The 72,089-nt window shown below is 43.3% G+C and overlaps 2 protein-coding genes and 2 pseudogenes across 2 annotated transcripts; 3 read left to right on the top strand and 1 right to left on the bottom strand.

Annotated features, from left to right (window-relative positions):
- Nucleotides 1-4,672: 4,672 nt before the first annotated feature.
- LOC123183065 (probable LRR receptor-like serine/threonine-protein kinase At3g47570) lies at nucleotides 4,673-7,946 on the top strand (annotated as a pseudogene).
- A 12,029-nt stretch (nucleotides 7,947-19,975) lies between these two features.
- On the top strand, nucleotides 19,976-29,995 carry LOC123183064 (golgin candidate 5). The gene is made up of 19 exons (XM_044595800.1): nucleotides 19,976-20,592; nucleotides 21,380-22,578; nucleotides 23,417-23,488; nucleotides 23,671-23,748; nucleotides 24,461-24,575; nucleotides 25,167-25,228; nucleotides 25,319-25,366; nucleotides 25,635-25,919; nucleotides 26,112-26,171; nucleotides 26,262-26,345; nucleotides 26,496-26,561; nucleotides 26,864-26,962; nucleotides 27,097-27,315; nucleotides 27,677-27,764; nucleotides 27,883-28,097; nucleotides 28,747-28,806; nucleotides 28,884-28,997; nucleotides 29,523-29,597; nucleotides 29,705-29,995. Exons 1-19 carry the CDS (start codon nucleotides 20,445-20,447, stop codon nucleotides 29,729-29,731), a joined length of 3,114 nt encoding a protein of 1,037 aa, XP_044451735.1. The 5' UTR covers nucleotides 19,976-20,444; the 3' UTR covers nucleotides 29,732-29,995.
- A 1,918-nt stretch (nucleotides 29,996-31,913) lies between these two features.
- Nucleotides 31,914-37,620, bottom strand: LOC123176348 (very-long-chain 3-oxoacyl-CoA reductase-like protein At1g24470). Its single transcript, XM_044590602.1, has 5 exons — nucleotides 37,019-37,620; nucleotides 36,278-36,419; nucleotides 33,943-33,971; nucleotides 33,454-33,523; nucleotides 31,914-32,165 (listed from the first exon to the last, which is right to left on the bottom strand). Exons 1-5 carry the CDS (start codon nucleotides 37,618-37,620, stop codon nucleotides 31,914-31,916), a joined length of 1,095 nt encoding a protein of 364 aa, XP_044446537.1.
- Nucleotides 37,621-44,234: 6,614 nt separating this feature from the next.
- Nucleotides 44,235-51,828, top strand: LOC123160874 (uncharacterized; annotated as a pseudogene).
- The last annotated feature ends 20,261 nt before the right edge of the window (nucleotides 51,829-72,089 follow it).

The following is a 72,089-nucleotide window of genomic DNA, read 5'->3' as shown; positions in this document are numbered from 1 at the left end:
AACCCTGTGGTAAGTAGGCAATATGCCAGAGTGGCCCCCCACAGGTGTGGAATGAAAAGCTTGAATGAGTTTTGTCTGTAAGCCTGTGTTGGCACCAATCCAAATTTTGTCCCCATGTTTAATCAGACCATCCTGTAACTGAAACCCAGGACAGGCCTTGCTGTCCACTGCCAATTTCTACAGCATCCCTTGAGCAGCAGAATCTACCGAGTATGAGTTTAAAACCTCTTGTATCCAAACAGGTTTGCTGGTGGATATAGCTTGTACAGGAAATAAATGAGCCACCCTTGACAGTGCATCTGCTACAGTATTCTCCACTCCTTTCTTGTACTGTATGGAGAATTGCAATCCCACCAGTTTTGTCATTGCTTTCCTCTGCAGATCTGAAGTCAGAAGTTGATCTCCTAGATGACACAAGCTTTGATGATCAGTTTTAATAACAAAAGGTGCTCTGGCCAAGTAAGACCTCCATCTGTCTAGTGCCATCATGATTGCTAGGAACTCCTTTTCATATATGCACAACTTTTGACTATTAACTCCAAGTGCCTTGCTATAATAGGCAATTGGATGCCCTTCCTGAGAGAGCACAACTCCTACTCCAGTGTTACAGGCATCTGTTTCCACAGTGAAGGTTTTCTCAAAGTTAGGTAGAGCTAACACAGGAGTAGTGGCCATAGCTTGCTTCAAGTGTTGAAAAGCTTCCTGAGCTATGTCAGACCATTGAAAAGCTTGTTTTTTAAGTAGGACAGTCAAGGGTTTAGCCAGCAAGCCATAGTTTCTCACAAATTTCCTGTAGTATCCTGTTAACCCCAGAAATCCTCTTAATTCAGTAACATTGGTAGGTACTGGCCAGTTGATCATAGCTTCTGTTGTTGCAGGATCAGTAGCCACTCCCTTATCAGAAATTATGTGGCCCAAATATTCCATAGATTGTTGAGCAAACACACACTTGCTCTGCTTCACATGTAACTGGTTTTCTGCTAGGATTTCAAAAACAGACCTCAGATGTTGGATATGATCTTCCAAGGAGAAACTAAAAAACAAGATATCATCCATGAATACCAATACATATTTTCTGTTAGGCCCAGCCATAAACACATTCATAATATTGCATTGAAATGTCCCTGTTGCAGTAGCCAATCGAAAAGGAACCACTCTGAACTGGAACTGACCATGGTGTGTTTTAAATGCTGTCTTATGTTCATCTTCCTCCTTCATTCGAATTTGATGATATCCAGCTTTTAAATCCAATTTGGAAAACCATTTGGCCCCTCCTAACTCATCCAACAGCTCATCAATTACTGGTAATGGAAACTTGCTTTTGATTGTGATAGCATTCAATCTTCTGTAGTCCACACAAAATCTCCAAGTTCCATCCTTCTTTTTGACCAACAAGACAGGAGAAGCAAATGGACTAATGCTAGGTGTAATCAAACCAGCTTTCAACATCTCAGCTACTTGTCTTTCTATCTCATCTTTTTGTTGTGGAGAGTACCTGTAAGGCCTACAATTAACTGGAACAGCCCCAGGAACCAAGTGAATTGCATGATCCAATGGCCTGTGAGGAGGTAATGTTTGAGGATCTGTGAAAACTGTTGTGTGCTTGTCAAGCAACTCTTGCACAGTAGGAGGAATTGGTGTTTCAGGTGCCATTACAATTCTATTCAGTACAGTAGTGGCCCAGACCTCATTGCCTTTTTCCCACTTAAGTAGCTGTTCAACTGATACTTCCTCAATTACTGTTGGTGTGACAGGTAGCACCCCTTGTAGTTTAACTTCCTGCCCCGCATACTGGAACCGAATCCACTTTTCTGCCCAGTGACACTGCATAACTCCCCATTGCTCAAGCCAGTCCATGCCCAAAATTATATCATGCCCTCCCAGAGGAAGTACATGCATGGCATTTGTAAAGTTGTGCCCTTGTATCCACCAAGTTAACTGGGAAACCACTTCAGTGCATTGCACAACTTCTCCATTTGCCACTTTTACTTTCATTGGCTGGGACAACTGATCAGCAGTGACAGAAATCCTGCTCAAAAGTGCCTGGTCCACAAAGGTGTGGGTGCTCCCTGAATCCACTAAGATGAGCACCACTTGGTTTCCAACTAGAGCCCTCAGTTGTATGGTCTTGGGATGAGCTGCTCCAGAAAGTGCAGTAACTGAAATAGTGGCACAATCTGCTGTTGACTGCTCAACCAGAGCATCTAACAGTGCATCTGATATGATTTCATTCTGCCCTACTGCTTCAGCTGCCTTTAACTGAGCTCCAGGAGCAAGTACTTGGTTGCACACATGTCCAGGTGTAAACTTCTCCCCACATTTGTAACAAAGGCCATTAGCCCGCCTGTATTCCTTTAACTGTTTTGCCTTCCATAGTTCCCCGGGAGCTAATGCAGGTCGACTGTCAGTCTTGGTGAAGGGAGTTTTTGCATAGTTGGACCTGACAGACTTCTGTTGCAGTAGTCCTTCCTGAACAGCAGCAAACATCGCTGCCGATTGCACACATGATGGTATCTGTAGTTCCACAGTTGCTCGAAGTTCAGCCTTGAGACCCATAATGAAGCGTGTCACTAAGAAAGTGTCACTGAGTGCTGGTTCATACAACCGGATCGTGTAAACAAGCTGCAGAAATTGCTGTTTGTATTCCTCTACCGACTCGAGCTGCTTTAAGGACATGAGCTCTTTCATCTTCTGCCTGTACACATTGACGTCAAACTCCTGCACTATTGCTGCACAAAACTGAGGCCAAGTATGATAAACACTAGTTTGTTTGAACGCCTGGTACCAATGAGCTGCATTATCTGTCAGGTACAGAGAGGCTGAAGTAACCTTGAAACTGTCAGGTATGTTATACAGCTTGAAAAATGCCTCGCACTTATCTAACCAAATCCTGACATCACTGCCATCAAATCGAGGAAAATCCATCTTGGGCATCCACTGACGTTTGCCTGAACTTTCCTCCTGAACCGATTGCACAACTGGTTGTGGAACAGGTAAATTGTGCGGTACCTGAGCAGGGCGCGGCGGTGCGGAGGTGGGGAACGATGGCCCTGCTCCAAGTATGCCATCCGATACTTCTGATGCCGTCGGCGACGAGCTCTCCGGTCCCTCTGGTGGCTTCCCCTTCGTCGCCGCATGGAACTGGCTCTGCTGAACTTGACCCAGCGTGTCGCATGACAAATCCACCTTCACTTGGACTTGGTCGAGGTGCGCGGACTACTCCGACAGCTTGGCGTCGAGGGCCTCCAGTTGTGCGGAAATCCCGTCGACCACCTTGAACTTGCGCTGCGCCGCCCGTATCTCTGCAAGTTCCCGCAGCATCCGCTCCTGAAACGCCTCCATCTCGTCCGAGAGGAAGCGCGTCTGCGGATTCGGCTTAAACGTCGTCGTGGTCGCGGTTTCCTCAATCAACCCACCTCAGGTCCGGATTTATGCAGATCAAGCCCGAGAGCGATCCGCTACCTTCGCCTCGGATTTGCCGGGTATGATTCGAGAAAAAAAATTGCAGGCACACAGCGGAACGAGAGAAGAGGCTCTGATACCAGATTGTCACGACCGCGCGGTGGAGGAGTCCGGCCGGCGACGAACTACTGCTCGGATTTGAGAGGAGAGGAAGGAGAAAGGGGTTCCGAGGTAGGAGACGTAAGCAGGAGGATAAGATAGAAGTGGTACAGTTTGAATTACAGAAATCTCTTCGTACCGTTCTCTCCCTCGCCCACCTGCTTATAACCCGCAGGACACATAGGCCTACTTGCTACGGCTCTCTGGCCCACTACCGCTGAGACCATCAGGCCCGTTACATATTTGAACTTCCCGCTACACCTTACGCCTTCGCCTTGGCTGCTTCCCGCTTCCCTCGCCTCGCCCGCGCCTTTGCCATCTGCAGAGTACTTACACATAGTATATCTCAAATGCACCATTGAAGTAACGGGCCTTAATCCCAAGACATAAAAGCGTATAGGGCAAGTGGGGCAAAGATACCTGGAATCAGAATTGGAAGTATACATCATGACATCATGTGTTAAGAGGCTTCATGCTTGTGTGGAAACATGGGAGCTTTGCGTGCTTGTTGCAGAGCTGTTTAATTAAGAAAAGAAAAAGAACATTTGGTCAGAGCAGTAGACATGCATGACTCTAGTGCATCATTTCAGTAAAAGCATTTTCACCAAACCAAACTCAACCATGAGAAATAAAGACGACTCAATTGTCCAGGCATCATTGTTGAACTTGTGATTTGACTACTCCTACGATGTACAGTCAGGCCATTCGTTGTAGCTGAAAGAAAGCACAACGTATACTCTTATCGAATAAACACAAAAAAATGAGGCATGCATGCCCGCAGGGCCATAGGAGAAAAAAACACGGTATCAAAGAAGAGAATGTTAGACCAGTGAACCGTTCCATGTCAGGTCGTACACTGACCGACGCGAAGATCACTCTCTATCCAGTTCCTGCTGAAAAGTATCGAGTAGAACTCTGGGATTCGGGGCTGGGCATGCCGCAACGATCCTGTCCAGCTCACGCAGCGACGGCAGCGGTGGGCTATGAAGATAAAAACTGGAACGGCAACTAGCTGACAGAGTTGACGGACTCAAGGTCTTCGCTCCATCTGCGGTCAAGCTTGAGATAAGGCGTGAGGGTTTCAGACCAGGTGCAAGTGTGTGTACGTGATGACACCGTGGAAGTGCTCTCTAACCCATGGGGCCTCAGCCAGCTGCGCATCCAGCATCCAATCTCACACTTCCCAGCTCACATACCACAGCAAAACCCGGCGAAACCATGCACCAAGAAAGGCCGCCCTTCTGTGCGATCCGGACGAGCAAAGGTTCTCCCTACTCCCTCCTCCTGATTAGTACTGTACTTTACTGCTTCTGCTTAACATCCGTGTTAGCTTCTGTCTTGCTGCCGAGCAAGGTTCCCTACTCACAGAATTTAGCCTCTGTGCACTACTATTAACTGGAGTGCTTACCAACAAACATATGATCGTTAACCAGAGCAAGGTCACGCTGTCCAGCTTCATAGGTGAACATACTACCCACGGTGCTCATTTCTTCATGCTTTGCAGGTAACGAGGGCCTCGTGTCTCCCAATCGACCGGCGAGACGCGCCATGATCCTGCTACTGGCCTTGCTGCTCATTTCTGATGGAGTTGGCACTGCCCACTGCTCGACAGTCTCCGGTAACAGCACGGACATGCTCTCGCTGCTAGATTTCAAGCGGGACATCACCAATGATCCAAGGCAAGCCTTGGGCTCTTGGAACGCCAGCATCCCCCATTGCGAGTGGAAGGGCGTCAACTGCAGCCTCACGCACCCAGGGCGAGTTACTGTGCTAAACCTCACCGAGCAAGGGTTGTCAGGTTCGATTTCCCCGTCCCTTGGGAACCTGACGTTCCTTGAGACACTGGACCTGTCCACAAATAGCTTCACCGGCGAGCTGCCTCCTCTTGGACGTCTCCACAGACTGCAACAACTTTTGCTGAGTAAAAACTCTTTGCAAGGGATCATTCCAGCTACACTTACAAATTGTTCCAACCTAAGTTACTTAGACCTATACGGTAACTTCCTGACAGGTGAAATTCCACTCAGTATAGGCTTGCTCTCCAACCTGTTGTGGTTACAGCTTTCAGAAAATAATATCACCGGAACGATCCCACCAAGCCTGAAAAACATCAGCCAGTTAGAAGCAATCGATCTTGCAGATAATCAACTCATGGGTAGCATTCCCCATGAGATAGGACAATTTCCAAGTATGATGGGTTTGGTACTCGGTGGTAATATGCTATCAGGTAGAATCCCAACAACCGTGCTTAACCAGTCTTATCTACAAATTTTAGACTTAAGTACCAATATGATAGGGAGCACATTGCCGTCTGATTTTGGTGATACCCCCCCAAGTCTCACATTGCTCTACTTGGACTATAACATGTTTGAAGGTTATATCCCAGCTTCTCTGGGTAATACTTCAGGGCTATCAGTGTTGGACCTATCATATAACAAATTGACAGGTCAAGTTCCAAGTTCTCTTGGTAGGCTTGGAATGTTGAACAATCTAAACCTTCAGAATAATAAACTTGAAGCAAAGGATATTCAAAGCTGGGAATTCATAGATACGTTGAGCAATTGCAGATCTCTGCAAGTTCTTGCACTAGGTAAAAATCAGTTAAAAGGAGCTATCCCAAGTTCTATTGGTAACCTGTCAAGCAAACTTCAAGGACTAGGATTAGATGCAAACGACTTGTCAGGGACAATACCCACTAACATAGGTAATCTTAGCGGCTTAACAACACTGGCTTTACGTGAAAACAAGCTCCACGGATCCATTGAAGGATGGGTTCGAAATCTGAGGAATCTAACGGTTTTAGCTCTTGACGGGAATAACTTCACTGGCCCAATACCAACCTCTATCAGTAATCTTGCAAGACTGAAGAAGCTCTATCTAGCAAACAATGAATTTGAAGGTCCAATACCTTAAAATTTCTGAACTATCTACACCTGTTTTACAACCATATTCATGGAGAAATACCAAGAAATGGGGTATTTGAAAATGTCACGCCTGTTTCTCTCGATGGGAATTGGGAGCTTTGTGGTGGAGCAGTGGATCTTCGTATGCCCACTTGCTCTGCTATTTCTCAGAAAAAAGGAAGACTGTACTACTTGGTCAGAGTACTTATCCCTGTGGTTAGCTTCATATCACTCGTATTGTTAATTTACTTTGCACGCCTGGGGGCCAAGACACCAAGAAGAGCATCCTTATTGTTGCTTTATTCTGGCAATCATTTTCCTAGACTATCCTACAGGGATATAGCTCAAGCTACACAGAGCTTTTCTGAGTCTAACCTGGTTGGCAGAGGAAGCTACGGTTCAGTATATAGAGGAAAGTTAACTCAAGCAAAAATACAAGTGGCTATTAAAGTTTTTGACCTCGATGTGAGATACGCAGACAAAAGTTTCATATCAGAATGTGAGGTTTTGAGAAGTATTCGACATCGAAATCTTGTTTCTATCCCAACAGCATGTTCAACAATAGATAATGATGGTAACGCTTTCAAAGCTCTAATTTATGAGTTCATGCCAAACGGGAATTTGGACACATGGTTACACACAAAATCTGCTGGTGAAGGTCCAAGGATTTTGAGCTTAGGGCAAAGAATAAGCATCGCTATTAATATCGCTGATGCATTGGCCTACTTACACCATGATATAACAAGATCCATTGTCCATTGCGATCTGAAACCCAGCAATATCCTCCTGGACACTGATATGAATGCATATTTGGGTGACTTCGGCATTGCAAACCTCGTCCGTAATTCAAAGTCAACATCAGTTGGGCATTCAAGTTCAGCCTCAACTTCAGATGGCTCAATTGGATTGAAAGGAACTATAGGATATATTGCTCCAGGTACTCATCTCCACATCATATATTTGTGTAAGACTCAATGTCTGAACTTAGATTTATATGGCACTAATCAGTATCATTTCGTATGTTTCCAGAGTATGCTCAAACTGGCCAAGCATCAACTTTTTGGGACGTTTACAGTTTTGGAGTAGTTCTTCTAGAGATGCTGATAGGGTAAAAGACCAACAGACCCTATGTTTGACAACGAACTCAACATTGTCAATTTCGTGGAGAGGAACTCTCCAGATCAGATACTGCATATCATCGATGATCGTCTGCAAGAAGAGTGCAAGGGATTCATTCGTGCAACAGCGGAAGCAGGAAATGTGGTATATCAGTGCTTGGTGTCCCTTGTGCAAGTAGCTCTGTCTTGTACCCGTCTGTTCCCAAGAGAGCGAATGAACATGAGAAAAGTAGCCATGAAATTGCAGGCAGCCAGAACATCATATATATGTTGGAGCAAACAAGCCAGAGCAAGTTAAGCCACGCTATAGTGATTTGGCAATTGACACTGAACTTTGTATAACTTGTCTCACGTGATTTGCAATGTACTCCTCCTAGTGATCTAAAAGGTCTTATATTAGTTTACAGAGGGAGTACCATCGAGTTTGTATAAATCGAGTTGGTATTTTTCAATAAAGAGAATTTGTATTGACTATTAACGCCGCATCTCTTGCCGAATTTAGGAATGGCTGCTCTTGAAAAATTTAGGAATGGCTGCTCTTGAAAACATATGTAATAATCTATTGCCGAATGCGGAGGCTGAAGATGAGGAGGGGTCGGAGACTGCAGACACTGTAGAGCCTCTAATGATGGAGGGCACTGTCTCGTGTTCTGTCGATCCTATGTTCCCGAAGGGCTATGGGGAGAAGCCCAAGAGACCCTGGAAACAGAAAATCTATCCTACTTCGGCGGTTTGTAGAAGTGCTAGGGTTAAACTTAAGAAAAAATTTCATGATGACTTATGAAAGGAATCTGTTGGAATAGCAGAGGTCTAGCTGACTTGGCTAAACGAAGGTTCTTGGCAGAGACAACGATAGAGCAAAAAATAGATTTTATTGCTCTACTCGAAACAGGACGGGATAATTTCATCTCACAGTTCTTTGGAACTTTATCCAGAGGAATTGATTTTGATTGGCACGTTTTACCTCCTAGAGGAAGATCTGGTGGGATATTACTAGGGGTTCGGTGCGAAACGCTTGAGGTACTTACCGTGGTTCGGGGGGATTTTGCGGTCAAGTTTTGGGTGAGATCGAAATTGGATGGCTTCCAATGGTCTCTAGTTGCTGTATATGGGACAGCACAACCCGACCTCAAACCAGATTTTTTAGCCCACTTGGTGCGGATCTGTGGAGACGAGACTCTTCCAATCCTAGTCGGAGGGGATTTTAACATAATTCGGAGGAGAGATGAAAAGAACAATGACAATTTTGATGGACGTTGGTCTATGATGTTTAACATGATTATTGAGAGTCTTAGTTTGAGAGAAATTGAGCTCACTGGTAGACAATTTACATGGGCCAATTCGTTGCCCACTCCAACTTATGAGAAGTTGGATAGTGTGCTTGCTAGTGTGGAATGGGAACAAAAGTACCCATTAGTTTCGGTACATGCGATGCAGAGGGCGATCTCAGACCACACACCATTACTAGTAGACTCGGGAGAGGCTACACATATTGCAAACAAGAATGCTTTCTCTTTCGAACTAGGTTGGTTCGAGAAAGAAAACTTCTTGGAGATCATTGCACGCGAATGGGCAAAGCCTGTTAGTGGACGAACAAGTATTGAGAGATGGCAAAATAAAATTAGACATCTGAGACAATTTTTGCGAGGTTGGGCCAGAAACGAGAGTGGGATATACAGACAAGAAAAAGAGCGACTCATCCAATTAATAGAAGCGCTAGATTTAAAAGCTGAAGTTAATCTTCTTACGGTTGATGAGCAGAGCTCCAAGTCTGAAGTTGAGCAAGGCTTACGAGCCCTTCTTAGAGAAGAGAAGCTCAAGTGGGCATTGTGTGCTAAAGTGCTTAAGGTTGTCCAAGGGGATGACAATACACAATTCTTCCATATGATCGCGAATGGTAAACATAGGAAGAAGAAAATAATACAGCTTGAACAGGACGAGGGGATAATTGTGGGGCATGAGAATCTGAAAGCTTATGTCTCTAATTATTATAAACAACTATTTGGGCCTCCGGAAGCAAGCACAGTGTCCCTTAATAAATCTGTCATTGGAGATATCCCTCAGCTTCGGGCAGAGGAGAATGATATTCTATCTGCACCGTTTACTAAGAAAGAGGTTCTGGATGCAATCTCACAAATGAAACCGAATAAAGCACCGGGACCGGATGGGTTTCCAGCTGAATTCTATAGGAAATGTTGGCATATTATTAAGGATGATCTTATGCCTATGTTTCATGATTTTTTAATGGTCATTTAGAGTTGTTTCATCCTAACTTTGGTATGATTACGCTGTTGCCAAAGAAAGAAGAGGCAGTTCGGATCGAACAATTCAGGCCAATATGTCTTCTTAACGTGAGTTTCAAAATATTCACGAAAGTGGTTACCAATAGATTGACACAGTTTGCTCACTCTGTGGTACAACCGAGTCAGACAGCGTTCATGCCAGGGCGACACATACTTGAAGGGGTGGTCGTTCTGCATGAAACGCTGCATGAAATTCATTCAAAGAAGCTAGATGGGGTTATCTTCAAAGTGAATTTTGAGAAGGCAAATGATAAAGTTAAATGGTCTTTCCTTCAGCAGGCAATGCGCATGAAAGGATTTAGTGAGGCCTGGCGGAACCAAGTGGGTTCTCAAGTCCAGAAGGGTAGTGTCGGAATCAAGGTTAATGATGACATCGGTCACTACTTTCAGACACACAAGGGATTGAGACAAGGGGATTCCATGTCTCCTCTCCTATTTAATATAGTGGCCGATATGTTGACCATTCTTATTGGCAGGGCCAAGCAAAATGGTCAAGTGGAGGGTTTAGTCCCTCATCTGGTCGATGGGGGAGTCTCCATTTTACAGTATGATGACGACACTATCCTATTCATGGAACATGACATTGAAAAAGCGCGAAATATGAAACTCATATTATGTCTCTTCGAACAATTGTCTAGATTAAAGATAAACTTTCACAAGAGCGAGTTGTTCTGCTTTGGAAAGGCCAAAGAAGAGCAAGACACATATAGACAACTGTTCGGGTGTGAATTAGGTTCTTTGCCATTCAGTTATTTGGGTATACCGATTCATCACCGTAAGTTATCTAATAAAGAATGGAAGTGCATCGAAGATCGAATTGAAAAAAATCTTAGTTGCTGGAAGAGCAAGCTTATGTCGTATGGAGGTCGGCTAGTGCTGATTAACTCGGTACTTACGAGTATGCCGATGTTCCTGCTATCATTCTTCGAGATACCGAAAGGGGTGCGGAAGAGACTTGATTTCTTTAGATCTCGATTCTTCTGGCAGTCAGATGAGGCCAAGAGTAAATATCGTCTCGCGCGATGGGATATTCTTTGCCGACCAAAGGACCAGGGGGGTCTCGGTATTGAGAACTTGGAAATTAAGAATAAATGTCTTATGAGTAAATGGCTCTACAAGTTAGAGACAGAGCCGGAACGTATGTGGGCACAGATTCTACGCAATAAGTATTTACAGTCGAAAACGCTCGCCCAGGTTACCGTGAGACCAACTGACTCGCCATTCTGGAAGGGACTCATGAGAACGAAGGACTTGTTCTTTCGTGGGGTCAAATTCTTGGTTGGCAATGGAATGTCAACAAGATTTTGGGAGGATACGTGGTTAGGAGAGACGCCCCTAGCCGTACAATATCCGACCCTCTATTACATTGTGCAATGTAAGGAGGATTACGTAGGCACAGTATTTCAAACGACTGCCTTGAATATTCAGTTCAAACGTGCGTTAGTTGGTGAGAGATGGACTGCCTGGATGCACTTGGTCCAGAGATTGATAGATGTTCAATTATCCGACCAACCTAATTCGACGCACTGGAAGTTAGCTAGAAATGGGGTATTTACGGTGAAATCTTTCTACATGGATCTGATTAATTCTGGCCCAATCTCGAGATCGTTGCATATTTGGAAGGTTAAGGTTCCCTTGTGTATTAAAATATTTATGTGGTTCGTCCACAAGCAAGTAATCCTCACCAAGGATAACTTGATAAACAGGCGATGGGTATGTAGTTCACGTTGTTGTTTTTGTGATCATGATGAAACAATACAACATCTATTCCTTGAATGCCCACTCGCCAAATTGCTCTGGAGAATGATCCATACAGCCTTTAACATTAATCCTCCAATTGACATTGAATCGTTGTTTGGAACGTGGTTAGCTGGGGTTGAACATATTACTACGGCTCGTATTCGGATTGGAATATGTTCGCTTTTATGGGCTATATGGAATTGTAGGAATGATATGATTTTTAACAGACAACACACTTTAACTTTCTTGCAGGTCATCTTTAGAGCTACCGCATGGATCCGTACGTGGTCCTTGCTCACTCCTATGGACTTCAGGGAGCCTTTTGTTATTGGGTGCAACCAGTAGGAGATGGTAGCATGGGCTATATTCAACTGGTTCGGATGGCGGTCGCATAACAGGATAGGAGTCTAGGGAGCTTATCCTTACTTTGCCTTACCGTGATTTTGAGCATGTACTTCTCTTTTCTTTGTTTCGCTTCGCTTGCGAGCTGTAATACTTTTATGACTTTGTGTTACTTCGAGACTCTTTAATAAGATGGTTGCATGCATCATTATGATGCAGAGGCCGGGGGTACGCCCCCATTTCCAAAAAAAAAAATTAACGCCGCATCGAGGCATCGAGGCGATATAACCATAAGAGTTCACACCCAGCTTCTATAAATCGTGTTGGTATGAAGGAATTTAAATGATAATTATAAATTAGCCATGAGTAAAATGCGGACTTTGACAAAAATAGTCTGCTATTAGGACAACTAGCAAGGCTCACGCTCGTACTGGCAACTGTCATGAAGTTTCGTGATCTACTTCAGGACTGGGAGGCCGATTTGACTGAAATTGGTGCTATGGAACAATCATAACAGGAAATAAAGATTTTTTACAGCACGAAAATATATGGCCAGATAATTTTTGAAAGCAATACACCGCAAAAAGAAACCTTAACTCTGCACAGCACATCTATATGTATGTTTTCCAAACTAAGCAGGACAGCCATGAAGCCATACACTGTTCAAGAACACAAAACAGAAAAGAGCAGAAACTAACGGCTCCGAAAGATTGCAGATACAAAAATGAAAATTAACAGCGAGCATAACCGAACACAGGAGCTTCCTGAATCCTGGCCCAAAAGGATTTACCAGGAGCATGAGCAAAACACAAGCGCTAACTACCTATGGTGCTCCATATTGACAAAAAAACATGAAGTTTCAGTATGTTACACACCAAGCATGACAATTGCAGACCCAGTTTTTTTATCAGAAATGTCTTATCACTATGCTTTAAACATGAAAATATGCTTTAAGTTGAGAGAGTTCATCTTTTCCTCTACTATAACATCCTCATTACTGGGCAATGCAAAATATGAAAAAACAAAAGGTGAATTCAAGGTCTTTACGTCTTATGAGTTATATCCGCAGAACACTTCAGGATTGTGGTTTTTCTGAATCTTGTATAAGGAACTAGAAATGAACTAGTGCTCCTGAAAATAGCATATCAAATTATGTCACCATGACATGTAGCAGCCAGAAATAACATATTGGAACTACACCAGCGGCAACAGCACCGTACTGAAAAATGGGAACTAGTGCTCCTGAAAATAACAGCCACGCCACATAGTTGATTTAGGTCGATTCTATAGTTAATTGAAGTACATTGCTCATATGCACATTTGCATTGGAAAAATACCACTTTTCAATCAATCGGCAAAAACCAGGCTGAATTTATGGAGCAAAAAAAAAAAGACAATCTGTATTCCTACACCCATACCACTGTCTCCCTGTATTCCTACTTGATGACACTCCTGCTGAAGCCTATAGTTATAAATCCCTGAAAATCGCACTCAACTACCGATGTGGGACTAAAAGAGATGCAATGTACTGCAGACTGCACAGTTCCTCTTACCCGTGTGGACGCCGGCGCCTCACACCGCCGCGAGCGCGTCTCCCCACGGCTATGGAAGGACGGGAGCGTCTCCCGCTCGCCGCCTGCGCGCGCTAGCTCCGTATCCTCATCCCCCGTCTCCAGTCGCCGGCAATCGATCTGCACCCTCGCCAAGAGAAGGCATCGGCGCAGGAATCCGGCGAGAACTATTTGCTTATAAGTGTTGCCTGGGGAGAGATGAGTCGGCGGAGGGGAGGGATGCGGCCGGCCGCCGTTGCGTTTGCGATGGTTCTGGGAGGCTCGTCGGAGGGGATCGAAGACGAACAGGTCACGACGAGTGTAGTTTTTTTTTAGACAACGATGATGAGTGTAGCTGTCCCATGAACCCAACGGGCCTGGAAGGCTGGAATTGAGCATTTCTACTAGTAGCTTGGTGCTTCACCAAAATGATTCGATTTTGTCTAAAAAAAACCTAAATGATTCGATTTGCCTAAAAGAAACTAAATGATTCGATGATTCAGTTCGGTGTGCGGACTCATCTACACCTAAACAGTAAATAAAAAAAGTAGCAGGAAAATACAAAAAAAATGATAGAAAATAACACAAATCATTCTTACATAGTATGCAAATTAAGTCTAGTACAACAATGTTTCAAATTTGACTAGATTAACCGGATGTCGAACAAGTTTTTATCAACGGATCAGGCCCTCCCACACATATTCCCTCTTCAGCTTCATCCAACCGTGTGTGTACGTAAACAGCCGTCCCTCTGTCATGTGGTACACCACGGCAGCTCGTGCGGGCTACATAATGTGTAGACCAACATTGAGTGAACGAATCAATCAACAAGTTGAGCAAGAGGAAGCAAGACTTACGATCTCGTCCTCTACCACGTGCAATGGGCACCTTGCCTCTAGCTGACGAACCACGTCAAAAAACTTGGTGACGCTGGTCTAGATTGCGTACCAGCGACACGATAATGACCTCACATTGCGTTGTTGAATGATGTACATATTGTAGGGCGCAATGTGCTTTTGTGCATGAAACAATTCATGCACTTGCTGCCAGAAGGCCTCCCCTCTGTTCCTGCCTACGAAATCTGCGGATACGGCCAACCACGCATCGCATAACAACTCATCATCCATGGTTGAGTAGCTTGTCATTCTTCGTACTCTAAATAAACGACACAAAGTTCAAAAATAAGCTCAATAGCATTTGACCGAAGTTCTAGGGCAAGATGAAGCGTGACACATCCACGTCGACAACTTGCACATGCCATCCTCTTCATCGTCGCCGCTGTATTTTTAACAGATGATAATGTGCATTATATTCCGAATCATAATATGCATTATATATTTTGCACAGATGACTATAGGATCAACATGGTCAATTGTTGCAGAAAAAATGACCAGTGTGAAAAGCTTGTGTGTCTTGTTAGTGACTATATAACACATGTCGTTGGAATTCCCGAGGAGCTGTCGATATTCTAGTCGCTGGAATTTTAAATTCACTTGAAACATACAAGTGTACACTGTACCAGATTGGTACCCTTGTAAGTTTGTTATTGTAGTAAAAAAACAAATATATGTTGAAGCACAAAGGCCTATGTAGGTCAGAGATAAGTACAACAAAATTTCACTACCTATCCACTACGCAAGTACTCACTACTCATGTCACTTGGATAATTCTCTATCCAAACTGGGTTGCACGTTTCTTTATCATCTTATGCCATCTGAAATCAAGAAAATAACATTTGCACAATATTGCACTTTATACCCCGTGTTGAATTATCTGAAATGTATGTTACAAGTGGTGTTGTATTTTGCTACTAGGTGCTAAGCACACACACATTTTGCTACACTCGTTATTGAATGTTTATTAACAAAACAACCATGTTTTTAGTGTGAAAACCTCGTCAAATGGGCAACGAAGAAGATTTTAAGGTGAAACCTTGTAGACACCTTATCCTAGAACTTTCTAATTCTTAATCATATACTCTAGAAACCCCCACCGAGATCTTGGGTTAGATGGCACTTTGGAGCACAATATATCAAGACTTTTAAGTATACAATCATGACCAAAACACATGCATACAAACTATAAGTTATCCAAGTGTCAAAAAGTAATTTGAGGATACATATAATTTTGTTCCTATATTTTTCCTCTCTCATATCTACATAGACTAGTTTTGATTTTTTTTTTCGTATGATGCACTATCTCAAAAGGTACAACCAATGTAACCATTGTTGTGAAACAACATTCAAATTTAGTGTTGTGATGACAGATGTTATAGAATGCATAACAATTAACATTGTATTCTAAATCCTAGCATTAATACAATGTGATTAATTTTGCTTAGTGTAACATGAGAAATCTTTCCCTAATAATAAAGCACGGATTGACTCCGTGGGTTCACCGTCACAATACGCTTTCTTCTCATGTCATAATACGCTTTTACGATTTGTATAGACAAAATCATAATATAAATGTGGTGGTACTAATTTGGGGTCCGCATGTCCTTGTGGAAGTTTTCGTACGTCGTCCTAATAATAAAGTACGGATTGACTCCGTGGGTCCACTGTTACAATACGCTTTTTTCTCATGTCATAATACGCTTTTATGATTTGTATAGATAAAATCGTAATATAAACAATGTGGTACTAATTTGGGGTCTGGTCCTTATGAAAGTTTTCGTACGTCGTTGAAGAAAAATTCATCCCTCGTTGTCCCAACGAAGCCCAGTATGCCTCAATCGGCTAGCATGGGCCTCAACCCATCCAACGAATCTTCTGGCAAATAATAGACCACACGCAGGCAGAAGGGGGTCTCCCAACAGAAGCTATAACATCTATCTACTATATAATCCCACCTTGCTCCCCTACATTCAAATAAACCAATATAAATACTGCTGCGAGTTGAAATCAATAAACCGGCTGGATCAATAGGAAAGGATGGGTAAAGAAATTGAAACTGAGGAAGCAGATGATCCTGATTTGAAATATCAAAAGAAGGAAGATGGATGGATGGATGATAAACGAGAAAAACAGAAGATATGCCGCTGGTGAGTGGGAAACGCCGGCGGCAAGGAGCAGCCGCTGGGAGCGGCGGAAGCAGATGTGGCCGTTGGCGGTGGTGAAGCAGGGGTGCCGGGCTCCTGGCAGCAGGGCCATGGCGCGGAGCAGCTTGACGTGCAGGGACCGGATGGTGGCGAACTCCACCGGATGTGCCCACCATTGGCGGTGGTGAAGCAGGGGTGCCGGGCTCCCGGCGACGGGGCCATGGCGCGAAGCGGCTTGACGTGCAGGGACGGGATGTCGGCGAACTCCACTGGATCTAGGCATGGGGACGGCACAGGCCACAGATCCGGTGGCATGAGCAATCGTAATGGCCGGCGGCGGCCGGTTAGTGTCCACTTGGGGGTATCCATGGCCGGTTCATGTGGGGAGTCTCAGACAAAGATGTGAAACGGAAGGAGGAAAAGGAAAGGAGAGAGAGGGCGCGAGGTGGTGCTTCGGCGAGGTAGATTTTTTTATTTTGTGCTAAAAACAGGTACACTAGATTTTATTTATTGGATACAGAATCCATATATGTACATGCATTCAAGTTCTATACGTGCATGCTACAGAATTAGTGGTTCGTATTTTTTCCTGAACTATATAATTTTTTAAAGTGTCTGCATGCTTTAAAAAATGGTTGTGTAATTTAAAATGTGTTCGTGCTTTTTGAAAAATATGTGATTTTTTAAAAAGTGCACTTGCATTTTAAAACGTTTGTATTTTTTCAAAAAAGAGTTTATGTATTGAAAACTGTTCACATTTTTTTAAAATACCCTTTCTAAAAATGTGTTCATGTAATTTTAGAAGTGTTTGCATGTTAAAAATGTTTGTAATTTTAAAAAGGTTATGTGATTCAAGAAAATGGTCGTATGTTTTAAAAAAGAAGGTTCATGCATTTTGAAGAAAATAAATTAAGAGCGAGTTGGATTATGAGGGACGGTGTATGTATGGAATAGGTGCATGGTGTAGCTCCTGTAGGGCGGCCCTTAGGTCCAGCTTGACTAGATTAGTTTTAAAAGTTGTAAATATTCTTTTGCGTTGGCGCGGTTCAGTGATAAGTCTGTTGTGCGGTGGCCAAGATCAACAGAGATTTGCGAAACAACATGTGGTTAGATGGTTAGGTGGACAGTGGTACCCCAGCACACTAGGGTTCAAGTCCTGGTGCTCGCATTTATTCATGAATTTATTTCAGGATATCCCGCGATCCGCATTTAGTGGGAGGAGACGTTCTCATCGACTACGAGGCGCCTTTGGTGATTTTGTCAATCTTAAGATGACATGTCGGCTCGGTCTCTCGGAGGTGCTCATCGGGGTAGGATGTGCGTGTGTGTTTATAAGGATGAGTGTATGCGTGTATATATAAGCGCATGCGTCTGTACTATGTTCAAGAAAAAGATCAAAGGGTTTTTTCCCCTACCCACACATAGGCCCCAATTCCTGATTGATTTTTCTTTACGAACCGCTAATTGGAGCTGTGGAAATCATGCACGTGCTCGTCATTCAAAATATACTCATCACCGCAAATCTATGTCACGCTCGGTGAGAAATTTCCAATTATTCACACCAATATACTAATCTAGATATCATTAACAATTTAGGCATTGTCCCTCATCTGATTGTTTTGTTGGCCACAGACCAGGATCTGTGACATATGTGGACGCGAACCAGATGTTGCCAACTCTTGCATCACCTTGATGTGGTCATCGGAATGCCGTCCCCAAGTAAAAATGTTGTCACTTATCTCCAAAGCTTCGTCTTCCACCTATTTTCTCACCCGTCGTTTCATAAAAACCTTTTTGCAGCGTTATATTTTTTCTACACTCCCATTGCAATGCACGGGCATTTGTGCTAGTATTATATAACAAACATCAACTGTTGTTACAAATAGTTCAATACCATTTATTTTTAACCGTTGATCATCCTCATCCAACCGCCGCTGCTAATCACCATCTATTTCACTTTCTCCTTGCCTACCTTGCAACCACTTTCCACCATAAATGTTATGTTTGTTATTCTAATCGTAGGCTGTGAACTTCAAATTTGTTGGCATACCCATGCTCGTGGGAGGCACCATGCCTTTGTGTAGGAGCGTGGAAAACAGCCGAAGGTGCTCAATGAGGCACAACATGAGAGCTGCAATACGTAGTGATGATGCATGCTTGCAAGTTGGGGACGAAAATAACACATTTCTATCGGCTTGGGCCTTGTTGGGCCTATACCCGGGGGTGCATCGACCTAGGCAGACCAACCTACACGACTAATCTGAATTGAACCGACCTAAGAAAATTAACAGACACAATAGGGGATCAATGAGCTGAAATCAATTTAAGCCCTCCACCATTTGTATCGAGCATAGAATCAAGGGGATTAACAACAAGACATGCCCGATGGATAGTCCAATTTTTTACAAAATAAATGCTTGAAATTTGCCACCACACAGGGATGCAAATTTGGAACCTAAAAGGTCCCCTCTGACCCTTCTTAGTTCAACGAATTGAACTATTTGTTTCAAAAGTGAGGCGGATTTTGAAAATTTAGTTCATTTGGTTGAACTAAGTAGGGTCGAAGGGTACCCTCGAGGTTCCAAATTTCCATCCCTATTACCACACACACTTAAGTTTACTTCGTAGAAAATTATGAAGCACAAATATTTGATGGGCATGAATGAACTCGCCACACCCATTATTCTGGTTCAGAGAAGACTGCTTTTGAGTTATTCACTTGTTACTCTATTTTAAGATATGATGGGTGGTAATTCGGTCCAAGTATCGGGCTAAAGCCCTGGTTGCACCGATGTAGTTCTGCCCTTTTACAATTGTCTCTACCACGCCCATCTCTCTAAAATTAAAAGTAGTATATGGTTTGCAACGATCCACATGGTTAGTAATGTTTATCCTTCATGCTCTTCTCTTTCACCCCCCCCCCCCCCCCCCCCCCCCACACACACACAAGGATTGTCGGTTTCCCCTCGACGGCAGACAAGGCCAAAAAAGGCGGTGGAGGTGATGTGAACACAAAGTAGACGTGCGTGCGTCGTTTTTGTGAGCGCGAACTAGGCAACAACTCGAAAGGGCGCGATGGATACCGTGAGGAGGCGCTGGCGGATAGTGCCGGCATAGCAGTGATCACGACAGAGGTGTTTGGGAGAATTATTTTTTAATTCACTTTACGGGTCCATCTACAAATGCCACATCATCACATGGCAAATAGTCAAAACAGCCCTCGAAACCATCCTCCAAGGGTCCCCGAGGGGCGATTTGCCGGGCTTTCCAAACTTCAAGGACTCAAATGGAGGCCACGCAACCAATTCGTGTAAACCTCAGGGGGCTCCGCGGAGTTGCGCAGTGCACAACAGGGATGGTATGTACACGCGATGCAGCAGATGTGACTGGCGCCTTGCTCGGTTCAGGCTCAGGCTCAGGCTCAGGTTCAGGCCGAGATCCACCCGCGCGCGGGATCGCTCGTCCGGTGAGGTGAGGTGAGGCGACCCACCACCGACGCCGCGCCCGCCACCAACGGCCAATTTGCCAAAGCCACTGGTAGAAGCACAGCAACCCGCCGCCGACGTGCGCCCCGGCCGAACCCCCCACTTCCTCCTCTCCCCCCTACATCTCCGCCCCTCCGCGGCGGGAGCGAGCTCCACGCAGCTCCCCCGTGCTCCAGCGCCGCACTCCCTCCCGCTCCACCCGCCTCACAGCCTCCGGCTCCTCGGCCGCCCGATTCGGGTCGGGGGGCGCCGGTGCCGCGGGGCGGATCAGATCCCGCGCGGCTGGCCCGTGCGGGTTGATCGGGCGGGCGGGCGGGCGCGCGGATCAGATCTATATATGCGCGAGATCTAGGCGGCGAGGCGGCGGCGAGCTTCCGGTGATCGGACCCGGGCCCGGGCGGGATGGCGTGGTGGTCGGACAAGCTGTCGCTGGGCGGGCTGCAGGACATCGCCGGGGCTGTCAACAAGATCAGCGAGAGCGTCAAGAACATCGAGAAGAACTTCGACAGCGCGCTCGGCCTCGAGGAGAAGCGCGACGACGCGGAGGAAGGTAACGCATACGTTTACGCCGCTGCTGTCGCTCAAACTCTCTCCCCCTTCCACCCTGGGCACCCCCCATGTAGCCGGGCTGCATTGCTGCGTGCTTGCCTGTGCACACGAGTCTTAGTTTGAAGCCGCGGATGGATTGTTTTTGGGTGCACATTGGGATGTGATTGTCAGTGGCGGCAGTGCTATTCGTATTTCGTGGCTTTGCTCATATGCTAGTTTGGTAGAGTGGTGAGTAGGGACTGATCTGAGTGACTGATGTTGAATGGAAGTGAAAGTTTGAATTCAGGCTATCACTGGTTTGCATATGATGTAGTAGATCCTTACTTATGGACAAGCAAAACTCAGTCCCTATACTCTCCATGTATCAGTTACTGAATTATGGATCATTGATTGGTTTGGGCAGATCATGAAAACTTCGGTCATGTTATCTGGCGAGCGTCAGCTGGAAGGGGGATGGCAAGCGAACACTTTTACCTGGCAGTTTTAGTTTCTTCGCGAGATCAAACGGTGGCAGTTTTAAACGAAAAATACCTTCTTCTGAAGAAACTGCCATGTTGTTCTGTAGAAGCCGCCATCCCCTCGTAACTAAAACTGCCAGCGAAATCGTTTAAGATGTCACCCCCTCCCAGCGAATGTTCGCCAGCTAAGAGGACCCAAAACTTATACAGATCATAAAAAGTTATACCTACCTCTACTTGTTTGTGTTATAACAGTTTTTATATTATTCTTTCCTTTTGAGAAGTATTCGGACCTGGAAGCACTGAATTTATGCTGCTTTGGTGATGCAGGGTCAGGATCCCGTACATCTAACTCTGATGGAATTGGATTCTTTAATCCTGTCATGGCATTCATGGGACATAATGGCGAGGAGAGTTCTACGGAAGTATCAGAAAAGCAACCATCACCAAAGCATGCACCAGCACTAGAAGAAAATCATCGGGTCGCCACCGAGCCACCTACATCTGAAGCAGATGCCTCTGAAGTACCAGTAACAACACAATCTCCAAAGCACCCTTCAGAATTACAAGAAAACGTTAGCAGCTCCGCTGAGTCACCTGTATCTAAGGCGGATGATTCTGAGCAGTCTGTAACACCACAATCTCCAATACATTCTTCAGCAGCAGAAGATAAGCATGATGGCTCCACTGAGGCACCTGGATCGGAGGGGGGCACTTCTGAAGTATCAGAAACAGCACAGTCCTCAACATATCCATCTGTAGCAGAAGAAACTTATGGCGGATCTGTTGAGACCAGTAACTTTGTTGAGAAGGAAACCCAGGGTCATCAAGACACTGAATATTCTGATCCTAATGATGAAGCTTTACCGAGTCAGCCTGATGAGTCTGTTAGGGACATACCTGATGATAGAACGTCTTCACCTAACAAATTGGATCAATCAAGTGTTATTGGAACGGAAGAATCTGTGGATGCTGGAAATGAAGTCACTGATGATGGGAACATGCGGTCACAATCAGCAGATTCCATGGTCGCCAGTTCAGATGATGTAAATAAAACTAAGGTGAACATCGTTCAAGAAGTTGATGTCCAAAAGGAAATAATCAGCCCACCGGAGAGCAGTGATATTGCTGACAAAGCCAGTCACGGGGAAGTCAAAGTACATGATGGCCAAACTAATACAACCAAGAATGGGGAAGGGAACAATCAAACAGAAGCACATGCTGTATCTGCTGTCGAAAATGAGGATAATGCAACGGCGAAGCTTGAAAACCTTAGCTCAAAGTCAATAATTGTGGACAATAGTCCAGACTTGCAAAATGAGTTGGTACCTGCTGCTGCCTACACGCCTGTTGGTCCAGTAGAAGTTGATTCTCATGCAAATGATTCGAGAGAAGAGGAAAAAATTCAGGACGCTGTTACAACCACAAATTCTCTGGAATCTGTTGGTTCTGTCATTGAACTCGAGAAACTAAAACGTGATATGAAGATGATGGAAGCTGCATTGCAAGGTGCTGCAAGACAGTCCCAGGTATCATTTCCACATGCTCTAGCATATACTGTAGCAAGTCAGTCATAGCGTGTTTGGTTTGAGGAAGTAGACATCTAGTTGACCATCCAATTCTAGCCTGCTTGTTTGGGTTGAGGAAAAGCATGTTTTGGTCCATCACCACTTTGCCCTTCCACAGAATGAGGAATTGAGTCATCCCACCAAATTCGATGGATGATGAAGCAACCATTTAGGATGAGATGATACGTTATACATTATGAAAGTTACATCTACATGATTTTCCAGTTAGAAGTCAACTTTTTTAGTTTCATGTATTCATATTTATATGCTGGGAAAAAAGATAAACACTATCAATTTTGGAAGTTCCAGTCACAAAGTACTCCCTCTGTAAAGTAATATAAGATCTTTTAGATCACTACTTTACCGCATCTATTTTCAGGCATTAACCATTGAGTGCTTGCTAATTTGTTAGTATAAACTTCTGTTCAGTCTGAATCTGTTTTACCTTTCTAGGGTTCCATCTTGTATTTCCTTTTTAGGGAAGACGACTACAGTTATTTAATACGTCAAATGGCTTTGTAGTGTCAAATAGGACTAGCACGGTTCTTTCTTAACACTGTTATCTTGTGAATGTGTCGAAACAGGGGGAGTTGCTTAACTATTCAGCTTTATGTTAGCCTGGGGCTTATCAGGAGGCCTTGTGTACTACACATGCCCTTTAATAATTATTACATGTACATCATCAGCAAATCATTAAATCATTGAATAATTTGAATGCCCCATGCTAGTCATTTCTTCTCAAGATACATGGCTGTCCACTACTAATTTAGTGTCTAAAAGCCCCTACTTCTTTCTGCAGTCCAAAGCTGATGAAATCGCTCGACTGATGAATGAGAACGAGCAACTGAAATCAACAATTAATGAGCTAAAGGTATGTTTTCTAAGCAGATCTCTGATCCTTTGCCTTCTGGAAGCAGATATTTAAACTGTCTTCAGTTTAGTAATCTGCAGAAAATGAACACGATGAATACTATGCTTATACACCTATCCCCTGAGTTACTTTAGCCTTCCATGGATTTCAATTTTTGTTTTTCTGTTTTATATATTGTACAGGGCAATAAGTCGGTTGAGGAAGAAATGGATGCACTTAAGGATGAATATCACCAACGTGTAGCAACTCTTGAAAGGAAGGTGGGACATTACTCTTTCTACTCAATGCTTCCATGGTCAATTGACCATTACATAGGGCACACCTCAATCAGAGTTAAGATTAATAACCACTACGAAGTGGAAAAATTTGCTAAGATTAGAGAGTTCATAAGTAGTGTATAATACCGCCCACGTGCAATGTTGCAATGAAAACCGCATGTTTTTTGTGCAATGGCACTTTTTTGTTGCTTCTTTATGATAAATTGATAATAATCGGAGTAATTGAATTAACAATTAGTTATTTAGCTACACTTTGAGCTTTTTTCCTGCAATGTTTCTAGTTCTGAATCTTTGACTAGTTGGATGCACCGCACATTCCGCGTATGTATTCTTATGTTTTGTATATTTTTGTTACTTCTGTGTGTAACTTTTACTCTAATATATTCATTTACCGAGAGTTGAGACAATCTTGAATAGTAAAAGTAGAGGTCAGAGTGAGCTGTATTATGAGGATCATTAAATGCTACAGCCAGAATCTCATAAGTTTGTATGTTATTCCCTCTATCTTAAAATAAGTGTCTCAACTTTAGTACAACTTTAGTGTACAACTTTGTACTATAAAGTTGTACTAAAGTTGAGACTTATTTTCAGACGGAGGGAGTATTTGTTCATTGTTTCTGGGACATAACTTTTTGTCAGTGTTCTTGTTCATCAAGACTATCTTGGGCTTATTAGCGCATGCCTCAATGTGTAGGTGTATGCACTAACCAAAGAACGAGATACATTAAGGAGAGAGCAAAATAAGAAAAGTGATGCGGCCGCTCTTTTGAAAGAAAAGGACGAGATTATCACTCAGGTCATGGCTGAAGGTATGCAGAATTGTCGTTTTTGTGCCTGTTCTTTTATGCTTATGTGTGAACAATTGTTGACTTTGCATTAGTTTAGTTATTCTGTTGAGACAGTTCTATCATTTGAAATATTTCATTGTAACCATTTTATGTATTAATGTGACCATACAGTATGGCCCACCATGTTGAGTATCCTTTGTCAGTGACGGTCATTGCAATTGTGACTCCAATGATCATGTACTGACGTTAGAAAAGATGTAATTGCCTACAGTCGCTACATATCATAAATAATAATGACATCATAAACTTTTTAAACATATCTTCTAAATGAGATTCACATCTACCGCTTCGATGTGGGTCTCCATCTGCAGTTTATTGTGGTATTTGTAAGTTGGAGCTATAGTCCTGTGCTCCCCGCTGCAGTGATAGGCTGCTAGGAAGTAGGCATACACATGGGCCTAATGTGTGTATTGTTACTTTGCTAAATATTCATTCGTTCACTACTTTAGTCCAGAATACATGCTATGGACCACATGTAACTGTTTTGGCCTTTTCGGTATGTTTTGGCATTGATTGACACTAACATCTTTTACCAATGATATGATGAAACAGGAGAAGAGCTATCGAGAAAGCAGGCTGCTCAAGAATCTACAATACGAAAACTGAGAGCACAGGCATGGAATATAACTCATGACCACACAGTTTTGAAATATTTTTCTTCTTCAAGTTAATCAAGTCTGCTGTCCTTTTTTGGTTGAAGCTAGATTCGTGAGTTTGAAGAAGAAAAACAAAGGTTGAACTCAAAGATTCAGGTAAAGGAGTATTTACTTTTTATAATTAATCATTTTATCCGAACTGAATTATCTTCTTACCTGCTTTAATGGCACATAGTAAGTATTTGCCTTTGTTGTTTGCATGATACAAAATCGATTCTGGACCCATTTTTTAGGTGGTCTTTTCTTCTCTGTTTTGATCATGTGCAGACACATGGTGCTGCGTGGTTTCATTTGAGCAGTCCTTTGCATAGCCTCTACAGCTTGCTTTCATGTGAACTCATGCACTTAATTTATGATTTCACAGGTTGAGGAGACAAAGGTTGAGAGTATTAAAAGAGACAAGGCAGCAACTGAAAAGTTGCTACAAGAAACAATAGAAAGAAATCAAACTGAGCTCGCAGCTCAGAAGGAGTTCTACACGAATGCTCTTAATGCAGCGAAAGAGGCTGAGGCATTGGCTGAATCAAGAGTCAACACAGAAGCCAAAGTTGAGCTCGAGAGCCGTTTAAGAGAAGCCTGTGAAAAAGAAAATATGCTGATTAACACAATTGAGGAGTTGAGGAATGCTCTCACCAGACAAGAACAGGAGGTAAGTCATGAAAACAAGTATCTACAGTTCTACACATGTGCATTTTAGTTCAATATCCTTGGTACAATTGGTTGTGCTGATCTAACAGTAACCCAGATCATTTTGTTTATAAAAAGTTTATCTGAAGTGTTATTTTTCGTACTATGCCACTTTGGATTCCACTGATTGCATGTTTCTTTGTGGGCATTTCAGGCTGCTTTCAGGGAAGAACGGTTAAAAAGAGATCATGACGATCTCCAAAAGCGCTATCAGGTAATCAGAGCTTTTCTGGTTTAGCTGGTACTACAGAGTAAAATTAGTCATGGACAAATTGTCAGTTTCTTTCATTGTTTAATACTTCAGGCCAGTGAACTTCGTTATAATGAACTGGTCACGCAAGTTCCTGAGTCGACAAGACCACTCCTAAGGCAAATTGAAGCCATGCAGGTATTGGTACTTCCACATATTTTTTCCTTGTGGTGTAGTTAGTTCACCTTTCTTTCCTTATTGGGTGCAAGTATACCACTTACAGAGTCTGTGAATTGAGTTTTTTCAGCTGTCAGAAGTAGGCTAATCAATTGTGTGCTAATTTAACAGGAGTCAGCTGCTCGAAGGGAAGAAGCTTGGGCTGGTGTGGAGAGAACCTTGAACTCTCGCCTTCAGGTCTACCCTGTTCTGATTTTTTGGTTAGCAGTGGATCATGGAAAAATAACTAAGATAACTAGAACTACAACATGAGATTTAATTGTTATAAACGTACTTGTTTAGGGACTTCAGAGTTCAGAAGGATGGCCGTAAACTATGTCATTAGTAGCTATTTTTGTGTAGTTGTTTATGCTTTTCAGCAATTAATAGTACATATAAAGATGGGTGCTATCTTATTTTAATGCAATCAGGGAGAAAGCCAGAAACACATCAGAAATATTTTAGTGACATAGTTTAATCTGTTCTACTCAAATATTCAGGAAGCGGAGGCGAAAGCTGCTGCCTCAGAAGAAAAGGAGCGATCTATAAATGAGAGACTGTCACAAAATTTATCCCGCATAACTGTCCTGGAGACCCAGGTTTGTGCGTCAATTTCTTCCGAGACTAAAAACATGTGTCATTCTTATAATTCTAACCATGGTCTTGGGGGATCAGTTTGAAACTTTTAGTATGAAAAGTAGTTCTATTGACATGAATGTTGGTTCTTATGCAGATTACAATTCTTAGGACAGAACAGACACAGCTGAGCCGATCTCTTGAAAAGGAGAGACAAAGAGCATCTGAAAGTAGACAGGAGTACCTAGCAAATAAGGAGGAGGCGGCATTACAAGAAGGACGCGCCAAACAGCTTGAAGAAGAAATAAAGGAGCTTAGAGCTAGGCACAAAAAGGAGCTGCAAGAAGCAGCAGAACACAGGGCGCTGCTTGAGACGGTAGTCAACTTATTATGAATCGTTTTCTAAAAATAACTAGATATACATGTTAATTAATGCAATTGCTATGAGGACTGTGTACGGCAGGAGCATTTCTCCTGCCAAGATCATTAATGTGCCCCAGAGACACTTTCTTTATAATTAATCAAATATTACTCATGTGACACACAATTTAAACTTTGGGTTATCTTATAGCAGGATTTTGTAGGGTTAACAGCCATCTTTTACTTGTTGCTTCTCCTACATGAACAAAATTAGTCACGTGCCACCAGTCACCGCTATTACTAATGTTGTGGTTCATGCACTTCCTACTTGGCAAGATATGTGTCTTAACTGTTTCTTGCATGAATGGCACTTCCAGGACCTTGAAAGGGAAAAGGCTGCCAGGGCAGAACTTGAGAAAACATCTTCCCGCGACTTGCCTAAAATTCCACTTCCAGATCAAACAAGTATGTACTTTATTTGCCTTCGATTAATATCTGTGAGTTTAATCCTATTTGTATATTTCAACCTTTGTTTGTCGCCCTAACTGTCACTCTTTTGGTCTCCTCTTTGCTTCTTTTGAAGAAAATGCTCCCCAAAGAAAGCTCTCTAGTGTCAGTAGTATGGAAGAAAGCCACTTCCTTCAAGCATCATTGGACTTGTCAGATAGTGCTTCGTTGGAGAGGAGAATGTCTGCAGACAGTAATATGTCATACTATCTGAGGAGCATGACTCCAAGTGCTTTTGAATCAGCACTCCGTCAAAAGGATGGAGAATTGGCTTCTTACATGTCACGCTTGGTGTGTATACGCATCCTTTCAATATTTCTCCTTAAATTGTTTAATTAACACCGCATGAAGTTCCACTTCAATATAGGCGTTCTAGAAACTGAAAGTAACTGATTATTCAAGCTGGTTCGTTGAAAGTATACCAGTTCGAGCCGAAAGCTGTTTTAGCTGATTTATTCCAAGCATTATGGATGTTTACATATATTTAATTGATTTTAGCATCATAAAAAATTTAGTTGACCATTTACTGCCTGTAAATGGCATCAAGAGATCTCCAGTCCCATACTAGGTTGGAAGGCCTACATGTTCTACAAATTCATGTGTATCTTAAAAGCCTAAGGAAGCTGAAGCAATAGCTTGGAATAGTTTCATAACTTAGTTTTGATAAAAAGATGTTTTGCGTGTACTTGTTTCTATCATGACACCAGGTCACCTCAAACATTCATGATCTATAATTTCATGTTTCATTTATAACCATTAACCATGGTCTTGTATGTTTTACAACTCGCGGTACAGATGTGAGAGCATGAACTCTTGTGTGTGTGTGTGTGTGTGTGTGTGTTTGTTTTAATTTGTTTTGTCCAATTGTTTGGCCTACAGGTGTTTGCATGGCAGTCACTCATGCTATTGTCACTGCACTAATGATGCTACTATATTACAGGCCTCACTGGAATCTATTCGGAATTCCCTGGCAGAGGAGTTGGTAAAACTGACGGAACAAGTAAATCCCTGTGAAGCAACTACGTTATTATTTCATTATCCATGTGGATGCTAATTGAACTGATCTTTTTTATGCAGTGTGAAAAGTTGCGGAATGAAGCTGCTGCTCTGCCTGGCCTAAAGGCTGAACTGGAAGCACTGAAACAAAGACACTTTCACGCTCTAGAACTTATGGGGGAACGTGATGAAGAGGTATGTATGGCTCTCATGCAGCATATCATGACTTGCCACTTATCTTTACTTTCTCTCTTCATGACCTTATCACTGTAAAGTTTCACGCACCAACCAGCTCACTCAAAAGTCCTAACTGATGGAGAAGGTTGGGCATTCCACATATACTTCATCAGTCACAAGATATGGAAATCATTGCCTGTTTCCAAAATCTGTCATTATATTTAGTCTCTGGTCACATGGGAAAAATAAGTCCTCGTAAAAATTGACCTATGATTACTTAGAAATGTACCTATGATCACTTAGAAATTGACCCCATGATTAAGGCTGGCAATAAAGCAGTGTTTGATTTAGTTAATAAGTACACGTAGACATATTATAAGTACTACTTTCTACTTAGAAATTGATCCATGATTATTGAGGTTGACAATGAAGTAGTGTTTGACTCTTAAGCATAAGCTGCCCAATTTTTAAGTTACTAGTGTATTGATTTGTAGACCCTTACCTGCTGTTTCATGCACACTGATTATTGGGGCTGTTTTGCAGTTGGAAGAGCTACGGAATGATATTGTTGACCTAAAGGACATGTACAGAGAACAAGTGGATCTTCTTGTTAGCCAGGTTTGAACCATATCAGTCAGTTTAAACTCTCCTTCCCTCCTTTCCTACAGACCTAATTAACTCTGGTTACCTGAAACATCATTTTTTTTCCCTCTTCCGTTTACCAGCTCCACACATTGGGCGCCCGTGTATAGTGCAGTTGACCCAACAAGATAACAGTTTTGAAGGCCGAACATGTCCCGTCAGAGTTGAAAAAAAAAACCGCGGCGAGTGTGGGAAGTTGATAGTCATACGAGGGAGATATATTTTATTGATTTTGTGTACATCGTGAAGAGTGGATCTTTGTTGTAGGATAGTGTGTTGTACACTAGACTGAATAGCTCCACAGCTCTACATTCATTGATGATTTTCATGCAAAGTTTAAGTTCACAGAACAGAAGTGTGTCATATTTGGAGTCTACAAGTGTGTCATCGTCTCAGCTAATAAATACTCCCTCTGTAAACTAATATAAAAGCATTTAAACCACTAAAATAATGATCTAAACACTCTTATATTAGTTTACGGAGGGAGTAATATCAACGCATGGGATCGCCTGATTCAATTCACATTGGGAACATCAACATGCCCTAAATAGCCCATGACCCTACAATTTTCTTCAACAGATCATAATAAATACTCCCTTCGTTTCATAATGTAACACGTCTTTTGACACAACAGTAGTGTCAAAAAAACGTCTTACATTATGCGACAGAGGGAGTACATTATAAAAAAGAACTCTGGTCACGATTTTTTTTCCCCATTACCTCTTAATACAATTGGTTATACTCCTTGTACTGTGTAGAAAGAAAATATTATTTTACAGTCGATATATATTTATTTTTTTGCCATCTGACTTCTCATGCTAATCGCTATGCTACCACCACGGTGAAACGCTGAGCAGTCCGCAGCATCCGATTCTTCGCGTAGCCCACGCGCGACGCGAGCACACCGGCCCAGGCCCGGAGAGCCACGGACGCGCGCACCGCGGCGCCGAGCACGACGTACAAGGCGACTGCGCGAGCCAGCCTCAGCTCCGCCGCGGCCGCGTCGAGGGCGCGCGCGGCAGGAGCCGAGAGCCCGCACACGTCGGACGCGGCGAGCGCGGCCACCGCGAGCAGCGCAACGGCGAGGAGCAGCAGTAGGGCGAGGGCGGCGGCGGTGAGAAGCACGCCGGAGAGCAGGCCGCCGAAGAGGAGCGCGGCGAGGAGGAGGACAAGGTGGTGCTGCAGCGCCGTCGCCGCGTGCGTGGCCATGGCTGTGCTGGGCTGGCAGGGGAGGCTCCGCCGGGAGGCAGAGGCGGCGCACGCACGCACGCACGCCGCGCAGAGGAAACCGACCGGCGAGAGGAGGAGGAGGAAGAGAAGGTTGTCGCGCGATCAGTTTTCATTCTTCTTTTTTGCCTGCGGTGCACGTCTGGAATGGTATGGATGCTTGACGAGCTACGTACGTTTCGGCGAGAGGCAAGCCAGGGATTCTAGTATTCTTTTAGTTTTAATAAAAGTGCTATATTTTTCAATTGAACTCTAATATTGAACCACCAAAAGTGCTACATAACGCAGGCCTAGCTTATAATATACTTTGGAAAATGTTCCATTTTATTCACGAATTACAAAGTATATTTACAATATAAATGGTTCATTTTTAGCGATTTTGCAACTAATTGTATGTTGTGAAGCTTTGATGTAAATAAAATTATGAAGTCTAGCATAATTAACTCTCTAATTCAAACATGACGTTTAGAATTTCACTAATTCTGATCTTTAGAGATTCATGGTACTTGAACATTCATCTGAACAATTTGTGTGTTTCTGTGTGTAACTCTCGAAACATGCAGGTCAGCTGCTAACGAAACAGCTGCGTCGCTCACATCTGCAGCTTCCGAATCCTCCGGCGCCATGAGCCCGGCAACCACCGTAGCCAAGGCCACAAACGAATCGAAAGATAGTTTTGTGCATAATCATGCTGCAGAGACCGAAAGTGCAGTATAAATACCCCGCAAAAAGAATAAAAGTGCAGTAAAACTTGTATAAATGTAGAACTGGAAAAAAAGACGGGGGTGCTTTGTTCTACAAACAAGAGATTAAAATTTCGGAAAATACATGCATGTGTCCAGTGCTCTGTAGAGCAACTCGAAAGTACATACAGATCCATTGTATTGATAATTTGGTATCCACCATGATGTTTCATGTAATACACTGTCCTGGCCCTCTTTCTTTCAGCCATAATAATGACATTTCATCAATTTTCGCAAAGTACGAAAGAGTTGAACGAGACGTAATAGACAATTCTTTTTCTTTTCTTGACCACACTACATTTATTTACTACCCAAGGGCAGTTCAGCTGCCATCCTCTCCCAATGGAGCTTTCATCTCCCGTCTCTTCCGGATGCCAACTCGAAGACGCCAAGCATTAAGAGCCAAATCTGGGAGCAGAGACGCGAAAAAGCACTGGATCGAGTGGCGCCAGTAGGGGACACATCCTGCCTCATAACCTATGCACCGAACAGCGGCTTTGGCATACTCCTCCGGCGATGGTATGAACAACGAGTTGCCAACTCGGGACATCTTGGTGGCCACATACAAGGGAATCTACACCGCAGACGAGACAAGGATGTACATATACATATATATATATAGACCGTACATTTCTCTTGATCCAGTGGACAGTATTGCTTGGTACTCCATCACTCATCCAACGGAGTACTAAGTTAAAAAGTACTGGAGTACCTTGATTTAAGGGGCAAAACCGTAATCATATATAACATTATAATATTATTTCATATTCGTGGTTCCCCTCGTAACCCCCCATGTATTCTGGCGTCTTTTTTTTTCAATTACAAGCAAAACGTAGTATATTGATATGCACGCAGCGTCCGGAGATGCCGGGATGAGCCCATGCCGGCGGGCTATGCACGTCCTTCATAGGTGAGTAACGGGAAAGCATCCGCGTCTGGGACGAGTCGGAACAAGATCTACGCCGTGAAGCCGATCGAGGACTCATTTCCGCAACCATGGCGCAGTACAGGGGTTGGCCGGTGGCGGCTCGACGGGCGGCGCAGCAGGGCGGCCTGCGGTAGCGAAGGATCAGGTTTGAGGTGGCGCGGCCACTCCATTGCTAGGCACCGAGCGATCGGGATTTCCGGCCGAACGAACGCGAGCTTTTTCTGGCACTCAATCTGGAGTTTCTGTTTTTCTTTTGGGAGCTGTATTTGGCATCCATGCGAGATCACAGGGAGAAAATCGGAAGTACCTGTGGGAAAATAACCAAGTTACCCTTCACAACGAACGGCAAGATCTGTTCGGTACTCCAGCACATGTTTTGGGAGTACCAAGGTACTGTAAAATAGCTCATATAGAATTGCTCACAAGGAGGACTAATTCTACAGAATACTCACCCACACAATTTTCAGAATGTTTAATTTAGCACATACTTTTTGTATTACTTTATAAGGTCTTTATGAATAATTAATAAAGTGGTTGCATGCATCGTTCCTATGCAGAGGCCGAGGGACTTCCTCCTTTTCTATATAAAAAGCACATACTTTCTGTTCCACATGTTTTCTTAATTAATAGTGTTCTTCAACGACATAATATGGTGTGCTGGCCTCAGCTCTCTTTTTTTTCTTCTAGAGGTACAAAACAGGAAGTAAATAACTATTTGTCACATGTGGATTCTGACACTGAAGTAAGAACAAATGTGTGAAAATCCATGTGAGTTTCTAAAATGACAAACCAGTCCTAGCTATAAAGTAAAAATAATTTGCTAAAAGAAGTCAAAATAAAACCTATTTTGAACTATAAACCTGAAAGATATAGCCACAAGGCAAAAACTAATATCATAAAAGAAAAGTAGCAGCATAAAAATAAAATAATGTACCTGGCACTGCAAATCCACTTCATATTGTTTGTATTCAATGCTTAGACTTCGAGAAAATTGATCGATATACCTGACAATATGGATAAGAAAAGTTAGAAATACTACTCTGAATTTTGTTGTACACCATGCCTTTTTCTTGTCTCTCCATAGCGCTGAAAAAGTCATGCTAAGTTCTGAGCCCCTGCACATCTTATTGTAATTTTTTTGGACTGCAAGAAAGATGCAATATGCACATATACACTATACAATTCATAACATGCCAATGTTATAGTGACATCAAAGTACACATGATTGGAGGACGGGCATGTGGCTCGATGGTTGGTTGTGGCGGTGGCCACCCAACCCACCCAAAATCGGTCCCTGGGATCGACATGGGTATCTCAGCCGGGGTATCTATGTGGGTTATAGACCTTGATAGGCACATAGCGGGTGTTTTTATGTAGTGGTGCACGTGCATGAGTGTGGTGTGTGTGGTGTGCTTCTGTTTACCGTCCACAATTTCTATTCATGTAACAAAGCTGAAAAAACATGCATGGTACACAAATTTAGACATTAAAGTTGCATAGTCTACTCTAGACACCCTCTCACGCATCATCAATTTCAACCTGTTAGATCTTGTCTCTGCGTCGTTTCTGACAATTGGGGATTTTTTTTGTGAACTGATGGTAGTTGGGTTGTTGTGTTGTCGTGGTTTTCACCAAGTGGGTTGGATGTACTTGTAACTTATAGAATTGATTGTGTATGAGATAAGACAAATATCTCGTCATGTATTGATGATATGGCCCTAAGTAGTGCAATTGACACACAATTCTATTTTCTGATTTATAATGAAGGGTGTTCGGATAGATACAACAAAGAATGTATAATCATATACTAGAAGAGTCTGGCAGGCTTCAGTGCGCCGTTGGTGTTATTGGGATTTCATAAAGATAAAAGTTGGTTTGCCATGTGGGGAAGATGATGGAGTGCTTTTTTATAATGCAGTGTTTTAGTGGGCTTTCTTGGCGGTGTGATTGCATGTTATTTGCTAATCAACAAATACTTATATGGGAAAGTTTCTTGCGTTGGTGTCCACATGTACTATATTAGTGTTACAGTTCACATATTGGTCCTTCTTTTTTTAGATTGTGAGAGGCTACACGGGACTGATGTGTTTTTATATGCTGGTTGCTACCGATTAATTTGAGAAATAGTTGACCCAATAAAAATCGTGAATCAAATCCAAAATCGAATACCTCAATTGAATGAAAGAGCTTGTTGAGAAATAGTCAACCCACTCAAAATCATGAACTAAATTCAAAATCAAATGCCTCAATTGAATACAAGGGTTTCAAAATGATGGAGCATAGTATATATGATATCATATATTTAAGTAGTTGATGCGTCAACAAGCATAGCCATGTTACCACATCATCAAAGGTCCACCTCAACATACCTGAGATTGTTTTTCATTATTACTCGATCCCTGCTACTCTATTATCTCAACATGCATGCACACGTCCCACTCGACCACACATGCCACATCATTAAAGACTTACCACGACATGCATGGAAAAAGGTTTTCATTATATTATGCTACTTATACTCATAAATATTTTAAACATATACAATAATCAAAATTTAAAAATTCCATTATATTATGCTACTTGTACTCATAAATATTTTTCAAACGTACAATATATAATATATACTTCAATTTAGTTCATATATTATTAATTAAAACATTCATATTTCATAAACCAAAATTTATTAAAATCTATCGCAACAGACTCCCGTCGCAACCCACTGGGTATCATATAGTTTGTCAGTGAATACACATTCGTACATATGTATTGGATGCTATAACTGTTATCCATCCGTTATGTTTTGTTTGATGCCAAAGTTGACTTGTTATAGTTTTAGGAAGCCAAAAAAGTTATACCAAGTTGTTCATTAGCAAATTATGATAATAAACTTTACAATTTATCTAAGTTTTACTAGTTTAGAATTCTCAAATATTTACTTGCGAAAATATGGGCTAGCAATTTTTTACCTTAAACCAAAAGTTGTGCACTAAACCGATTTATATCATAGTATGACCCTATCGGTGGATTGGCTGCGCACAATAATCACGTTTGTTGTTCCATATTTTTCAACCATCTTTTATGTGAAAATAATAATAAACGATACTATACTTGCTGTGTTTAGCAAGTGCCAAGCCAAATAACGGCAGGGCCAGGTAGAGCCAAACCGCATGCAGGAAAGATCACCCTCACATCCAAAACCGTCCGTCTGCGTCTCGGGCTCTTTATCCGTATATATCCACCTATCCACCGTACAACGTCCATCAATAATTCTACACCCAAGGATTGGTTTTTGTCTACGAATATCTGAAGGATTGGTGATTATAGACTGATGGGCCATGTCAATCACCATGTTTCAGTAGTTGAAATCGGACGGTGCAAAAACTCTTATCCAAGTGTAACCACACTACATCAGCAGAGTATGATGGAGAACCATCAACACTTAAAAGGATGGCACAACAGTACATGTTTCATGTCTTCTTTAGCGGTTGAAATCAAGAAGTTGTAGCCTAGCGGCTCCCGAAGAGTCGACTCAAAGGTTGCACCACGTCACACACATGCATTAATTTAACTACTTGATAGCTCGCACGCTGTTGTGAAAATTGTGTCAAAAACTCAAAATCGGTTTCTACACCTAAGGACTTTTTTTGTCTAAAATAAAAAACCCCAGGGATTAGTGATTATAGACCGTTGGGCTAATGTCTCAATCACCATCTTTCAGTAGTTGAAATCGGACAGTGCTAAAACTTTTATCCACGTACCACACTGCAACAACAGAGTACGACGTAGAACCATCGGCATTTAAAGGACGGTGCAATAGTACGACTTTCCCTGTCTTCTTTGGCAGTTGAAATCAAGAAGTTGCCGTCGAGCGGCTCCATAAGTGTTGACTCAAAGGTTGCACTGCGTCGCACACATGCATTAATTTAAGTACTTGATACCTTGTACTCCCTCCGTTCCTAAACATAGGTCTTTCTAGAGATTTGAACAAGTGACTACATATGGAGCAAAATGAATGAATCTATACTCTAAAATATGTCTATATATATCCGTACGTGGTTGTCCATTTGAAATCACTAAAAAGACTTATATTTAGGAATGGAGGGAGTACGTTATTACAATTTTTTTCCATACATATTTGAATGAAATTACTTCCTCCGTTCGAAAATACTTGTCATCAAAATGGATAAAAGGAGATGTATCTAGATGTATTTTAGTTCTAGATTCATCCTTTTTTAAACATTTTGATGACAAGTATTTTCGGACGGAGGGAGTAAAACATTAATGCGTGTTACTGTACCTGTACCGATGTAAGATACCTGTTGAATATAATAGTGTAATAGTTTTCACATGCATGGTTCATGTTGCAGTGAATTTTTTTCATGCATGGCGACATGTTGAGGCGACAATAATTACATGATGATGAGATAAAAAAAAATAGTGAGATCACTGTCTTAGTTGTATAGTAGAATTAGTTATGGCAAACAATATGGATCACTTACGCCTTGCTTGCTGCGTACACAGCGTATAGCGGGAACGCCGGCAGCACGACCGACGATCCGGACCCCACGTTGACTACGGCGCCCCTCCGTTTCATCGCCATAGCGGGCACGACGACGCCAGCGATCCGCGTGGCCGCCTCTACGTTCACCCGCACCACCGCCTCCCAGACTGGAGTCTCCACCTCGTGGAAGTAGGCCGCGCCAGGGTACGTCGCGCCGGCGTTGTTCACCAGGATCCCCACGTCCAGCCCCTCCACGGCCGCGGCCACCCTCGCGACACCGCGAGACATTTTCGGCGCGTCCCCGGCGAGGTCGAACACCACGCTCCTAACCTTGCAGGATGGCGCGGCCTTCTGGACCTCGTCGCCGACACGGGAGAGCTTCACGGGATTCCGCCCGATCAAGACCAGGTGTAGGCCCTGGCGCGCAAGCTCGAGGGCCATGCCCCGACCGATGCCGTCCGTGGCGCCGGTGACCACCGCCCACGCGCCATAGCGCCGGCCTAGATCCCTTCCCGGCCGGACGAAAGAGCGATACAGCCACATGACGAAGGTTGCCGCGGAGGCAAAGGCGGCATGGAGGCCTATGGCGAGAAGGGCCATGAACCACAGCGGCAGCGAGCTTGGCCATGCCGGCGCTCCCGTCGCAGAAATCATCTCTTCTAACTCAACCGTGGATGATTCAGCTATCGTGCAGCGCCTATAAATAAGGACATCTTTTTCAATAATGGGAGCCTTGATTATCTGCAACGCTTCAGTGTGTTATATACAACTCAAATTAAAATGTTTTTCAGATGGGGAGATTTGAAAGTCCAACCTCTAATCTCCTAGCGTAAAAAATAAAACTCTCTGATCTCTACATATCCTATATACCTATGAGAGTGTTCCTCATTAGTTTATTTATCTCAAAATGCAAGCACGTCACATCACCATACAATTATGGATGTAATAAGGCACACCTCAAGATGCAGCAATGCATGGAAAAAAAAATCCACCACCACATGCAAGCATGCATGAAAAATATTTTGCATTATATTATTCTACTTATATTCAATAAATATTTTACAACTATAGACAATCAAATATAATAAGCCCTATGTATTTTTAATTTTGGTTCACGCGTTATTATCTAAATGTTTATATTCAACACGATCAAATCTGAATAAAATGTATTGCAACCGATTCCTGCAGCCAGTAGCAACGCACAAGGTATCATCTAGTATCATACATAGATGTGCACAACCTAACTAACACAAGTTCAGAGGACAAGAGTGATGTCCCCAACAATGATAGGTGGAGCAAACACAAATTGCCTCCTTTTTTTTAGCAAAACCACGGCTGACTCCTAAACAGTCGTCAAACCATGTCAATCCTACCTAGATTGCTTGGATGGTGAGCGCTTAACGTGTTTAGCGTGCAATAAATATCATACTCCCTTCGTTCACAAATATAAGATGTTTTACATATTTCAATATAGACTACACACAAGCTGAAATGAGTGAAGAAACACATTAAAATGCGACTATATACATCCAACTCCAAAAAAAATTAAAGCATCTTACAATAGTGAAAAGAGGGAGTATCAAATATCAACGTCTGTGCTAATTAAAGAATTGACGCGTAATTTCATATCTTACTGATATTTACGTGCAATTAATTTCCTTCATAATATCAACGTGCATTGCACGTACGCATTTACTAGTTACATGAAATTCCCACGAGATGCACCTATTGACATTTGTCTTTTCGTAAAACACAACTCTTCGCACAAATCCAGTCCAAAAAGTGAGTGGCCTAAGATTCAGAAAACACTATCTTGCAAAATAAACATTTCTCCACAATCAAAATTTGTTAGCCTGGTAATTAATCCTCATAAAAGACAATCTCAAGCCTAACTCAAACTTCGTAGCTTTTGTGGCCAAGACAAAACCAAGCATCTTTTTCGTTGAATGTCGCATAGCACAGCTCTTCGCATAAATCCGACGGTTCAAAAATAGACGGCAAGTTAAAAAAAATGGTCGCCTAAGATTCAGGCACCACTATCTTGACATTGCCTGCACAATAAAAATTATTAGGCGGGCAATTAATTGTCACAAAAGACAACCTCGATTGTGACTCAAATCGTGCAGCTTTGGTGGCCAAGAGTTAATTTTCTTTGAATGTCACGTGTCACATCTCTTTTACAAATCTAACAGTCCCAAAATCAACAGCGAGTCACTGAAAATCAAGTGGCTGAGATATACCTAGGCACCACTATCTTCCAAACTAACACTGCCTCTCACTGTAAATAAGGTTATTAGGTGAGAGTAATTAATTGATCCTCACAAAAGACAATTCCGAAGAGCAACTCAATTGGTGTAACTTTTGTGGCCAAGCCAAAATCCCATCTTTTCTTCTAATGTCATGTGGCACATTTTGTGCCATGGATAATTCAAATTAAATGCTTTCAACCTCCAACCATCAAAAAAATGCACAGCACGCGCTAGCCTAAGTGTTGGTTAGATGGCTTAAGTTGGGGGCGTCTCCCCAGAACTTAGTTAGAGCAATGGCAACTTGTTGAGCTGTTTGTTTAGGCTAAAATGGTACAATATTCGTACAAAAAGGTTTTTCTCATCCAAAACATGTCACTCTTGCAAAAAGTCATATGCGCCAGCTTGCTGATGTCCTTGGCATCCTTACAGAAGTCAGAATCAGAGCAGAATGGTCGAAGGAGTAGTGACTGGATAATGTAGTGATGCAGGTTTTTGCTGTTGGTATGTGGCTCAAGTGCAGGCAAATAGACACTGCTGCTACTTATTAGTTCACTTTGGCTACAGAAAAGCCACAGGATATACTGATGCTAATAAGTTTGGTGACTAATGGAGCAATCCCTACAGAAAGCCAAAGTAAACTAATAGGTTTATGACAATGATTTTTCTATCATCCACACGATATACCGTCCATATATCCATGGCCCATTGTTGCTTTGCCATTGGTGCTATGCTTTTGGTTTGTTTGCAAATTTTGTCTTATTTCAAGGTATAAAATAATGTTTTATTATTATTATTTGTTGTTTTAAAGTGCATGGTGATGTTTCGTTTTGTACCAACAAATAAGAGCGCACTTGTTTCAGACCAATTTGCAAGTACACAAAGGAACACAAAGAAACATTAAGATGAATCTCAAAACAAGAAGAAACAAATATAACACTCTGAAACAGCAAAAAACTTATTTTTGCCAAATGAAACAACATAAAACTTGCCAAAATCGCAAAACATAGTACAAAACTCAATAGACAGCGGATATATTACTCCACATCGTCGGAAGTATTTGGACAGTTATATTAGAATACATCACTTGGATTAAGTTATATTGATTTTATTTATGTACCTACATGAACATGTCCGATTGATGTGTTTCTACCGGCCACGTGTACATCAGTTGGAAATAATAGTCTCTTCTTTTAAATGAAAGAGTTATTGGTTCTCGGAAAAAAAGAGGGAAAGTGTTAAAATCAACCGACTGATTTCTCTCGATCGTAAGCCGCGTCCTCCGCGCGACACGTACCTATCTGGGCCACGCACCGCTTCCCCCTCCACACGCCCAGCCTTATCTCTTCTGCGGCAGACGTGCTCCCCCACTCGTTTCTTCGTCCTCTCTTTTCCCCTTCCAATTCTCTTTCTTCGTCACGTTGTGGAGGGAGAACTTCGACCACCACGCACCGTCGCTGCGATCCAAGAGGAGCGACGGCGGCCACCGCTCGCATCGGTGCTGCAACGCAGCAAGAAGAGGGAGGCCGGAATCAGGGCCACACCTTGCCGGTGCTACAATGCAGCACGGAGGCGCAGTTGCCGGAGGCGGCCAGAACACGCCGTCGGTGCTGCAACGAAGCTCGCCGCCAGTGCTTCAATGCAGCTCGCCGCCAGCAGCTTTGCACGCAAGGGAGGCCAGAGGCTGCAATGGAGCTTCACCGGCAGATGCAATGGAGCTTCACCGGCGCGCCCGCATCTGCGATGCAGCGGGCGGTGCTGCAATGGAGCTACACCGGCAGCTGCAATGGAGCTTCACCGGCAACGCCTGGAGCTGTGATGCAGGGGGCAGTGCTGCAATGGAGCTTCACCGGCGACCTGAGATCTGCGATGGAGCTTCACCTACGACCCGACTCTCGGTGCTGCAGTGGAGAGCGCTTGCCGGCAGAGTCGGGTGCTACTATGGAGCGCCGCTGCACGGTGTTGAAGTTGCAATGAAGCCTCGTCCACGGTCGTCGGCGCTGCGCTGCCGGCGAGGGATGCGGCGCTGCTTTTCCCACGACGACGCACTTTTGTTTGCTCCCGTCGTTGCTGCGTTGAGAGGAGGGAACGACCCTGCGAGATGATGTTGACCATGTTTAAGAACAAATTGATCGAACTCACTCAATTCCATTAAGGATCACAGCTTATATACAAGCAGAACGGACACGATTGAAAGGACGCGTCCGTCGTGGGGGCGTGGGAGAACCGCCGCGTCGGTTGCCAGGCAATCCGCACGATCGGTTTGTACAAGGGAGGATTATCCCTAATTACTGAATTAAATTAATCCTAACACTCCGCCTAATCCTCGCTTGTCTTTGAAACCGATCATCCTTGGAATATTCTCTGACCATCCTTGAAATATTCTTCTCCAAAACCCTGTGAAAAAAATGAGAAGAAAATACACAATATGCCATGAAAAACTCCTTCTAAAACCCAGTGGGAAAATAAGGAGAAAACGACATATATCGTCCATGCTTGTATTGATATTGCCTCACTAAAAACCTTACATGAGAAACCATTTGGAAAAACTCACAAAGGAAAAGAGTGCAATATTAATGATCTTATGATCTTAACAGGTTATATCTTAGGAGATTTCTCCCCCTGAATTTTGCAAGTCTCGAAGTCGTCTCATACCAATTCCAGTTACATATTTATGAAATAGAGAACTTGGTAAGGACTTAGTAAGCAGATCAGCGAGATTGTCGCATGACTTCGTTTGCAAAATACTTATCTCCCCCTTTTCTTGCTGATCATGGGGATAAAATAATTTAGGAGAAATATTCTTTGTAATATTTCTCTTAATATAACCCGTTTGCATTTGTGCAATACAAGCAAAATTATCTTCATAGATAATGGTGGGTGATTTTAACGAACCAATCCTACTTGAACTTTGGACAAAGTTCATCATTCTGCGAAGCCATACACATTCTCGTGTTGCTTCGAACAAAGCAATTATCTCAGAATGATTGGTGGACGTTGCCACTAGGGTTTGCTTTGTTGACTTCCAAGAGAAGGCTGTACCTCCATGTAAGAAGAAAAAACCAGTCTGCGATCTGGCATCATAGGGATCTGACAAGTATCCAGCATCGCAATACCCAACCATGGTTCTCTCTTAATTTTTTTGATAGAATAAACCAAGATCTTTGGTGCCCTGAAGATATCTAAAAATATTCTACACACCAACCCAATGCCTTTTCGTTGGTGATGCGCTGTATCTAGCCAGTAAATTAACTGCAAATGCTATGTCATGCCTGGTACAGTTTGCTAGATACATTAGTGCTCCAATAGCACTGAGGTAAGGAAACTAGGGTTCTAATACCTCTTCATCATCACCCTTAGGCCTAAATGGGTCTTTATCTCTTTCAAGAGATCTGACGACCATAGGTGTTTTTGACGGGTATACTTTATCCATATTGAACTTTTCCAATATCTTTTGGATATAAGCAGACTCATGAACAAGTATTCCTGAAGAAAAATGTTCAAGTTGCAAACCAAGACAAAATTTGGTTTTACCCAAATCTTTCATCTCGAATTCCGTCTTCAAATGATTACATGCCTCATGTATTTCTCGTGTACTCCCAATGATGTTCAAGTCATCAACATACACGAAAATTATACAAAATCCATCAATGGATTTCTTGATAAACACACATGGGCAATCATTATTGTTTGAGTAACCCTTCTTCAGAAGGAACTCACTTAGTCGGTTATAACACATCCTGCCCGACTGTCTCAAGCCATATAACGACTTTACTAGCTTTACGCAATACATGTTGTGATTAGCTTTTGGATCCGGAATCTTCAGTCCCTCGGGAACTTTCATATAGATATCCGTCTTAAGTGACCCATATAAGTATGCAGTCACCACATCCATCAATTGGATATACAAATTCATTTGCACTGCCAGTGATATCAAGTATCGGTACGTGATTCCACTCATCACAGGAGAATATGTTTCATTATAATCGATGCCAGGTCTCTGTGTAAAACCTTGTGCTACAAGCCTCGGTTTATATCTCACCACCTCATTGTTTTCGTTCCTTTTACGAACAGAAACCCATTTTGCCCCCACGGGGAAAACATTAGGAGGAGTAGGTATTACTGTAGTAAATACCCCTCTCTTGGCAAGCGAGCGCAATTCGTCCTCTATTGCAACCTTCCAGTTGGACCAGTTTGAGCGTTTCATACACTCTGCCATGGACTTAGGTTCACGATCCAATGCCAGGTCATTTGCAATCTTTGAGGCAAAAAATATGTCCGCAATTGTAGTCTTTCTGTTGAATGATTCTCCTGATTCAACATAGTTGATGGAAATTTCATCAATACCTTCTGACTCATTGTTATTTCCCACAACAATCGAGTCAAGGTGTACCGATGTCCCATCACCAATATTTGTGTGCACAGTTGTGCTGGGTTCTGGATGCATAACATCCTTCAGGTGTCTTGCAACACTAGGTTGAATATCAACTCGCAGTTGACCTGCATTTACTATTTGAGGGATCCTCACTTCCCGCGGATGCTTGTGAGAAGCCTTGTCCTTTTTGTCCAGTTTTCTCCCCCTCTTGGGCGGTTGAGTGGTCTTATGAGATATCTCAACTCTCTCTGGAACATTCATAGCGGGAACATGGGATTTAGTGGCACCTTTATAATCAGTAAATGCATCTGGCAGATTATTTGCAATATTTTGCAAATTAATAATCTCGTGAACTTCCAGTTCAGATTCATTCATACGTGGATCTAAGGACTGAATGCCTTTTACATTCCAATCAAATTCCCGACATTCTTTGTGTTTCTTTTCTCCCCCTAATGCCGGAAAATTGTCCTCATCGAAGATACAATCAGCGTACCGGGCTATAAATAGATCCCCTGTTAGAGGTTCTAGGTACTTTATAATCGACGGAGAATTGTACCCCACATAGATCCCCATTTTTCTATGTGGACCCATCGATGTACGCTGAGGTGGTGATATTGGTACGTACACAGCGCAACCGAATCTTCGAAGATGGGAAATACTTGGTTGATTTCCACATACTAACTGCAATGGGGAGGCCGTATGATATGCAGTTGGTCAAATTTGTATCAACTCCGCGACATGTAATACCGCATGTCCCCAACAAGATATTGGAAGATTACAGTTCTGTAGGAGTGGTCTTGCTATCAACTTGATCCTCTTGATAAGTGATTCTACAAGACCATTTTGTGTGTGTACATATGGTACAGAATGCTCCACAGTTATGCCCAAAGCTAGGCAGTAATCATTGAATGCTCGTGAACTAAATTCAGCAGCATTATCCATTCTGATGGATTTTATCCTGTGTTCAGGATGATTTGCCCTCAGTTTAATGATTTGAGCGATCAACTTTGCAAAAGCATGGTTCCTTGTTGATAATAGACACACATTGGACCATCTTGTTGATGCATCAATGAGCACCATAAAATATCCAAATGGTCCCGATAACGGTTGAATTGGACCACATATATCTCCTTGAATGTGTTCAAGAAAATTAAGTGGTTCATTCTTGATCTTCAGATATGAAGTTCTTGTGATTAATTTCCCAGTTGCACACGCAGTGCATTCGAAATCCGAGGATTTGGGGAAATTAGCAACCGTTATGTTGTGTCCAGTTGAACCATCAATAATTTTTCTCATCATCCCCACACCAGGATGACCCAGGCGATCATGCCATATCTTGAACTTGTCAAGATTCTGAAAAATTATTTTGTATGCCAAATGTTGCTCTGGCTTGATGTATGTGTAATACAGTCCAGAAGATAGAGCAGGAAGTCTCTCAAGGGTTTCCTTGTCGGATCCCTTCTGCTGAGTTATGAGCAGGCTTTCAACCGCATTGTCTTCATGAGTTTCAATGTGGTAGCCATTCATGCGGATATCCTTAAAACTCAACAGGGTACGAGTTGAATCCGGATACAATAAAGCCTCATGGATTTCAAGTTTTGTACCATTCGGGAGTGTAAATGTGGTTTGCTCAGAACCAACAATTACCGTGTCATGACCACCAATTGTCATAACACTTCCCTTACTCTTTATGAGACTTCGGAAGTATTTAACTTCCCGTAGAATTGTGTTAGAGGCACAACTGTCCACTAAACAAATTTCCTCCTCCATTGGACTGTTTCTCGAAGTTTTCTTCTTCTTTCTCCCCTTCTTGTTTCGTTTCTCCGGCGATTGTCGCCGGCGTAATTTGCCTATGCGTACTCTGGGCAGAGACAAGTGCTGATAACATGTTTAAGAACGAATTGATCGAACTCACTCAATTCCATTAAGGATCACAGTTTATATACAAGGAGAACGAACGCGATTGAAAGTACGCGTCCGTCGTGGGGGCGTGGGAGAACCGCCGCGTCGGTTGCCAGGCAATCCGCACGATCGGTTTGTACAAGGGAGGATTATCCCTAATTATTGAATTAAATTAATCCTAACAGACCAAATCCAACGGGTGGCGAGAGTCGGATCTGACGGCCCAGGACCCGACTGATTTCTTAGAGAATTCAGTCGGTTGATCCGTAGTAGCCGCCAAAAAAGAGTTATTGGCTGATGCGTACAAGGCAAGAAAATATGCTTGATTCGAAACAACATTGCAGGGTGTAAAATTAGAAGGACCGTGTTAAAATAAGTCAATTAGAAGGGTCACGCTTGTTGAAAACTATCTTACGTGGCATAAGAAAAACAGACATGGTAATAAACTCTGTTTTGTTTGGTCCAAAATTGACTTTATTATGTGGAATGGAAAAACCCGATCAATTGAGTTCTTGCCTTATGATATAGTGGGCGGCCGGCTAAAAAAGGTAACCCCCTGTCCCCCGCGAAACAGAAAAGGAAGGGCCATCAACCCGACCGATCGAGCGGCCACCAAAACAGACCGATCGAGCGGCCACCAACAGAATCGCAAACCGCCCCACGTGGCCAGCTGTCCCCAGCTCGCACCCACGCCCGCTCGCCCCCACGCCTCAGCCCCTCCCACGCTGCCTTCTTCTTCTTCTGCACGCCAGAAGGAGATCCAACAGAATCGCCCCCCAGCCCTTCTTCCTCCTCCTACATAGCCGCCATGGGAGCCCCAAAGTAGAAGAAGGAGCTGCTTCAAAAAAGAAGATCTAAGGGTAGGGTGGTCAGAGCCATACCAGGCAGTAACATCAAGTAGGTAAGCCCCCTCTGCCCCTCTTCACTTCCCCCTTTCTTCTACTGCATATATGTAGGCATATGTAAACCCCCTTCTCCATGGATCTAGCACAAATCCATGGAGAAGCTGCTTCAAAAAAGAGGTGAATCTGGCACATCACACCAGCCTACTTGATGTTACTGCTGGATGTGTTAAACAAGCCAAAAACTACTTGATGCATGCCAAACAAGTTTCTACCACCTGGATGTGTTAAACAAGCCAACTAAAAACAAGTTCTCTGGCCAATTAAAACATGATTAAAGCCAACTCAACAAGTATTGTAGCCAAAAACTAAACATGCATTCTACCAACTTGTAGTTATTGTTTGCAAATGAACAAATTGACTGTCCAAAAGATATGTGCAACGAAAAATTCATAAATGTGCAACTGAACATGCATCCCAGCCAACTGAACCTATATTCTGGCAACTCACATGCATGCTAGCCAAAACTAAAAACATGCATTGTACCCCATGTGTACTGGATATTTGTGAGTGAACACTTTAGAAAACCTGTAGTATATATGCAATAAAAACATGTTTTCTGGCTAACTAAACATGCATGTTGACCAAAACTGAGAAAATGTATCCTGGCCAACTGAAACATCTATTATAGCCAACTGAATACAGTAACTGTCCAACTGAACATGCATGTTGGCCAAAACTGAAAAAAATGCAACCTGGCCAACTAAGACATCTATTCTAGCCAACTAAACACATTGAATGTCCAACTGAATATGTATGCTGGCCAACTGGAAAAATGCATCCTGGCAATTGAGACATCTATTCTAGCGAAAACCAGAAATCTGTAGTGCGACAGCAAAAACACAAGAACTTTTGTCCATGGCTAATGAAGCCACAAACCATATTAACATATTCACGCATATAATCTTGTCCCACACATATATTCTGGTCCCACACCTATTGCAAAGCTATAGTGTAAAAATATGTTCAATATACCAGAACTAAAAAAATAAACGGCGATGAAAACATATAACTATAATCTGTCCTCCAATTCTTCTTTCTTCTTTCACCTGGATTTTCCGTCTCAAATGTAACATCAAATTATGTGCAGAAAAATCTGAAAGAGCTCCTTGCGAAACAGAAAACCTACAGATCATTGCAACAAAACAAAGGGAAAAAGTCAGAAAACTCTGTAGTAAAAAGAAGTGACGCTCTTGCCAGCTATTTACTGCAAACTGTGCAACTAACATAACAACTCTGTGCAAACAAAAAAAATTCATAACTGTTATAATAAAGATTATGCTACAGTCATGTTGCTTTTGGAACTAAGATTGTCACAAAATGGTGTGCAACTGCCTATTTACTAAGTTTTTAGGTTGTTTATAACATTCTTTTCTGTGGTTACCAACAGATGACATCAATTTCTACTTTTTTATATGTGCAGGGAGTGTGTGGCAGCATCCAAAAAAAGGAAAAATGCTTGATCTCAATGAGTTGTCTCCTGATCTCAATGAGCTTCCTCATGATATGGATCAGCAGCAACCCATCATACAACAAGGAAAATGGACAGAAATGGTCAATCTGTTTACTACACGCAGGCAAGTCATGATGGTAACCCTATGGGCCATGACAATGTGGCGGGCCAGTCCTCAGACCGTGGTGCCCCTGTAGTGGTGTCTTTGCAGTCAGAGAGCCATACTCTTGATGACACGGGAACCGAGGCAAATGTTCCTGGTCCAACGAGGACTGAGCTAGGAGCTGGGGCTGTTGACGGAGCTGTGCAAGGAGAAGAAGGAGAGGATGAGGCTGGTTCTCAACCTATGGAACCCTATGTTGGCATGAGGTTTGACATCCTTCAAATTGCTAAGGATCACTACAACAACTACGCACTACGGATGGGTTTCTCTAGATGAACACCTCTAGACGGACACCCCGCACCAATGAATTGATAAAACAACAGTTTTGCTGCAACAAGTTCAAGAAGCCCAAAGCTGATGATGGAGGAGCTGAGGCTCCTCCTATCCTGGACCCTATTCCAGATCCAAAATCTGTTGACAGTGATGAGGAGATGGAAGAAGAACCTCCAATATTTGCTGAAGAGGAGGCTGGTACTAGTAAGAAGAAGAAGAAGCGCAAACGCGAGACAATAAAGCAGACTCAGTGCAAGGCGAAAATGTTGGTGAAGCTGATAGATGGGCGATGGGAGGTGACGCACTTTGTTCGTGACCACAATCATCCGCTCGTGAACAAACCTTCATTGTCCAAATACTTGAGATCCCACCAAGGCATCTCACCTGATGAAAAGGAGTTTCTGCGCATCTTGCATAACTGCAACTTGACTACAGGTGTGGTATTTTTCTATATCCCTTAAAGAATTAAGTTTCCCTCTAGGCAGTCCAATGTGCAACTGTTATGGTACTACTGTGCAACTGAAATGACTTAACTATGCAACTGGTGTCCAACTTCCCATGATGTTTGTATATCAGTTTTGGTGCTTGTTGTGCAACTAGATTGTCTTTATTGTGCAACTACACAATGTCCTGTATGCAAAAAGTGCAAAGTGTTTTTAAAAAGGTGCAACTAGGTGTCCATTTCCTGCGATTATCTTCTGTGCCAACACATGTCCTATTACTGTGCAGCTGGATGTGCGCATTCGTGCAACTAAAAAAGGATATACTGTTTATTTTTGTATTATGTAGGACGTACGATGCATGTAATGGTAGAGTTCTATGGATCTAAGATGATGGTGCCGTTCGGACCAAAGGCAATAACAAATCTATGTACAAGTTTCCGTAGAGATGACACAAAGGAGGGTGATCTGATTGAGACAATTGCGTACTTCAAGGATATACAAAAAACTGATCCAGACTTCTTCTATAAGGTGAAATATGATGAAGAGGACATAGTTGTCAACATATTTTGGGTGGATGGCTTAGCTCGAAAAGCTTATGCAGAGGCGTACCACGATTGCATATCGTTTGACACCACCTACATGACCAACATGTACAATATGCCGTTCGCACCCTTCATAGGAATAAACTGACATGGCCAGTCTTTCATGCTAGGTTGCGCATTTGTGAGGCAGGAGTTGGCATCGAGCTTTGATTGGGTCTTTAGAGCATTCCTAGAGGCTATGGATGGCAAACCTCCTGACAACTTCATCACCGATCAGGATGGTGCAATGAGGCAGTCAATACAGAGCATCTTTCCAACCACCATGCACCGCTGTTGTCGATGGCACATCATGAAAAAGGCTCAGGAAAAAGTTGGTTGGCCGCTGTGCCGGAATCCAGGACTCTCTGATGATTTCAACAAGTGTGTTGACTTCAGCTTCACTATAGACGAGTTTGAGCAGAATTGGGCTGGGTTAATGATGAAGTACGAGGCTATGACACACACGCACTTTGAGAAGTTGTACAAATACAGGTCAACTTGGGTGCCGTGCTACTTCAAACACAGGTTCTTCCCGTTCCTACAGTCTACACAGCGTAGTGAGGGGTTCAATGCCGTTCTGAAAAGATATGTGAACCCACACAACTCAATGCTGAACTTCGTCAAGCAATATGAAAAAAATCTAGAACCACATCCTTGCCAAGGAAGGCTGCAATGATTATAGGACAGAACACCTTGAGATTGAGCTGTGGTCCAACTTCCCAATAGAGAAGCAAGCTTACAAAACCTATACTAGGGACCTTTACCGCAAGTTCAGAGAAGAGTTTGAGCTGATTGGACGTTATAATGCATTCCAAGTTGGTGCTGATATATTTGAGCTCAGACCGAACCAGGAATTTGTTGCCAAATATGGTTCTCAAAACTACTTGGTGCAGGCAAGGGTGGAGGAGGGTTCCTATTTGTGTGAGTGCTGTAAAATGGACAAGGACGGCATCCTCTGTTGCCACATCCTCAAGGTGTTCACCCATATTGGAGTTGATGTCATACCGGAAAGGTACCTGCTAAGATAGTGGACACCTACTGCTGTACCTAGTGCGCCAGGGACTGGTTATGAGCAACCGGATGAAATGCCTCCTCAATCAAAGAAGCAGATAAGGGAGAGGAACATGATATACGATTTTCGGAAACTAGCAAAGTTTGCGAGTGGTTCTGATCCAGCACAAGCTATTGTATACAAGCATATGCGCGCAACACGTACCGAGATCGGCCACCTGAACAAGTCCAAGAAAAAGAAAAAACCGACTGCTGCCACGGGGCCATCAGATGATGGCAACCCTCGAGGACCTCCTCCACCTCCAGGCAGCAATCAGGGGGCTCATCATCCAGGTAATTACCTGCCCCAACTCCTGATCTAACTAGGTGTGTAACTTCAGTTGCACACATCATTGTGCCCAGTTGCACACATCATGGTGGACAGTTGCACAGAACAGGCTGCCTAGTTGCACACGCTGTGTTAGTTCAAGCATCAAGATAACATAACTAACTTGTTTTTCCTGTTCTGGATATAGGTGATGTCAACCCTCAAGGACCTCCTCCACCTCCTGGCTGTACACGGCATCCTCCGCCACCTCCTCCCCCGCGTGCTCCTCCCAATGGCCCTACAGGCAGCACTCAGGGGGCTCATCGTCCAGGTAATTACCTGCCCCAACTCCCCATCAAACTAGGTCTGTAACTCCAGTTGCACACATCATGGTGCTAAGTTGCACAGAACATGCTACCTAGTTGCGCACGCTGTGTTAGTTCGAGCATCAAAGATAACACAACTAACTTGTTTGTCCTGTTCTGGCTATAGGTGATGCCAACCCTCAAAGACCTCCTCCCCCGCCTGGCCCAACTAGCAGTGCCCTGCGTGCTACTCCCAATGGACCTACAGGCAGGACTCAGGGGGCTCATCACCCAGGTAAATACCTTCCCCGACTCCAAACAAAACTAGGGGGTGTGACTTTAGTTGCACATATCATAGTGCCCAGTTGCACAGAACATGCTGCCTAGTTGCGTGCGCTGTGTTAGTTTGAGGATCAAGCTAAAATCTAACTTGTTTTTCCTGTTCTGCCCATAGGCGATTACAATCCAAGTACCATGACGGGCTGTGCTACTACAGATGTTTTTTTCAACTTAACTTGCACACAGCAACCAGTTAGTTGCACAACATGGGCTGTGTGGTTGCAGAGAACATCAGTGCTGGTTGCACAACAAAAAAAATACTAATTTTTTATATGATTATTACACAGGTGATCGTGATGGTCCTACTGCCCCGTTGGAGGCTGCATCCCCTGCACAAGCTTCTGATGATTTTGTGACCAGGGATCCTCCAAGGTCTACTACAAAGGGTAAGGCAAAGATTCGACGGTACAAATCGGTGCTGGAGCTACACCCAAAGAAGAAAAATAAATGCAGCCAGTGCCAATCTACAGAGCACACTGCTGGTGTGTGTCCACTCAGGCTACTGTGATTCTGTTTCATCGTTTGTAACTTTGGGACAAACAAGGAAAAGAATGATGTTTTTTAGCAATGTTGGGACCAAGTGGACACATTCAGCATCTATGATTTATCTTTATCTAATTTATGCTCCTTGAATTAGTTCATGCACTGTGTAAAAAAGGTTGCTATTTGTGCCTTTGTTGGCAACTGGTTAAATATTTAGTTGTTGAACAATTGTATGTCCAGTGCTCCTAATGTATCAACAAAAGTGGTGATATTGAGTTGCAAACGGAATTACTACTAGTGTGCAACTACAAAATCTGCTTAAAAATTGTGCAAACTAGCAACTCCCTCCATGGAGCAGAGAAAGAAAAAGAGTACTGACCTAGTCCTTGTCGTATCTCAGCAACTTCCTCCATGGGGCGGTGTTGTGCGCGCTGGTGACCCAATCATATGCCAGCTTCTTCCTGATGTTGAGTACTTCCTTGGGTTCGTAGTTGGGCAGTTGGCTACCGTTCCACTCGGTGGCGTTAAGCAGTGCGAACAGCCCACACTCATTACTGCGATGGGCAAAAAAGAAAATTTGTCACATAAAATTAAAACCAATAAAGATAGTGCACTCTGTGCAACTGCTTATGTTCTACTGTGCAACTGCTTATGTGCCAGTGTGCAACTACTTATGTGCCACTCTGCAACTGGCTAGATAATCCATTAGAAACTCATAAAAATGATAAAACAGATTGCAGACTATTACTGTGTCTTAAAAAACTAAAGATTGCACATGTAGAAAAATTTAAAAACTACAAAATGATGGTAAGAAATTGAGAAGAATGCCATGCTTATTGTCTTACTTGCCGAGCTGCTTCGGTACGTCAATGTCAATAATCTGGAAGTGCTCGATGCTGAACTTTGGATAATGCTTCCTCCATAGCTGGCGTACTGCCCCCGCGATGGTAGAGGCGGTGGTCATCAGCTCAATGTTGTCCAGCGTCCTGTTTGAGTCAAGAACTTCAAAGCGTCCGTCCCTCAAGTTGACATTGAAGACCCAATAATGCCTCCCTCCCTCCTTATCGGTTACCTCAGCGCACTCGAGCACTGGCAGCATGACCTGCAAGCGTGAACGATTTCAGACACAGATACAGACTGTAGCTAAGAAAAACAGTAAAAGACTTGGTCAAGTTAAAAACAGGTTGCAACAAGTATGTGCAAACTAACAGATGTGTCATGTGCAACTGAACATGCTGTGGGTGCCAACTAAAAGAGATGGATCATGTGGGCACAGCACTCACCAAGTCTTTCTTGTCGAGACAGTTCTTGTAATCAAACTTCTTGTTTATCTCATTCACGTTGTGGATCCCTTGCTGTAAATTCATCTGCAGAGATTATAAAGCATGGCTCAAACTCCTTAGTAGATGAAAGGCCTCCCTCAATTGGTCAACAAAAAAGTGCTACAGAACAAAGATGAGCGTAAAGAAGGTTTTGGAAAAACTTACAGAAAACCTCAGTGGCATAACAACCTTCTTTGACCCTTCTGGTAAGTTATCCATGATGTGTAAGATTCCAGTCTCAATAACAATTTTTGACAGCCATTGAACCGGCTTCATCGAATCAACTAACTCCTTTAAAGAAATGTAGAAAGCACCATAGCTGATTATCTCAGGGCTGAATTTTTTTTGAAAGCAATAAAAAGACAAGTTAGCTCGAAGGGTCACAGCAGCAAAAAAAATGTGCAAGAAATTGAAAACAGAACAGTGTGCAACTAAAAGCCCTGTTCTGCGCAACATGCTATGCTTTCTGTGCAACTAAGTGGCTGGTCCTGTGCAACTGAAAAAGATTTGTATGTAGGCTGTGGGGAGTTAGTTTACCTGGTAGCTTCATCATTTGCTCCTTCGTGATGCCTGACCCAATACAAGAGGGCAGCGTAAAGCTTGTTCACTGCCTCATTGGAGCTGAAAGTCTTCTTCTTGTTGTAGTCAATGAATGGAGACCTTTGAGATGCTGCGGGCCTTATTACCCTCCTCTGTCTTCGTGCAATAGGTGGTCCCGAAGAACTGCTCGTGCCAGCTTCTGGTTCTGCGCATATCGGGGTGTGGCAATTCTCTGGTGATCCAACATCTAGCTCTTGAGCTATTGCCTTGCCAGCATCAGCAGCAGCGCATTCTTCATTCACAGCTGCTGGGTCCAACTCACACTCATCAATACAAATCACACCGGCTTCCGCTATTTCTGCTGCTGGAGCAGGTGCTGGAGCATCACCATCTATGCCGAGGTCAAAAGATGGTGCATCGCAGAACCCGTCACCATGATAAGACTTTGATCTTCGTATGGGTTCAAGGACCAGCGCATCTCCTTGCGGCACAAACACGGGTGCATCGTTCACTGACTTGGTTCGCAATAGTGTTGTAGTTGGCGGACTTGGAGGCTTGCACCTACTTATAATGTTGAACACCTCCTCTTGTGTTAATGGTTGCTGAAAGTCAGCTCTTGGTGATGCAGGCTTGCTTGGCTGCTGTGTGCTAGCTCTTGGGGATGGCAATTTGGTAGTAGGATCACCTCCTTTTGTGTTTGGCATTGAAGCATCTCTATGAGTAGGCACCTTGGGGCTTGCAGTTGCAGTGGTGCCTTCCTGAGCAGCTTTGGTGGTTTTGACTGTGACCACGCTGCTAACTGACACATCAGTTGGCACACTGGTATCTGTAGTTGGCATCTTTCTAGTCTGAGTTGGCAGCAACCTAGCAGAACTTGGCACCCCTGCATCAATGGCTGCGGCTCGCAGTTCTCTCTCGTCCCTGAACCCCGAACCTTTTGTGGCCTGTTCCCCCTTTGTGCCCCTGGCAAACTTGACAATCTTTTGCTGCTTAGGTGGTTTTGGTGGGACTGTTGAAAGGGGAGTCTTCCCCTTGATCTGTTGAACTCCTATGATGGTGGTTGGCTCTCTGCTCACTACAGTTGGCATTTCAGTTTGAAGCACAGCTTCCTTGACCATATTTACTTCAGCATCCGCACTCACCATCTTCTCCTTGGTTTGAGGCAACTGCAGATTCTTCTTCATTGAAACTGCTTTATGCTTCTGGACCACGTGAGGGTTTGCCATGGATGCTGCCTTGCTCTGGCTGGAGCTTAGGTCTGGAAGCTGCTTCAAATATTCCTTGTATTTTTCCTTTGAATGAACCCAGTCAAGACCCTTTCCTGCTTCCTCCATGTCAATTTGATTCTTTTCAGCATCACTTGATAAGAACAGGCTCTTGTCAATGGCAAAGTTGATCTTCTCACACATATCTTGGTCGCTAAAATCCGGCACAGGAAAGGTGGTTGGCAAAGCTGGCTTCAAGTTGCAGAGCTTGAACATATCAATGCTGCCCTAAGACTCTGCTTCGTCATTTTTCTTTGACTTCGGCAAATCCTTGTCTTTCCAGCAAGTTTTGTCAATCAATATCTGTAGTGTGCTCCTGCTACTCAATGAATTGCTGCTGCTGGCAGAAGTGCTAGTCCTCCTGGATGTGTTGCCGCCTGTACCACCAGAACCAGGGGCGTTGTCATCATCATCATCATCGCTGTTGTCGCTGCCTCCATTGGATCCCCCTTTATCATCACCATAACCATCCTCGTCTTCTTCATCGTTGTCTTCTTCCCTCTCACTGCCATCAACTGCTGCGCCTTTGTCTTCTCCCCTCTCACTGCCATCAACTGCTACACCTTTGTCCCCGTCCACCTCTTTGGCCTCACCTTCTTCTTCCTCCTCTGCCTCACTATCTTCTTCCTTGTCCTCCTCCTCTCCTTTGTCCTCTTCTTGTTTGTCCTCCTCCTCCTCCTCCTCTTCCACCTCCTCCTCCTCTGCATCTTCTTCATTGTCATCCTCATCCTTGTCCTCCTCCTCTGATTCATCCGCATCTATGTCCTCGTCATCGTCAACATCTATCGCTACTTCCATTTCCTCATCTTCTTCTGACTCATCCTCAACAAACTCTTCTTCTTTTTGTATAGTTGACCCCCGTCTCTTTCCTTTTGGAGCACGGCATGACGCCCCGGTTTGCATTGATGGCTGCTGTACGTAAGGATCAATATCCGGTTCCTCGTCATCGATCTTGGCAACTGCTTCAATGAAGGTGCCAACCTGTTCAGTTACTGCCTTGCACAGGTCATTGACCACTTTCGCAATCTTTGCCTTTTTCTGCATCAACACAAAAAAAAGATTCAGTACTGATTCAGTTAGAAAAAAAATTAAGAAGTAAAATGTCTGTAACTGACCATGATGTGATAAGCAAAAACCGACTAATACACACTTTCTGGCCAACTAAAAACATGATTCTAGCCAACTACACATGCACTGTGGCACAAACTAAAAACATGCATTCTGCCAAGTTGATGTCAATGGTTGTAAATGAACACTTTGACTGTCCAAAAGAACATGTGCAACTATAGAAGCTTATATGTGCAACTGAACATACATCACAGCCAACTGAATCCTGTATTCTCGCAACTACAAAAGTTATACATGTCCAACTGAACATACATCCTAGCCAAAAGAAAATGTTGGTAAGTGGTACAAATTTCTATATGCAAAACACTAACCTGCGGATTGTAGGTTATTGGTAACTTGGATGCCACGAATGCTTCAGCTTGCAAAATTCCACCAAACAGTGGTGTCTGCTCCGAGCCTCTATACTCCTCTTTAAGCTGATGTAAAAAAAGAGAAAAAGAAAAGAACAAGGTTATCAAAACAGATTTGTGTGTTGAACGAAACCAAACATTATAACCTGTGCAACTATAACAAGATACTGGGGTAGACAATTCGACTATACATATATGCAACTGAACAAAGACACAAAAACTGTGCAACCCACATGGCACCTAAAAAAAGTTTCTACCAACTGATGCCACACAACTGTGCAACGAGATTAGTAAAACTATGCAACTTAAAAAAGATGGTGTGCCAATTAAAATGAACATGTGTGCAGATGCCAAACTTAAGCTACAAGCTGTGCAACTACATGCATTGTTGTGCCAACTGATGACAGTTTTTTGTGCAATTTCCAAAAAATTGACCAGACATCAAAAGAACATAAAAAGAAGACACTGTTGGAAAAAACAAAGAGAACTCACTTGTAATTTGCCGAACACACCAGGAGAGATAGTATCCTTCTTGATCACCTTGGCAATTAGAGTACTATCCCATGCATTCGATCGTATCGCGCAATTGCTTACTGGGATGTCATGGACGAGCGCATCAAGGTATACTATCTGCACCAGACCCAACAAAAGAAAAGCCAAGTTCAGTTATTATTATGAGTATTTCAGCAAACTATAACTGCACAAAAGAACAAGAACAGATGGAAGTGGTCGTTTTCACTAACCATCAAGTGATACAAGTAGCAGCAGACAGTTTGCTTCTCCTGGTCCATGTTCCGGAAAGCTTCATTAATGTGTTCTGCTTCAAAGAGGCAGATGTTTGTGTTCTTGAGCATTTGATGATCTAGCACAAGTCCGTAGCACTTTGGGCTGAGCTTCAAGGCCGTGGTTGGTGCTAGAAAAGTGCTGAAGGCAACCGCAAGCTAGGACATAAAGAATGTGTCATCCGTTCTTCGAGCCATATCCTGAATCATCTTGACCCATGTAGTGATCTGGGGATGAGAATTTCTAGTTATGTTGAAAGCCTGTCTGAATCTCCTAGTGGCATCCTTGTCAACTAAATATCTGACTTTTTGACCCCTGTTTGGGAGATCAAATACCCTCTGAACACTGTCAGCATCGACACGGATCCTTCCCCTTCCTGGGATAACCATTTCAGAGGTCTATGGCTGGTAGGACTGCACCAGGAACTTAGTGAAGTCCGCTGGAAGTGTGTCTGATAAGTTCAATAGCCCCCCGAACAACCTCGAAACTAGCTCTGACTTCTGTAGTGGGGTTAGAGAGGCGTTGAAATTTGCAAACCGTGCTGGTGATGCCCTTATCCTGCCCGCTTGTGATGGTCGCTCCACATCTTCCCCTGCAGCCACCTCAACTCCTTCACCGCTGGCCCGTTGATGAGAAGATAAAAACATTAAGGAAACGTTAAACACAAGAGAAAAAACAAGAATGAAAAAAAACTAGCAATCATTATTTGGATCAGTATTGGGAAAAGCTATATATTCATAAAATGGATCATGCCAACTAATATGATGTATTTTTGCAACTAATAAAGCTCATGAGGACAACTGAAGACTGCAAGTGTGCAACCTTAAAAAAACTAAGAAAATATACGATACCTGGCAACTACAAAAAGTTCTAGCGGATGTGCAACAATAAGAAATGATATTGCAACAAGATAACAACAACTAGAAAAAGGGTTTGCAAGGAACTGTTCAATAGATCATAAACACAAAAAACCACATACCTCAGCATCTGCTACGGAAGATGCGACAGCTCCTCCAGCAATTGCTGCCTGCACAAAAAATTGACCAGTGATGTCAACTACAAAGAAGCCAACTTGTCAACTACAAGATGCCAACTAATGCCAACTAATGTCAACTGTATTTAGATCAAGATGACTATAGATGTCAACTACAAGGTTGTTATTGACAAACTAAAAACAAAAATAGTGGTGTGAACTACTGCATAATTTCATCAGCGTCTAAAAAGCGAGAAACACTTATATTCGAGAATTTACTTACCCTAGAAGATGACTCAGCTCCCTTTCCAAGTGCTGCACGTCTAGTCCGCTTTACAACACGGAACTGATCAGCATCCTAAGAAAAAATAAAAAACATGAGCATGGGAAAAAACAAAAAAATGTTATATGACCCAAACAAAACCGAAAAATGGGCTTGTGTCATCAGCATGCCACTTACCTCAACATCCTCTCCCTGCTCAACACTCCGCGCAGGTCGTGGCTGGCGATTAGCAGGACGCTTCGAGTTCCGGTGAAGCGACTGACTTCCAGAACGCTGATTAAGCAATCAAAAGAAAACATGAAAAAAGGACATTAGCATACGTGCATAAGTTGAAAACAACTCAAAAACACAATAAAGTGAAAAAATACATCTTCCTCATTGCCATCCGCATCTCCTCCTATTATAACCATTTTTGCCCTGCGGGAGGAAATACAACAAAAGTAAACATAGTTAGAAGATGCGGAAACAAACTAGAGAAATCATAGAAGGTTGCTTTGATCTGCAGACATCTACACATAAGCAGGACACATATTGCAAAAAACCAAAAAACATGTGGACAACCAACTACTACAATGATGCAGCCAACTGGGCAGTAAACCTTGTGCAAACTGGACAACATATAAGCCAACTAACTATTTTCTGCCTAGGTATTACTTGCCAACTGTGACAAGTAATAACTAGGCAGAAAATAGTTAACTAAAGGCAACAAGCTCAGTAAGATAACTTGTGCAAACTGGAACAAGCAAAAAATGCAAAGCAAAAAATCCACCAAAACAATTGGGTATACTATATTGAAAAATTAGCAACCATTAGTGCTAATTTGCAAAAATAAGCGTCCCTAGTTGCACATGAGGGGAAACACATGAAAACAACCACATCCACAACAAAGAGTTGCACATTGAGAAATATTAAATTGGAAAATTGGCAAGCATTGGTACTAATTTGCACAAGCAAGGGGCCCTAGTTGCACAAAGCAGGAGAAAACACATGAACCACCACAGCCACCACAAGGCTGGTAGATTGGGTAGACTATATTGGAAAACTGGCAAGCATTGGTGCTAAATTACACAAACAAGAGTCCCTAGTTGCACACAACAGAGGGGGAAACAGCAAAGCCAACTAAGTAGAGCAACTAGCGCAAGTGTATAACATATGAACAACCAACTAGTAAAAGTGATGCAGTCAACTGAGCAGGCAACTTGTGCAACTGAACACCGTATAGACAACCAACTAGTACAAACAGTGAGCCAACTGACCAAGACAACTGCTGCAACTGCAGAGCATATGGACAGCCAAGTACTATATGGACGCAGCCAACTGAGGAGAATTTTGTGCAACTAACCACTTAAATCTCTGAACACCAACTACAAAATCAGCCAATGCATTGCACACAACATTGCACACATCTAATACAACTTGCAGAATGACTAAGAATCATGAACAGATATCAAACCCCTGCAAAATTGAACGGAACATGAACTAAACAACCAAATCGCCCTAAAATCGCGCAACGTGCGCCGTGGACATGCATCCCTTCTACCTAACGACTACCGCGTACCCTGGCCAGCCACCCCGTGCCGTGAACGACGCCTCCTTGTAGATCCCGACCATCGTTGGGCGCGTGCTACGAGATAGGAGACGGGAACTCAACGTGACCAAAATCGAGGATAAGCGGGGGGTAGTTCGTGCCGTTCCCGAACCCTAGAGAGCATTCCCCTCACATTTCAGCACCATCCGCGCTCCGCGAGATAGAGAGGGGGAGGAGAAGCATGTAGAAGTGGAGGGCGAGCACACCTCCGACGACGAGGGGCAGCAGCGATTCCCCCGCGAGGAGAACCACCCGCAAGCCGCCGCCGACCTGAGCACTCCGCCGCGACGCCCCGTTCGGTGGAGAGGATGGCGAGGAGGAAGACGAAGATGTAATGGGGAGAGAGCATGCTGCGGGCGAGGGATTTCAGGCACGGATTTCGAAAACCGCCGCCCACGACCCCCACTACTCCCCTCCTCTACCGCTTACAGGTGGGCCTGCCCACGTCCGGATATGGACAACCGCCCACTACCGCGGCGCGGAACCAATCCAGACCAGGTGGCACCTGGCGGATCCGGGCGCGATCGTGCGGCCAGGAATCAGCCGTCCGTTTCGATTAGTTAGTGGCCGGCCGCTTTTTAGATTTTAGGTATGATATATAAAGGGTTTGTGGTTTGTTTTTCTTATGGAAGCGTTACAAAAAAAACTATGAGAATCATCAGATGCGAACGTCCGCGTTGGCACATCATCACCCAAATAGCCCCTGCAACGTTGGATCTATTTGCTACCATGCGCATCATGTATGAGGATGCATGTGCACGTTACGTTCACACGACGTGTCGAGCGGAGTGCGTGTCGTGCGGACGCCCTGACGCACGATAGCGGAGTCAAAAAACTATTTCTACTACCATATAACATTTTAGCGAAATCACTAATTGAGGAGCGCTCCTCGCAACGATTAGTCGGGGAGCGCTCCCCGCGCGCCAAGTGTCACGCGCGGAGCGGTCGTGAGACTTTTCCGAGGCGCTCCGCGCGTGACACTTGTCACGCACACGGCGTCTCCCGTGTTTTCCGGTTTTTGGTTTCCCTTTCTGGTTTTTCCTTTTTTCACTTTAGTCCTTATACTTTTAATGTTTGTAAAACCTTTTAATCTGTTTTGAGATCTGTTTCTCTCTAGTGTGAGTGAACCGTCGTGGAGCACTGTTCTTTCTTTGCCGTCGTCTCCTCCCGTCGCGGCCGCCGCTCTTGTCGCGTGGTTACGGCGGCCCCTGTCCCGGCCGCCGCGCTTGTTGCCTGCTCTTACGGTGGTCCTTCTTTAGTGTCGACCGCGCTTCCCCGTTCCCTACCGGTTGCCTTCGTGGGTTCCCTGTTTCCCTTTCTTGTTTCTCTTTTTGTTCCCATTATATTTCCGGGATATGGAGATTTATGGGGTAGTTACGGGTGGGGACTACCAACACTATCAGATGTCAAGTTTCAACTGGGTTTTGTGGGATTAGTTCTTGATAATCATTGTGTTCCTTGTAGTTATGGCTTGTCCTTTTTGCCGTATGCCTGGTGGCCCGTGTTCTTCTGTTGATTCTTCTGTAGATGGGTTCAGTGTGGTCTTGGGTCGGCGTTGTTGGAGGCGTGTTGTAAGAATATCATTTTATAATTGTTCAATTTTTGGCACACACGCTTATTTCTTTTGGTGCTGCTCATGCTGTTTAGGTTTTGATTATGATCCTTGTTTTGATTTGTTGTGCAATATGTTCCGTGCAGTGTTAGAGCTCATCTTGCTCGTTACATCGAGGAGTGTAGGGCTTTAGCCATAAGGAGGGGTGACGAAGATACTGATCTTGCTCTTCCGTGCAATGAGGGTTATTTGTATGGTGTTCTGTTTAGTCATGGTCGGTTGAGGAGCAAATTCCATGGTCCTTCCTGGGAACGATTGGTCAGTGATTATGGTGTTCGTCCTCGTGATATAATGACCATTAGGCTTGAACATTATGGAACATGGATTGGTATTGATTTTTATCGTGTTGGTCATGGAGATGCGTTGTCTCCTTTACCGTTTGTTGGTAAGGGTTATTTTTAAGGAAGTTTTTAGCTTGTTTTATTGCACATGATGATTTTTCGGTTCCCTTGAGCTTGTGTAATTATATTTTGTAGCTCTTGATGGTTTGAGCGACTCCGAGATGGAACTTGTTGGGAGTTGTTATTACACCCGTGGTGTTTTTCTTAATTATCAGCAGATGTATTTCATGAGGTGTCAACTCTTTGATGATGTCTACATACCCGGTTGTCCTTTTGTTCACAGGATTGATTCCATGAATGTTAATGGTCATCATATGGTCAGATTTTTTTCCACAGTTTTTTCTTTGTTTCTGTTTATTTATTTATTTTTATTATCTCTTCTATTTATAGTTTTGAATTTTTGTTCTATTTCTGATAGCTTGATGTTTTTTGTCAGGTTATTCCTGGTATTGTTGTGAGGAGTTTGAAGGAGTTTGTGACTTTTCCTAGGACTGGCGTTTTAACCCTTGAAGTTACTTTGGAATCTGGTGATGATGATATATATGTGAGCACTCCTTGCTCCTACTTCATTGGCTTGGGTAGTAGAATGGTGTTCCAACAGGAAGGTTTCAGTGATTTTCTCCAGGCATCGTCTATTGAAGTAAACAGCTTGGTGCTGATAACTTTCAAAGAGCGTGATGGGAGGCTTGTTGTTATCTTCAATCCTCTGCCGCAGTGATGTTAGTTATAGCCTTTGAACATAAATGGATTTTGTTTAAAAATCTATGCTACGGTTTAATGTTATCTAGATATATGAAATGATATGAACCTAAGTGTTCATTGCTGTTGTATGTTTGTAGAAGAGGTATGGCTGTGCATCTCTTTTATTTTTGGACGGATGTTATTTAATTGGGGTCATAGTTATCAATACAGTAGAGGCACGTGTGTTGTTTACTCTGAGGCATGACTGTGCATCTCTTTTATGTGAGGCACGTGGATTAAGCAAATGAAGGCACGGAATTGAAGTCGGTGCAGGCACGGTCGTGAGGACGCACGGGTATACTGAGAGGTACGTGTGTGCAGCGCCAAAGTTGTACGGGCGAGATACTATGGGTTTCATGCGAGAGGCACGTGGGTGTGTAGCACGTAGAGTTACTGTTGGTTTTATGTGAGGCACGTGGATTGAGCAAAACGGAGGCATGGAATTATAGTCAGTACAAGCACGGTTGTGGAGGTACGGGTATACTGAGAGACGCGTCTGTGCAGCACCAAAGTTGCATTGGCGGTCACGCGTGCGGAGCACGTAGAGTTACTGTGGGTTTCATGTGATTCACGTTGATCAAGCAAACGGAGGCACGGAAGTGCAGTCAGTACAAGCACGGTTGTGTGGAGGCACGGTTTTGAACCTTCTTGCTGCTGTCAAGATTCTAGAGGCACGGATGTACGACAGTAGAGGCATCGGTCTGAATATCTGGTTAGAGGGGCTCGGTTATGGATGCACAGGTGTGAAGTCTCTAGGGTCACGGGTGCGTGGCACCACAGACATGGATTGAGTAGACACTTAGTGAGCCGCACTTGTACATAGGTCAGTTGCACACAGTAGTGTAGTTTTGTGGCATCGTGCAGAACTGGTGTACGGAGGGGAACCTGTGTGCAATAGCAAGGATGTTCTGAATGGACGGAGCGGTGTTTGATGTGAAATGGAGGCACGGATTTTTTTTCAATGTGGTTAAAGTAACAAAGTTCTCGTCGCTTGTGACTGTGTACCGAATGAACTTCTGCAATATTTGTGAATTGTTCACGCTAATGTTTAATAAGCATTGTACTGAAAGTTTACAACGATATCATCACATATTCTTGTAAATGCACGATGCATCTTGTAAAGGTTGAGTATGAAAATTATAATACAATATCGTGCGAGATATCTCTCGTTCTATAATCATGGATACAATATATGCTTGCCTAGTATTGGGACATAACTTACTAATTTCATTTAGACATGCAAAACGTAGTATGCATTTGTAGATGAGCACACCACTATGTTCAAAGTTCAAACGTAAAATAGTAATACAATACACACAACATCTTTGAGCAACAAAAAACATATTTACAACATAGGTTCATACAATCCAAATTATGATAATAGTAGTTCCTACTAGTTTAATGTAGACATCCATTTTCTCGCAATTTACCAACCACTGTTTCCCTTCCGGCGCTTCCAGCCGCTGGAAGATCCCTCGTCATTGCTCTTACGTGGGCGGAGTCTTTCTTTCATTGGTTGTTGGTGGAGGTGACGTAGCCCGTTCTTGATGATTAGGATTCTACGGTACAACTCGTAGGTAACATACCCGTCCTTTGCCGTGTACTCAAGGTGTATCGGGGAAAGTGGCTTCCACTCCCAGAACTGGTGCTTCTCCTTTGGTAATGATTTCTTCATGTTCTTGTATGAGGGGTCGATGATGGCCGCTGCAAGGTCACCCATGGAGTCCCTTTCTCCACCACCCTTGATGCAGAATAGCCTCTGGATGTCGACGTGGTGCTCGTCTGGAATTTTGATCCATGCACGGGCAAGCATGGTCTTGTCGTTCCTGGTGTCGACGCTAGTGAAAGTTACCGCTTTCCATTGCAGGAAGTCAACTAACGCCTGGGAGCGCTCGGATCTGCAGTAGTGGTATACAAGGACATGCTCGCGCATGGCAAGTTGGACGACGGCGATCCCTTGTCGTATGTAACTGCTCTTACGTGTGTACTCGAGGTCGAGGCCGACGAACTTGTTCTTCTCCTCCTTTAGCCATTCTTCATACTTTTTGACGATCCGCTCCACGGTCCTTGGGTCGTTGGTGTACACCACCTCGAGCACGGTTGTACCGTGGGTAGTGATGTGTTCGGTGAGTGTTGTTAGCTTCCCCTCGTCCATGGCTGGAGGTGTGCGGTGGTGAACTGCGGCCGGCGAGAAACTTTCGAGGAAGAGGATGAAATGGAGTCAGAAAAGTGAAAGGGTTCTTTTGTTGTGCAAAAAAGGAAACCGCCAAAGAGCTGTTGCTAGTCACGCGGCGGTTCCATGCGTAGAATTTCAGAAACAGGGGTTTGTTTTATCTGTTTTTTTAAAGATTTTCACTTCTCTTGTTCATTGAATTTTTTAATTCGTTTTGTGCTGCCTGCGTGATCCATCTTTGGCTGTGAAAGTAGTCGTGTAAACGGTAGAACACTCAGTAGATGCATGGTCGTGCCTTTGTTGTGAACACTTTTTTTTCCAATTAATAATTTTCCTTGGTTAGGGAGGCACGGTTTTTATGTTATTCGGTGCAAAAGTGTGTGTTTAGGTAAAGTTGAAGTAAATATAGTTTGGACTTGAAAACGGAGTCCTGTTTGGTTTTTAATTGAGATATGTTTCACTAGAATAAGTTTGATAACATGGCATTGATAGAGGTTTTGAATCACAAACTGATTCTTGTTTCGTTTGATTTTTCAAAATGAATCTTTTTGTTTTTTGTTTTTTTGAATTGTAAACTTTTGAAAGGATAAGAACTACATTTTTTCGAATGAATCATTTTGATAGTTCAAACAGGATTTGTTTCAAAGGATCATTCCGATGGTTGAAACAGCAAGCTGAGTGTCCGTAAGAGCTACATAACTTGCAAAAGATCATTCCGATAGTTCAAGCAAGCTCATGGTCCATAATAATTACATTACTCTACCATCCTAACTAGCAAACTTATAGTAATCAGTGTTTTGCTCCTGGAGGCATCATCATGAAACGAGCGTTGAACATTCTAGGAGATACACAGTTTGCTTCCATTTTAGGTGCTTGTTCCGACGGAATCTACATAATGCGCTAAATGATGATGGACACAGAACGGTCATGGCGCTCTTTGAAAGTGATTAGAACAACGTTCTTTTCAATGAAGGATGCAACTGATATGAAGTCTCTGAAAGAAGACTTTTCTATTACCATCCTGCCGTCGTTTTTGGAGGTGTAGTACGATGAAGGAGTGATGACATGTGTAGGTTCATCAGGAGCTTCAAGGGTTACCCTGCCATTGGTTGGCATGTCCACCCATCTCTTCAGTGTTGAGACAACGCTCCTCGGAATTTTCTAGAAGAAAATGGAAATTAAATAGAAATTAAAACTGTTGATTTGTCACTTGGACAATAAATAAAAGAATGTCTGAATATGGTGAGTGCACAAACATTAAGAAATTCGATATTGGAAGTAATATAATTCCTGGCATGTTCAGGTTTGTGTGTAAACAGATAAAACAACATATTAAGAGGACAACAAAAGTTTTGTTGTTTTAGGTTTGAATAAATAGGTTCTTTATAATTTTACATATAAGCAATATTACGTCAGTATTGTTTATATTACATAAGAGCAAAATACGTTTGGTATTTTAACAAGGACAGTTGTAACCAACCATGACATAGTCTTTGGTGTTAGTGGGAGTCAAGACATGGACAAATGGACAGCAACGGATGAAAGTATCTCCGAAAAGGCGTTGTAGAAAGAATCGTTTCTGGTCGTAGGTAAGCTCAATATCCTTAGAGTAGACACAGCAGTGAACATGGTCGAAATCGTCAGAAGAAAGATCGTCGAGAGCTAGAAAAAGAAAAGCTTTTAAAGTTAGATAAAGTTATATCCAACACGGGGTTAATATTATTTAGTTCGATTCATGCATATAAAATTACAGCGAAAGAAGATAAGTTCGTAATATAAAAATATAACAAAAGAAGATAAGTTTGTAATGTTTGTAATATTAAATACCTACCAACGTGGGGTAATGGAAGCAGCCTTTTGTCATCCCGATATGTTTGTATTTCGAGATTGAGACCCTCGTCTGGTAGTTCAAATTCTATGTGGTCTCCAGCACGAAGTTCATAATCAGCCGCAAAGATGTTCCACTCACCACCGCAGAACTTTGTGTAGTTCGCCCTATGCTTAAACAAAGCATTGTAAGACATTCCTTCATGTGTAAGAAGGGCTGGCTCTACCTGCTGTTTATGCAATTTTCTTGCTTCTTTCTTCCTCTCTTCAATGTATTCAGCGAGAAAAGCTCTGACGTTACAAGGTACACACTGGAAAAAATAGTGCAAATAACAACCTGTAAGTATAAATTTGAACTCGCGTACTATTAATGTTAAAAGTTTTCTTAAATTGGATATGAATTTTTGATAAGAATTACAGATAACAACATAATTGTATTATAAATTAATGGATATAGATTTTTGGCATATGTTGACTAATTTTAATTAGAACTAAAGGTGCATTATAGTAATCAAGGCATAGGCAGGCAAAACTAATGGACTATATTAATCAGGGCATAGGCAGGCAAACTAATGGAAAATGAAAACACAAGGCAGGTGCGAAGAAGTGGCAGCAGGGGAACCTAGTGTAGGTGCAAGGGGGTATGAGTGACAGTGACGATTTCTACTGTGTTGTAAGCAACTAATGTGTTAGTGATGCTTACTAACCATGCGGCTCCAGCAATTTTCATCAAGAATAACCTCAAACTCCTGGAGAACTTCAGGGTGTGGTTTGCAAGGGCGGCCTGGTTGGCGGCAGGTAGGGCAAATCATACCTAAATAATTCAGAAAAACTATGTTAAGAAAACAAGAATATCATAACAATTTAAAAACAAGCTTCAACGTCGAAGGTAGACAACGACTAGCTTCAAATATGTTAGCCATATTGAAGGCAGGCAACAACTACAAATTTACCAGAAATCTTCTCATCTACTCCTTCGAGAAAAGCAGTATGACAGAGTTTATAAAACTTGTTTAGATTTTCAAATGGTTTTTATATTCCTTTAGAGAATGAAGCCGTTGTACCGGATTTGATGCTTCAATAACTATCAAATGAAAAACCTAAACGTAAAACATAAATACGGATCGGAGCATGCTGCTTATGCATATGCTTTTTACCTGGAACAGAAGAAGAACGAGGGTTGACGAACAGAGATTGGGGTAGGGGAAGCTTAGGGCAAGCGCACATGGCTAGCAAATCTACGAGAGAAGCACGGCTTAGAAGTTAATCAAGAGACCCAATAAAAACTCTACAATAACTTGTTTGAAATGAGACTGTGTGCGGGGAAGAAGCACGAACCCTAGAAGTAGGCGGATGGATATGGCAGATGGGTTGTGATGGGAAGCTTAGGGCAAGCACCCACGGCCAGCAATCTACGAGAGAAGTATGGCTTAGAAATTAATCGATTGTGTGCGGGTTAGAAGCACGAACCCTAGAAGCAGGAGACGGAGAAGAAGCACGAACCCTAGAAGCAGGCGACGGAGAAGGCAAATGAGTTGTGATGTGGCTGAGGGAGTCGGAGCTTATTGAAATATAAAGGAGACGGGAGAGAGCAAGAGTAGTAATGAGTGCTTCTTGTTTTATTTTTTATTCTGCGAAATGGAATGAATGCTGGTTGTAGATGGTGTGCGTGCATTCCGAGGTGTTATGGGGACACGAGATGTTTGACTCATCCAGCTGCCTCCCATTATAGTTGTCCAGCTGTGCTGCCTCCGAGCGGAGTCTTTTATGTGCCTATCCTGCCTCACATACTTTTTGTGTGGCACGGTTATACATGCTGAAAAGCATACTCGTGCTTCTGTGTTTTAATTTTTTTAATCACATGTTTAATCAGATATGGTTGGGTGTGTCTTTAGGAGAGGAACGGTGATGATGTTATTAGATGCACGGTCATTGTAGCAGGAGAGGCATGGTCGATACGTCGGGGGAGGCAAATTGAGGGGAGGCATGATGGTTCCTAATGAGAGGCACTTTTGTATCTGGAATGGAGTCACGGTTCGTGACTCTGTTATTGCAATTTTTTTTTCAAGCAGTCGTTGACCCAGGGAGCCACTGTTTTTATGTACGTTGGGTTCAGGCGGGAATATCTATGATAGCCCACAGTTATTTGTATGTGAGAAGCATGGACGTGCTTTTGTTTTGGCAATATTTTCGGTGGTATGCAGGCATAGAGATGCAGGTCCGTTGATATCACTGAGGTTTGTCTTTAAAGCAAAGTGGAAGCACGCGTGTGGCTTTTGTGCTGGCCGAACCGTGCTTCTATTTTTGTTCAGTCCCCGTGTAGTATTTGTACGACAGGGTCATCTTGTTTGCTTCCTCTCATTGTTCTCTCGGTCAAAAGATGTGCTGGTGACCGATGGGATGGCTATTTATTGTTAGTATTCATTGTGCCAGATACCGTGCTAGAGTTAACCTAGAGGCTCCTCGATTACAGCGTGGCAGTCGTGACTTTTGAAGTGCATGGTTCCACGAGCTGCAGAAGCACAATCGTCCATTCACCGTTTCCCTAGCAATTAAATGGGCGCATGGTAACTGAGTCGTCTCTCCCCAAAGGTTAAGTAGTGGTCTATTCCTGGAGGTTATCGCGTCTTATTCCCTCCAGAGAAGTGCAGGTAGCTCCCGTCATCCTCGCCTCATACGAGAAGCACAGTCAAACTCCATTGTCGTCTCAGCCTCGGTTCCATGGGCGACTTCAGGAACACTACTGAGCGTCTCTTTATAGATGCTGATGGTAATACCAAGCTCGAGGTGTTGTACACCAATGAGCCCCACAAGGTGGAGGAGATTCTTACTCTCTATGAGGAATGGCTGCGTGAGGACAGGTACAAGTTTGTTGGTCTTGATCTGGAGTACACACGAGAGGATTATTTTGATCGTAGTAGAAAAGTTGCCGTTATGCAACTGGCGATGCGCAAGCATGTTCTTGTTCATCACTTGTGCAAGGCCAGGACGGAGTGCGCTGCTCTGAAGGATTTCCTTCGGAACAAAGGTATAATTTTCGCTATGTCGACGTCAGGAACGATAGGGATGTTCTCGCAAATAGTTACCTCAAAATCCCAAGAGAGTGTCATATTGACCTTCAAGAGGAGCTCATGATCAAAGGAGGCAATCTAAGGGATTCCATGGCAGATTTGGCAGGAGCCATCATAAACAAATCTTACTTGAGTATGAAGTCGTCTTTTCCACATGGTCTGCATGACTACTGGGAATGGAAGCCGCTTTCCCTTGAACACCTGAAATATGCGGCAATTGTAAGTGAAAATTTCGTCTTTATATATTTGTTTTATTGCAACAATAGTACTTTTTCCCTTTTATGTATATCTTCATTCTCATCCACTTTTTATTTTAGGATGGGTATATCAGCTACGAGCTCTATCGCCGAGTTCTGTCTATGAAGGACATGATGCATGCTCGTTGTCTTCCCGACCCCGGACGCCGTTGATGCTTTTGAGCAGAACTCCAACTGAGTAGAATGGCCCCGGTGGTCTGAGCAGAATGGACTCCTGGAAGACTTTCATTTATTTTTTTTGTATAATTAATGAGTACTTTTAGTTCAAACCTATGGAGTACCGTCTCATGTTATGTGAATATAATTTCTTATTTTTTTCATGTTACAAGTTCATTGTTGACGTTTGCGCGAGTTCATGTATATTTAGAGAACCTATTGAAGTGGCGCATATGTATTGTTTGGGAGAAGCGCATTTTGTGTTTGTCTTTTATTCAGTGCCGTTTGTTTGTGTTTGTATTGTTGTCTTTTACACGTTCGCACAAGAGAGGCACGTCTGCTAACGTACGAGGCAACATTTTGTTTCGTGTCTTTGTGTGCTTTAGGACCGTGCCTCGAGAATCCGGGCATCCGTGTCTGTTCAGGCTTCACTTCCGTGGCTTCTTTCCTTCTATGCATGTACATCCGTGACACATGCCATGTCTGTAACGTGCTGGTTTCACACGACAGTTCCTCTTGACACTACACAACCGTGCCTTTGCCACCACTCTTTTGTGCATCCAGGTTGTTTGTACCCGTGCCTCGACAACTATGAGAAGCCGCAATTTCGTGCTTGTATACGCTTTAATTCGGTGTCTCCTGTACGTGCATTTGCGTGTCTCAGGCGTCATGCTGGCTATGACTCTACGTGCCTCTGGTGCCAGACGCCCGTCCGTGAGGGGACGCATATGTATTGTTTGGGAGAAGCGTGTTTTTTGTTTGGCTTATATTCACCGCTGTTTGTTTGTGTTTGTATTGTTGTGTTTTACACATTCGGACAAGAGAGGCATGTCTGGTAACGTACGAGGCAACATTTTCAGTTTCCTGTCTTTGTGTTCTTCGGGACCGTGCCTCTAGAAGCCCGCATCCGTGTCTGTGGAGGCTTCACTTCCGTGGCTTCTTTTCCGCTATTCATGTACCTCACGTGACACACGCGATGTCTCTATGTGGTGGTGTCAAACGGTAGTTTCTCTTCAGACTACACAACCGTGCCTCTGCCACCACTCTTTTGTGCGTCCAGGTGGTTTGTACCCGTGCCTCGAGAACGCCAATTCCAAAGCCGTACCTGTGCGCCAAAAGCCGCAATTCCGTGCCTGTATACGCTTCAGTTCCGTGCGTCCTGTACCTGCATTCGCTTGTCTCAGAAGACACGCTAGCTGTGACTCTACATGCCTGTGGTGCCATATGCCTGTCCGTGAGGGGATGCGGTGGCTGCGACTCTTCGTGCCTGTGCTTCTACACGCCCGTGCCTCTGGACACTTTAAAACTGTGGCTCTTTCACTTCTCCCGTTGATTCGCTGCTTGTATTTGATGTATCCTCACGTGATACACGTCACGTGTCTATGTGTCTGCGGTGTCACATGGCTGTCTCTCTTGAGAGTTTGCAACCGTGCCTCTCGAACAGAGTGTTCTTACCGATGCCTCTGCCACCTCTCTTTTTTGCATCCAGAGGATTTGTATGCAGAGGATTTGTATCTGTGCCTCGAGAATGCCAATTCGAAAATAGTGCTTGTGCGTCGGAGAAGCTGCAATTCCATGTCTGTACGCAGAGGGTCTGTAGCCGTGGCTCGAGAACGTTAATTGCAAGGCCGTATTCGTGCCTTGCCAAGCCGAAGCACGTGCCTGTAGAGGCTATGTTTCCGTGCCTTCGTTGCCTGCATTCATATGTTTACGGCGAGTTGCTGCCTGTATCTCTACGTGCCTGTGGTGATACCCGTGCCTGTGGAATAGACACGTATGTGCGTCGTGCGCCTGCATACCCGTGCCTGATAGACACGTATGTGCGTCTTGTGCCTGCATACCCGGGCCTCACGTGAAACCAGCCTTGACTATCGAG

Source organism: Triticum aestivum, chromosome 1D (assembly GCF_018294505.1).
Source record: "Triticum aestivum cultivar Chinese Spring chromosome 1D, IWGSC CS RefSeq v2.1, whole genome shotgun sequence".
Taxonomy (NCBI): domain Eukaryota; kingdom Viridiplantae; phylum Streptophyta; class Magnoliopsida; order Poales; family Poaceae; genus Triticum; species Triticum aestivum.
Note: the sequence above shows the minus strand (reverse complement) of the source record. Positions and strands in the feature narration are given on the sequence as shown.

What these genes read in the sequence shown, in the direction of transcription:
- LOC123183064 (XM_044595800.1), top strand. Translation starts at nt 20,445, where the DNA reads ATGGCGTGGTGGTCGGACAAGCTGTCGCTGGGCGGGCTGCAGGACATC. An exon ending in ATCTCCAAAAGCGCTATCAG is followed by an intron (nt 26,172 to 26,261) that starts GTAATCAGAGCT and finishes TTAATACTTCAG; the next exon opens with GCCAGTGAACTTCGTTATAA. An exon ending in ACAGGGCGCTGCTTGAGACG is followed by an intron (nt 27,316 to 27,676) that starts GTAGTCAACTTA and finishes TGGCACTTCCAG; the next exon opens with GACCTTGAAAGGGAAAAGGC.
- LOC123176348 (XM_044590602.1), bottom strand. Translation starts at nt 37,620, where the DNA reads ATGGCCCTTCTCGCCATAGGCCTCCATGCCGCCTTTGCCTCCGCGGCA. An exon ending in ATGAATAGAAATTGTGGACG is followed by an intron (nt 33,524 to 33,942) that starts GTAAACAGAAGC and finishes CCATATTGTCAG; the next exon opens with GTATATCGATCAATTTTCTC. An exon ending in AAGTGGATTTGCAGTGCCAG is followed by an intron (nt 32,166 to 33,453) that starts GTACATTATTTT and finishes TCTGCGGTGTAG; the next exon opens with ATTCCCTTGTATGTGGCCAC.